At 48.4% G+C, this 71,130-nt stretch overlaps 1 protein-coding gene across 1 annotated transcript; it reads left to right on the top strand.

The window, feature by feature from the left end:
- Nucleotides 1–30,703: 30,703 nt before the first annotated feature.
- On the top strand, nucleotides 30,704–56,344 carry ATP1A1 (ATPase Na+/K+ transporting subunit alpha 1; the record flags this gene model as incomplete). Its single annotated transcript, XM_082014282.1, has 23 exons — nucleotides 30,704–30,715; nucleotides 37,062–37,169; nucleotides 38,440–38,499; nucleotides 39,503–39,706; nucleotides 40,061–40,174; nucleotides 40,705–40,839; nucleotides 41,036–41,153; nucleotides 42,121–42,389; nucleotides 43,430–43,628; nucleotides 45,075–45,184; nucleotides 46,578–46,712; nucleotides 47,260–47,452; nucleotides 47,934–48,109; nucleotides 48,651–48,787; nucleotides 50,653–50,803; nucleotides 51,364–51,532; nucleotides 52,133–52,287; nucleotides 52,642–52,765; nucleotides 53,545–53,690; nucleotides 53,813–53,943; nucleotides 54,520–54,621; nucleotides 55,756–55,847; nucleotides 56,316–56,344. 23 exons carry the CDS (start codon nucleotides 30,704–30,706, stop codon nucleotides 56,342–56,344), a joined length of 3,069 nt encoding a protein of 1,022 aa, XP_081870408.1.
- Nucleotides 56,345–71,130: the final 14,786 nt, after the last annotated feature.

Here is a 71,130-nt window from a genome sequence, read left to right as displayed (position 1 = left end):
TGGTTAATAATCACTGTTTCCCAGGCCACGTAATTATTATTTTGACTGTCAGGAACCTGGGAGAGAGAGAGCACAGACACAGTATTTTCCCAGTCAGCTCATGGACAGCAACTTAATTCCCCTTAAAAGGAGCCAGCTGTGAAAAAGTACACCCTGACCTTGGGAAAGGAGCACGGCCGGTGCCCACGTCCCTGCGGACCCACGTCCCCCTGCGCTAGCGAGGACTCAGCGCTAACGGCACGTGACAGAAACCATATCTCCCCATCTCATGAATTTGTCTCCAGGTCTCGGGATGCCACAAAAATGCTTTGGAAATTGCTGCAGGGCAGAGCGAAGTCGGGGCGGGGGGGAAGGAATGTGCTCAACCCGGCAGGGGAAAGCATGGCAGCTTCTGCACAAGGGCTAGGAAGAAGCAGGGCACGGGGCTTTCTGCAGCCAAGGTGCAAATATTTTGCATGGCTCAGGCATGAGGAAGCAGCCAGCAGCAGACGGAGGCCGGGTCCCTCCGGCTATGGGGAGCTGGCAACTCGGGGGCTCTGAGCAGGGAGAGGAGGAGGACAGGAATCCCAGCAGCTCCAACGTGCGTAGATAGTGCAGAGCACCAGGTTAGATCACGCTTCTTGGTTACCAGCAAATTAATTTGCATGGCTGGAGAAAAACAATGCTGTGGGCAAAATCCTGCCTTTACACGTTGGAGCGATTACGCCGGCAGCTGGGGTGGGACCAGCCTCAGACGTCGCCCGTGAGCAGACGGGGGGGCTCGAGCCCGTACGGTCCCACCACGCCGCGGTGCGCAGGCCAGCGGGCCTGTGCAGGGAAGCAGGATGCACGCCGTGCCGCTCGCACGTGCCGGAGCCGGCCTGCCGCAGCCAAACCCTGCCCTTGGGAGCAGCGGGGCTCCGGCTGGCGGAGGAGCTGGCTCTGCGGCGCGGTGCGGCGCGCTCGCCAGGGCAACGCGTGGCGAGGTTCGTGAGGCTGCACATCGCCCGGCACCCGCCCCGCTCTGCCCAGGGGACCTCCTGCACTTGCATGCGGGGGTGGCATTGGGAGAGGGAAGACACGACGCAATTTCCGTGGGCGCGTGGCTGACTTGACCACTTTGGAGACCAAGAGATGCTTGAAACACGTGCAAGGGTGAAGAGCATCTGTGTGGATCTCCTGTCTGGTGGCTTTTTGGACTTGGAGAGGTAAACTGCCCCGTTTACCGGCAGCACTGTCACCTTGTTGTGCAGATCTGTCCGTGCTTCATGGCGGAGACGGTTTGGGAGAACAGCTGGGAGAGAGATGGTCACCCGAGTGGATTCTTCCATCTCCTCTCTCTCGGGCTCCTGTGGGGATGTGTGGGTGCTCACCCCAGGGATCGAAGCCTCCCACCTGTATCTCCTTTCACATCCCCCTGCCTAAAGGGTTTCACCTCCTGGTTATTGTGCAACCGCTTTCCCGTGCCAGCACCAATTTTGGCTGCTCCGGTTACAGGACGACCGCAAGAGCCGTTTGAAGTAGAGCGGCGGTGTTTAAAGGCTGCGGCTGCGCAGCCCCGGAGGGTCTGCTTGTAGCAGCACGGCTGCAAAATCTGGCGGCTCAATGCAAAGGCTGTGCTGGGCTTGCAGAGGTGTCCACGTTCTTGGGGTGTTAAAGAGCAAGACCAGGAAAGGTTACGTTCAGCAGGTTTGAGGTGCAGGCAGCCGAGGCGGGGGCTTGCCGGAGGTTACAGGCAGCAGCGGGGTGTAAACACAGCCTCCTCCCTGGCGTTAGGGCCGGTGTGCTTTTGGCTGCAGCCCGGCTTCAAGGCAGTTCATGGTGACGGTTGTTCTTGGAGCCATGCTATGGAGCGAAGAGATGTTGTGTTTTCTGCTGCCAGGTCTGAGCAAAGGGTTCTCCAGCTTCAAGATTTTTCTTGCAAGCAAGCGCATGATTGCTCTGAGGCTTGTGGGAGCTGTGATTCCCTCAGCCCCTGCAGCTCTGCCAGTGAAGGGGGAGCCAGTTCAGGGGTCTGCCTTGTGCCCATTGCCAGGATGGGAACATTGCCAGTCAAATGCAGAAAAATGCCTTTTCCCTGGATCCAGTTTTAAGGCAGATCGGCCGTCATGGGTCCCATGGGTGATATTCTGGCTCAGACGGGAATCTTCTCCAAATAGACCTTCTCCAGGGACTTTCCTGGCATCATATCCTCTGCAAACCTTTCTGTGCAGACTGTGACACTGTCATGGAAATGGGCTGCTGAAGTTGCTGGACTGTTGGAGCGGAGCACGGATAACCCATGTGCTCTAGCCCTCCTGCTGCACGGGGATGGAGGGAGGCAGGTGGTGCAGGAGACCTGCCGGCAGGTTGCTTGATGGACACATTGCGTCCCTGAGCCCCATGCTGCTGCGTAGCCCTCGGGAAGGTAGGGCACAGCCCAGCAGTGGCAAAGCAACCTTTCCCCATGCGTGCCCCTTTGCAGGACAAGACCTGTCTGGATCACTCACTCTTTGGATGTTCAGCTGAGCCAGCCAGAAGAGGGGCCATGTCGGACCAGTTGGCAAGGACTGTTTTTTTTAGGGGAGGTAGGTGCCAATGACATTCAGCTTCTGCCAAAGACAATTTGGAGGTGGTGCTGCAGGAGATGGCACCTTCTATATGGTTTGGGCTTTGAGCAATGGGCTTGTTGACGCCTCACAAAGATGCCTGGCCCCTGTGAGCAGCCAGAAGCTGCTCCCAGCAACACAGGCGACAATAACATTCCTGTTGCCTTCAATTGCTGTCGTATTTGAGCCATTGTGTCTGTTGACAATATGCTGTGGGGAGAGCTGAGGCGCTTCCAAAAACATCTCTTCAGAGCCAGCCTGTGAGTGATATAATTCGTTGGTGCCCTGACGAGGTACCAGCACAAACATCAGCTCAGCACCCTGAATGGCAGCGGTGGTGGGATGCTGGAGAGAAAGCAAGATGGGGGGGATGAAAGACAGAAGAAGGTGTGAGTGAGAGGATGGAGACTATAACCCAGACCTTCTTGCTTTTCTCTGTCTGACAATGCTCCTCTCCTGTGGTACTTCTGGTGAGAGAACTTGTTTATATCTTGTTTCTGTTCTGTTTCTCTCTTTGGGCTTGATAGGAGAAGAAAAAAAAAAAGGCAGCAGATGCAATGGAAAAACGAAGTGAGAACAGCAATGCTCCTAGGTCACCCTCTTTTTCCTTTCCACTGTGCTTGCCAAGCACAACCCATTTCGGTCTCTGCTAACAATGCTCCGTGCTGCACTACAGCGTGCTCCAGCCCCCCGGGGCATGAGCTGAAACAGAAACTCCTGGCAGCCCCCCCCCGGGAAATGCAGCAGTGAGGAACTCGTATGACCACCACGAGGCTCTTATTCCAAGTCCCAAGCTGTGGGGTGTCACTGTCGTGAGATGTGTCCGTCAGCGTGCTTCATGAGGGTTGCAAATGGCCTAGGAAGACACCACATCCAGCATTTGAGCGAACGGCCAGCGACATCTCTGAGTGCGTGAGAAATGGCGTGGTAGTTTTGATGAGGTTGTTGATGAGCCCCGGGGGGTTTATAGACCAGTCTGTCGTTGTTAATCAAAAAGATGTATTTTTTTCCCTCTGCCTGTCCACAGTCTTCTTGCGTCTGAACTGCTTGCTTTTTGGTCTGTCCCAAAGAAGAGCTTCAAAATACAAAACGCTCCCTGGGAGCGTAATCCAAGGTATGACCTGGATTATACTGACTCCAGGCAACATCATGTTCAGATGCCTGATCCCTTGCACTTGGTTTTAAAGAGATTAAATCTGAAATCTCTTCAGCAAAGTGACCTTTGGCCTGTGGTCTGCAGAGCCCCTATTTCTGAAAGGTCCATGAAAAGTAATTAAAGAGAGCAAGCCTTTTGCTGCCCAGTTTAAATTCATCATATGGGGCCTGCGTCTTCAAAGGGTGAAAATCCTGTGAAGATCTATAATCAGAAAGGTTGAAAACCACTGGTCCAAGAAACTGGAGGCACTTAACAGGAGAGATGGCTGTGCTTGCTGAGGTGTATCTTTTTGTTCACAACAGAGAAGTTTTGCCTGCTTTTAGAAAGCACTGCAGGGCCTGGTTCCTCGCACAGTCCTCCCTTAAGTATTGGCTACGGAGTAAATGGAGGATGTTTTCCTTCCCTGAAAATCTATTTCCTTCCCAAATAAACCACGGGGGTGAGTCTGTTGGTGTTTTCTTTATGGAAGAAGCACAAACCAGTAGGGATCTTACAAAGCTTTTGATAGCTGCATTTGGTCCCTGGGTACTATGAAGATTGGCAAAATCACTGAACACAGAATAGGAAAGGACCTTGGGATCAGCTAACCCATCCTCCTCTCCAAGGCAGGATTAACTAAACCTAGCCCATGCCTGACATGTTTTTTGACATGTCTTTAACAGCCCTCCGACCCTCCAGCCTACTCAGGAAGTGATTCTCTCACCTTATTATTTAGAGACGGTTCATGGTATTGACTTGGATCTTCTTACTGTGTTTTAGGCACGTGAGTTTGACTTTTCCCCAGTGGGAAAAGAGAGCTGCTTATTCTCTTGCCTTCTGCTGTGACCTTTCACATGTTTGAAGCCTATTGCTGCGGCTCCTCTCTGTCTCCTGTAGATTGGATGAAAACACAAGCCATGCTTTCTAGACCCCCCATCGCAGTCGGGGGCGGGCTGTGGTGGGAAAAACAGCTGGGCAACCCTTTGTGCAATTCCTCCTCTGTCTGTGATGGTGATGATACAGAGGGAGTGGATAAAAGTAGGAGAGGTTGAATGCCACCCGTGCTCTGTACTCGCAGAGCTCAGCTGAGAGCAATTCACGTGCATCAGCACCAAGATGCCTTTTTGCAAACCATCCAAAGGCCTGAAGCTATGATTCTGCAAAACTCCCCTCGTCCTCATGAGTCACAGGACAAAGGAGCTGCTGGATTTGGACTCTGTTACCTGGCCTGTAGTCTCTACTGATATGAACCCTGTGATCTCTTCTGCTCTGACTCTTACCTCTTACACCACTGAGCTTCCAGGAAGGCTTGGACTGAGACTTCAACACCCGCTCTGCGTGGGCAAGTTCAGACACAGGTTTTTGCAAGCAGGTCTTTGCTTCACCCATGGACAATTTTCATCTGGATGGTTTGCCTCCAGCCCCATCTGTTGTTGTGGCCCTCACACATACAGCTCGTGGCTTGTTCTTGCCTCCTACTCCTCGGCCTGCCCAAGTCCCATCCCTATTGCAAATACCATAGCCCTGAAGCAGCCAGGTACAGTGCTCCTCTCATGTTACAGTAAAATCGATCCTTGTCACCCACAGAGAACTAGCACTGCATTGAACTATTTTCTGAGTCAGCGCCACTCTTGAAGCTAATGAAATGTCAGGATTTGGTCCATGGTTTCTGCAAGGCTGTAATATGGTAAACCTAGGCTGATCTCTTCTACGTAGGTGAGGCCAAACTTTGTTTATGTGAGGACATTGCTCCATATCTGACCTATTGCATGGACACACTTTCTATCTCTCATGTTATTGTCTAACCCTCCTACACTTAAGACCCGGTGTCACCCCATCAATATTGCAGTGGAGTCCAATATTGTCACGCTGTATTCAGCAAGACAAAATCATGTTTGCAAGTAACATTTCAACAGCTCTCCTTAGCCAGGCTGAAGCCTGGGGCATGTTTAAGGTGTTTGGCTAAGTGTAGATAGCTTCATTTTGACATGTTGACAGGACCTAACACTCTGGCACGGTCCTCCAAAGGTTTCCCCTTAGCTACAGTGCAGTGTCACAGCACCCTTTCTGCCACCACACAGACATCCCGAATGGCATGCCTTGTGCTTCTCCTGCGGCCAGGACCGTGGCCTGTATCACCTACATGTGCTTGTACTGGTATCATCCTCTTCAAGTGCTCAGAAAGGGGAGCCTCTGACCCACCAACAGTGTGGTGATGAAATGGTGGGTTTGGTCATACAAGTGGCCTGGGAAATGCCCAGCTATAGGGTTCCCTCTGCCAGGTGTTCCTTGCCTCTATCAGAAAAGATTTTGCCGGTGCAGCTAGATGTGGCATCCATGCTAGCATTGAAGTACTACTGCTGGGGAGGTTCTGCCCTGCAAAACCAGTGTGAGGCCCCTGCGCTGGGCCTTTTGCTGGGGTACAGTTGTCATTGCACGGTAGACCTTTGTGACCGCCCCCAGTACATACTTGTGTGTCGTGATCTAACCCCAGCCAGCAGATGAGCACCACCAGCCGCTCGCTCACTCTGCGCCGGTGGGACGGGGGAGATAATCAGAAGAGTAAAAGTGAGAAAACTCAAGGTTTGAGCTAAAGACAGTTTAATAGGTAAAGCAAAAGCTGCACACACAAGCAAAGCAAAACAAGGAATTCATTCACCACTTCGCATCGGCAGGGAGGGGTTCAGCCATCTCCAGGAAAGCAGGGCTCCATCACACATAATGGTTACTTCGGAAGACGAACGCCATCACTCCAACTGTCCCCCGCTTCCTTCTTCTTCCCCCAGCTTTATATGCTGAGCATGACATCATATGGTATGGAATATCCCTTTTGGTCAGTCGGGGTCAGGTCTCCCGGCTGTGTCCCCTCCCAACTTCTTGTGCACTCCCAGCCTACTCACTGGTGAGGTGGTGTGAGAAGCAGAAAAGGCCTTGACTCTGTGTAAGCACTGCTCAGCAATCAGTCAAACATCCCTGTATTATCAACACTGTTTTCAGCACAAATCCAAAACATAGCCCCATAGGAGCTACTATGAAGAAAATTAATTCTATCCCAGCCAAAACCAGCACATTGTACAAGCTTTCAGGAGCAGGTAAGTGCTTTTCACAACCAGAGCAATTGCATGCTGCAGATCAGGGTTACTTCATGCTGGTGGTCGGGTGCCCCCTCCCAATGGCAGTTTTCGGTTGGTCACTGACACACATGGGGACCACGCCATGTCCTCAGCAACCAGCACAGCAGTGCCTCTGACAGCTCGGCCTCTCTGTGCTCGGCGCTGAACGGCTTCAGCTCCGTCCCCAGAGCAGCTGTTTCACTGGCCTTGGAGCTGTGGTCGACCTCACGGGTCCACACTCAGGCTGCATGCAAAAGAAACATCCCCAAAACCATAAATGATCATGTATTACTTCTATTGAGGGCACAACTGTGAGTCCCTGCCCTGAGGTGAGAATTTTCCAGTGGAGATCTGTGCAAGCGGACATGCTCTGTGCAAACTCCTGTGCCGGTCTGCTTTCCACCTGGGATCTGAACGAGTCACATCTCTACTGTGGAAATGCAGTTGCCAATACAAACTCTCCTGATGCATACAGACCAAACACTGCTTGTCTTGTTGGGTTCTCAGCTCCAAATGATGATTTTTGAAGTCCCTGGCAAAATTTATTCTGAATTCATACTCCAAAAGGGCAGAAACTGTTCCTTATTCCAGAAAAGGCAGAAAAACTCTTGTATGGTGACCTACCCTTTAACATGCTGCTTTTGTTCAGAGGGTTTCTTACACCAAAAGCCAGGTTCCAATGCTTGCTTAGCTGCTCTGAGCGGTGTGAAAATGTTGTATTATGTGGTTGTCAGAAAACCATGATGAGGCTTGTCCACTTGGGAAATTTTACTGACATAACTTCTTTGACTGTATGAATTACGCTGGCATAGCTAAACAGATTATAGATATGACCACATATTATATGTCATTCCTAGGCTAACAATACCGTGCAAAGAACATGTTGTGGGCAATACCCTGTTTTGATGTCTCTGGCCTGCACAGACGGCGGCTTCCTCAGACTGCAATCAATCCCCAAGATTGCACAAAGGTTCTGGACTGCCTCCAAGCTTCCAGTTGGGGACCGCTGTTGTGTGTAGGGGTATAGTAATAGCTAAACTATATAATTACTGCTGATCACATTCACATCAGGGACTTTATGACCAGGCCTTCGCTACATCTGCTATCGGTTAACGCTGGGAAGAAGCATGATCTTTTGCTTACTGAGCTGCGTCAGCCAGCCCCTGCTGTGTTGTATATGGGGGAGCTGAAATAAACTACAACTGGTGGTTAGTGTGAAGCCCCCCGTGTTTTGCTGTACGATACAGCAGTGAGCTGCCTTTCGAAAGGGTTTCTTAATACAGACCCTGCCAAGAGAGTGGCCAGCCGAGAGGGTTTTGCAGCTAGCAGCCTGCACTCAGCCTCTCCAAGCACCTGCAGGACGAAAGGCTACGGGTTGTGTGGTCTGAAGGGCAGCAGAAACAGGTCCCAAAGAGACCATGTCCTGCGAAGTCCAAGCAGGGCTCAGATCCACGCAGTGAGCTGTTCGACACCAAAGCCAAACAACCTTTCCGTCCTGCCTGGTCCTCCCTGCCCAGGGACGCCTTGCCGGCTGCACCGGCTGGCGGGGGAAGCAGGCTCCCAGCAAAGAGAAGCGGGATAGCCCTCTTCCACGCCGCTCCGTCCCGGGTCACTTAGCCTGACCAGCTCCATCTGGACACTGTCAGCTCCAGAGATGGGCGAGACACAAACACAACAAGTAGAAATGTAAGACTTTTTTTTTTCTTTTTGCTGCAAGGAACAAGTAGACTTCGGTCTTTTGCGCTCCCTCATGGAAAGGGCAAAGCTGGGAGGCTGAGCGCCCCGGGTGTAACGAAGATCCGCGTTATGCTAATGAGAAGCTTTGCTACACATGGTGCCATTTGTTATGCCGCTGTTTGGCCAGGCTCCTGCTGCTCAGCCGGTCACGCAACAGCCTCTCACTCTCATTAATGCCAGATTGGGTTCCCACCGCCGCTCTCCCGCTGCTTTTGAGCATGTGGCCACTGGCCAAGGACTGCTGGGGAAAACCCTACCCTGCAGGCTGGGTGTCAGCTGATCCTAATTGAAACCGTATAGCTCTTGGGGGGGGGAGGCATAAGGGAAAACAGCAGAAATGGGGCAATTCATGGGAGAAAAAGGATGAAGGTCAGAGGGTTAAAAGAGCAAGAACAGGGAGCCAGGAGGGGACACAGAGCAGAGCCCCGCCATTCATGTCAACCTCTCCCTTGCGAGCATCTGAAGTGCAGGGAGAGAAATAGTCACTGTGGTCCCCCCGCTTCATCCTCCTCCTCCTCCTGGGGCTGCAGGTGGTCAGCCTGAACGGGGCCAAGAGGAGGCTGACAAGGTCTTGTGGAGAGGCTGTGAGTAGAAAGGTGGGGAGAAAAACAGGTAGCCCTTGGGGGAGATAGGAGAGGGGCTGGAGCATGCCAGGTGCATGCGTGCCAGGGTCTCTCTCATGCTGCAGGAGGGATTTGTGGCCAGGGACCCCATAAACCATGCTGTGACCGTGGCTGTGCCTGCTGCTCTGAGGGGTGTGGAGCTGACCCATGAAGCTAACAGTTCTGCTGGTATCCTTCAACATCTTCTAGGGGTAAGGGCTGACTCCATTTAGGGTTTGGAAAAGGGAGCGAGTGGAGTCAAACCACTTGTAGTGCAGAAAGGCTCTGATTTTGGTGACACCTGCCAGGACTGTCTTCTGGAGCACTGTGGTCTCTCTGTCACCTGCACACAAGAGGTGGAGGATCCACAGTGTGGACTCAACAAGGGCATCCCACCTCTGCCCTTTGGTGGTTGCAGGAGACCTTGTTGCTCTGAGATGTTCGCTCTGGGATGGAGCGGAGCCAATGGCAGAGACAGGCCTGGGAGAGCATGGAGGTGGTGTCCCCAGGGATGGCACAGAGCACAGGCAAAGGGACCCTTGTGGCTGGCACTCTTGGCCCCACTGATGTGGGCAGGGGAGGTTGCCGTGCAGGTGACCAGACAGTCTCCACGTGCACCAGGTCTGCTGGGTGAGGAGGAACGCTCTTCTGCATATGCCATGAGCAGCACCTCCAGGCCCACCTCTCAGCACAAGTCCCCTCGCCTTGCTGTGCAGAGAGGCAGGGGTCCCTGGCAATTCAGAAGATCCAGCCTGGCAAGGCCAGCCCAGAAGCACTTGCTGTACTGGAGTACCATTGTAGCAGTGGTACTGCGGTGGTATTTTTAGGGGCGATGACACTTGTGTTCCCAGGTATACAGACACAAGGTCTGTCTGACCCTCACACTCCTTCCTATTCCCCATGCCCAGGAAGTTCCCCACACAGGCCTTCTGAATTGCTCACCAGCCTCCTAATTGTCCCTAACAATCCCCACTGTCTACACACAAGGGACACAGGCCACCTGAACAAAAGGACAGTGTGGTGTGTTGACCATGGCCAGACCCCCACCAAGCCACTCTTTCACTCCCCCCACCTCAAAAGGACAGACGAAAAAAGTAAGATAAAAAAAAAACACATGGTCAAGATAGTGACAGTTTAACAAGAAAAGCAAGAGCTGCATATGGAAGCAAAGCAAAAAGAGGAATTCATTCACTACTCTCCATCGGTAGGCAGATGTCCAGCCACATCCTGGGAAGCAGGACGTCAGTACGTGTGGTGGTGGCTTTGGAAGACTAACACCATAACCACAAACACCCCTCCTTCCTCCTTTTCCTCAGCTTTTATTGCTGAGTATATGATATATGGTATAGCTATACAGTATAGAATATCCCTTTGGTCAGTTTGGGTCAGCCGTCCTGGCTGTCCCCTTCCAACCTCTTGTCCACCCCCAGCCTACTTACTTGTGGGGTGCAGGGAGGAGAGAGGCAAAGCCTTGACACTGTGCGAGCATCCTTCAGCTGTAGCCAAAACACTGGTCTGCTATCAACACTGTTTTAGCCACAAATCCAAAGCACAGCACCATATGGGCTGCTGTGAAGAAAGTTAACTCCCTAACTCCATCCCAGACAGGCCCATTAGAGACAGTAGGCATGTCTTGTCTCTTTTGTACATACACTTACAATTACTCCCCCTTTTTTTTTTTTGCACACTCTTGCTGTCTCACTTGGACCTGGGTCTGCCTCCCCAGTGATACCCATTTCTTAAATGCCACTGTGTCAGCTCTGTATCATGCATACAATGACCCATTCTCTGATGTCCTCAACAACCTCAGGAGTGCTCCCACTCAGCGATGCCCATTTCCCTCGTGCACACTACCATGAACACCTGCAAATGAGCCATTACACTCATTTGTGCTCATACACACTCCGTTGTCCCTACCACAAATACAACTCAAACACTAGACTGACTGCACTGTTGAGCAGCACTTACAATAAAAATCACGTTAGCTTCCCTCCTGGCTTCCCATCCAGACAACGTGGCAGCCTGGGAGTCATGTTAGGTCAAGAGATGTAGAAGTCTGAACTAGCTGCAGCTGCCTCAAACAGCTCTGGGGGGATCTTCGTCTTTGTTCAGTTTTGATCCTGCTTTAATAGGCAAGAGTAATTGGTTTAAGGCAGCATGCAGAGTCCCTGGGAAACCCACTGCTAGAGCAGAGGCTTGGCTTTGTCCACCGCCTGGGCACCTCATGCAGAATGGGGACTTTGTGTTTGCTCTTAGAAGATGACTAATTCATATAGTTTCATGAATATTCAGCTTGTACTTAGGGTTGGGGTGAACAATCCCTAAAACAGAGAGGCAAATTCTTTTATTCTTCATTTGGGGGAATGCAGTTTTCAGCCTGCAGGCTGCGAGTAGCCTGCGGTCCCTGTCTGTCACAGTAGGATCCATTAACGGCCTGTGTTTTTCCAAGCCTGAGCGTGCATCGCTTGTGAAAAACAGATGCAGTCAGTGAGGGCTTGGAGTTAATGTTTCTGGATGAAGGAGAGTTTGGAGGTGAGTCCAAGAGCATAAGGAGCCAGGCTGAAGTTGGTCAATCTGGCTGTTGCAGCCTTTCTGGCTTCGTCCCCTTTCTGTAGCTGTACCTCTGCTGGAAAGCTGTGGCAGAGAAGTCTCCCAGCAGCGTGGACATGGCTTTTTCTGCATAGCTACTGCAGCTATTCCCCTGTGCAATGAAAAACAACCGGTGAAGGCTTTGTCTTCACCAAGAGGTTTGTCAGCAGCATGCTATTCCCAAGGTTGTATATGGCCTCCTCCCCCATTTTCCTTGCACAGCAAACATTTTAGAGCTTAGACACACTGTCAAGTATGTATTGATGGTAACACACTACTAATAAATAATGATTGTACCTTGTTCATCTATGTTCAATGACCCTGCACGTGTTGTCAACTCAGATATTCCTTCCCAGGCAATATGCAGCTGATGAAGCAGGAGTTTGCTATGCCACAGCGACCTGGGTGCATATCTAGGCTCTTGTATACATACTTCTCCATACAAAGCAGTTATTGACGATGTTTGCAGGAATTTCCAATTGAAATAAGCTTTCCTGGTTAAAGTGCTCTTTTGCAGCATAACTGTACCTACACTTAGGTTGTTACTGCTCTGACAAAGTGCTGTCTTCCCTCCTCTTCCCAGCCCCCTTCTAAAATTATTCCACTGTTAACACTTTTAAGTACAGCCTTGTTTTCCTTGTCTTCATCCTCACAGGAACTCTCCAGGCTCCTGTAACTGTTCCGTGCTGTCCAACCAAAGCGGTAGAACAAGTTGGGTGACCACTGTGTGACTGATCACCACCCCACAGCAGCGAAGGCCAATAGTTGGGGCTTGAGCTGGGCGAAGTGGGCACTGCTTGCACCAAATGAAGGTGGTGGTACTCTGGTGGATCTCTGGTCTGGTCCCAAAACTCTGCTCCAACAGTGGCAGGTGAAGACAATTGCTAAATGTGTACATCAGTGCTACCTCCTGGGTGTTCAAGGCACCTGCCCAGAGATATGTGTGCTGGGAAGGAGGCTCCATGTGACCTCTCATCTTTTCCCACTTGCCAGGAAATGTGTGTGACACCAGCCTGCGTTGCCAGGTCCTCCTCCATACTTCCACCCATTGCCTTTCTTTTGCAAGCGTGTCTGTGTGCTCCTTCCCTCTTTTACCCCAGGATCTCCACTTCCTCTTTCGGCTCAGCTCCAGCTTTTCCATCCCACCCCATACTGCAACCCTCCATTCCCCCTGCCTTCCTCCAACCCTCTCTTCCCCCTCCATCACCACTCCTCTTTTTGTTTTCCCAGGAGAGGGGCTGTTCAGGCTGTCCATCTGTTGACCAACGAGGAGGAACGGGGATGAAGGAAAGACCTGGTCCGTGGGCAGCTGCGCTTGGTGCGGCATAACCGTACGCTGCTTTTGCCCCATGCGGTGATGGAGAGGGCTGTCACACTGTTATTGTTGTGTTGGCATGGCAAAGGTGAGAGGGAGGAGGTAGGGGATGGGGGGAGGGACTTGAAACTTCAGCTGCCCCTTTGTCTTTTCACCTCCTCCAGTTTAGCTGGTGCCCTGTGGAATTTATGATCCTCCCCCCTGCAAAGGGCTGTTGTGTTTCAAGTCAGAGAGTGCCTTCCAGCCGGGTGATAGACCTTGTGTCGTTCAGCCAGCTAGTCTGCCCTTTGACAACCTTGATGGGCTTAATGAGCAATAACAAACTTTCTCCTAGCAACAGATTTGGGAAGACTGATTATCTCTGTTTTACAAGTGGGGAAGCAGTGTTGAGCCAGTCCAAGTCTCTGTGGTGGAGCTGGGCAATGGATACAGCCCCGGATTTCTCATACATTACTCTGAGGCTGCTAATGATCCCTTGTCCTTTCCCCCTCCATGCTCAGCTGGATATTTGCCTGACTTAGGGAGAGTAAGGACATTAACTCTTCACATTTGAAGAGGCAGAGAACAGGTAAAGCGGAGGAGAAAAGGAGCGAGTCCAGCAGAAGCCAGCCAGAAAAATCCCATCTCAGTAGCAGGAGTTATCATCTAGGTATTGTTTTTCAGGTAACCCAGGTGAAGGATCTTAGGAGTGTCAACCTTTTGTGTTTCTCATCTCATTGCTATAGTGTGTTGCAAAGGGGATCAGAGGCATGGTTTGAGAGGACGTGGCCCCTGCAACCTGCAATTGGAAAACCACAGCTTCCAGAGCAGTTCTGCCAGCAATGGTTTTTACAGAGCAGCTCCTCAGTGAAGTCCCAATGCCAGCAAGCACGGAGGGCAGCCCCCCACCCCATGTCAGATCACTGAGCAGGGTCCACCTTCTTCTCCTCCTGGCAAGGTCATGTGTGGCATGGGCCCCAGCAGCACCAGGACAGCCCTGGCAGCAGGCCTTCTGAGCACCACGCCTTTTTCTGATTAACGGGACACAACTGAGAGGCCTTGGGAATTAGAGATAAGTCCCAGCACTGGGAGCATGTCTTCTGCTAGCCCTGTGGCATGGTGGGAGAGGTAGGTGAATGCAGAGATGTGGTGGTTACACCCTCTGCACAAGGTTTAAGGCATTGCCAGCTCTGGAGGAGGGACGTGAGACCGGAGTACCTAGGGATGCGGCAAGCTGACCAGAAGCCCTCCAAGGACATGGGTAGGTGCTGATGCAGCCACCTGCATGCATGCTGGTGAAGCACCAGGTGCCCCAGCTTCTGGGGCAGGTGTGGGACTGCATGGTATCCTGTGTGGCTGGTGGCTCCGTGCCCCTCGCCAGCCTCAGCCAGGGGTGGAAGGACACCCAGAGCTTGGGCAAGCAGGGTGCCTGGCAGGTATGGCTTTCTCTGAGCATTACCAGCTCAGCCTACTTTGCCTGGGCACTGGGGGTGGCTTTACTACAGTGGTACAAAATGCAGCTGCCCCAGTGTGGCTGTGTGCTGCCTGAGAGCCCTTTCCTGCCACCAGAGCACCCCAGGCACGCTGAACCCTCCCTGTTCCCTACCTCTGCAGCAGCCCGGGGGCCATCAACCCACCCCCCCGCCACTCCTTTCTGTCTAAGCAGGTACGGTGCCTTCAGGCTGTAACGGGTAGCTCTAAGGCTGTTAACTCCTTCCTCCCTGTCTGGAGAGGGAAACACACAGATGCAGTTATGCCAGGCAGAGCTTCCCTGCAGCCGAGACCCAGACAGCCAGCTTGACAGGAGTGGCCACCTCTGTGTGCCACCCAGCACTCCAGATGTGTCAGTCTTCCTCCTGGATGCTAAGTTTCAGAGGTCAAGCTGACGCCCATGACATTCAGCTCTCTTGCTCTCGCTTTCCTACACACACTCTTGGAGATTCTCAGTGCCTGAGATGGGGACATATCAGCTGCAGACTCACTGGGTTTGCATTTATTTTTATGTTCATAAAACGTGAAAAGCCTGTTCTTCAATAGTGTCTGATAATTGCTGTACTGACATCCTCTCAGTGGGATTTGCAACAGGATAGCTGGTGGACTGCACGTTTCTTGGACTGATTTCAGCTTGCCTTCCTGGTGGCTCTGCCATGGCTCCTCTGGTTACCACGGGTAGATGTGCTGAAGCCCAGATTAGTAATGCACACCTTCTGCCGCCCGCGCTTGGGGGAGAGCGAGAAGGAATGCCACCTGCGAAGGCTCCTCCACCTCTGCTGCCACAGAGGGGTCCTGCAAGCCTCAGTGCTACGACCTGCAACTCAATCCGTGGGCATGACCTTTTTGGTAAATCAAGCTGAGTGTCCCAAGTTTCTAATTCTTCTGCATTATTAATGTTTTGCTCAGGAATTAATGTGGGTCGGGCTCTGCTTGTGGGCCCATGTGCTCATTTCAAGTGTAAGCTTATCCAGAGTTTGGAGATAGCTAAAGGCAGGATTTTGACTCAGTCTTTCTTTCTTAAAAAAGACCCTATGAAGTTATGACCCAGGGTCAAGTATCTTCCCTATAGTATCTATCCCTATAGATGGATAGGACCCATGTTTCAGTTTTGTTTCTATTCTCTCCTTGGTGAAATTGTTCATTTAGGGCCATGGGGAATTTTATGTTGGGGTCAGAATTCAGACTAAATTTGCATTATATTGGAGAGGTGAGTAAAAACTTTAACAGAAGGCAGCAAGCTGGGCATAAGGCTCAGAAACCATGACCTCTGAGGAACATGTAATAGTCTGGCGTGTTTTCCTTTAGACACAACAACTGGGGAGAGGCCAGAAAACCTGCCCTTTCATAAAAGTTGTGATGTATTATTCTCAATGTCCAGAGAGGCAAGGCAGGTATGGCTTGATTTACAATAAGGGTGATCTATGGTAGGAATTGGGGAAATATTTTCAAATTTTTAAGGGTTGCTAGCCCTCCAATAAGTACCCACAGGCTCTGTGGCTGGATTGGCACCCATCAGTTCTTAAAAGTCTCTGCAGTTCAGGCAGGGTGGTGTACCCTTAGTATCCTTGATCCTGTCTCAGAGCAATGGGTGGGTTTGATCAGCATGAGGTGAGCCATCACCTAATAGGGTACAGCCCATGGCCTTTTTCCTTGGAAGAAGGCGGTTTTTGGGGTATGCGTTCAGTCAGCATCCCTTCATTCAGCTGTGTGGGGCTGGGTGATGAGGGCCAGAGATCTGCCCACTGTACCACTGTAGGAGAAGGCATGGGGGCACCTTGTATACAAGTGCATGTCCCAGTGGGGAACTACAGTTTTCCATTTAGGACATAGCTGGAGTTTCCTGGGCTCTGTGGTGGATCCTCACCAATTAGTACATGGTGCTTTGGACTTAAGTATGGCTAGAAGTGGGGCGATGCCTGTGTAGTGAAGCTTACAGCTTGATTTCTTCATGGTTCAGCTCTAAACCCTACTATTTGGATCAAACTCTTCTTTCTCTTTCAGATTTAGGGTAGAAATCTAGCCTCAGACTAGTATAAAGGTCTAGTAAGTGAGTAACATCTCGGCTACACAGTGCTAAGCACAGAATTAGGTGCAGTACTTGGATTACCTTTTTTATTACACTACAATCTTCCTTCAAGGCATTCCCTTTCATAGTGGCAATGACCCAGTTCATACTCATTAACTTGGGTGGACTGACAGCAAGGAGCTTGGCTTTCCTGCCCCAACCACATCAAACAAACAAAAATCCTGCATCAACAGAGGCACAAGCATTACTTGCCAGCAGGAACCAAAGGTGTAACCTGCATCCACTTGCACAGTTGTTTTCCACCTCAGCCTTCTCTCAGCATTACATTTGCTAATGGCATTGCATCTGCAAAAGACATTTTTCTACACACTGCATGGCTCCTGAGCAGGGGAAATGAGGCTCCACAGGGCATAACATGAGAGTGGAAATTTAAAAAGTTAACAGGACAAGGTGGGGTACCAGTTATGCCCTGGTCCCTCTGCAGTCCGGAAGACCTTGAGATGAAGAAGGGGAGCTGACATCTTTGTTGTTGTGCTCCAGATTTCCACAGCTGCCTCATGGCACTCTGCCTGGAGTCCCCATCTCTGATTACACACTGGTCCTTGTTGTGCTGTGATATTTTTTTAATTATTTTTTTTTCTGGACATCTTATAAGCTGATTTTAGGATTGCTAGATGGCCACGGATCATGAAGGCACCTGTGTTTTGCTGTCAAGGACTCCAAAAGCACTGCTAGAATCTATCTGACCCCTAATACACTGCTGCCTGTGTTGGCAATGTGGACAAAAAGTATTTCCAAAACTCAAATGCAGAGCAGTATCCATCTTTAGAAGAGCAATACACAAATCTCCACTTTTAGCGAAACAATCCCTCACACACTTCTTGGGGGGGTTATGCCTTTTATCACCCTGTCTGTTCTCTGTCACGTGGGAGAGGCAGAAAACCCAACATGACAGACTCGTCTTTCTTAGGGTAGACGCTCTCCCCAAACCCTCAGCACATTCATGAAATCCAATACCTCAGAGAACCACCCACCTCACTCATGCTGAAACCACTTCTTGAAAGATTGCATGAAACAGTCTGTTGTGCAATTCTCAGAACATCAAATAACCCCCTTATTTATAGTATATACACTTAAAACAATCAACCTCCCTTTTGAACTGCATTGGCCAATGTAGATTTTAAAGGCTTTTTTCCTTTTAATCAACATCTCAATTTGTTGTTTAAGCATTCAGTGCTTTGGCTTGAGAGGAGCTGGTCTCGTGACTTCCCGTAGGACTAGTTGATTAGGTTTGCAAAAATGTCTGTTTCCTCTGCTGTGGCTCTCTGGAAGAAGATGGTACTGCTCCAATTTAGTAATGCCAGCTTCTTGCTCAATAGGCTCAGCTTGCATCAGGAAGCCTATGTTTTGAGTTTGGAAGTATACCTGGGAAATGTTACCCCAAAAATGAAGGAAGAAAAAAAAGGATATTTCCTCAAGCTGTTAAGCAACATTAAAAAATATCTGTAAAATTCAAGAGGCCCTTTCTGTAATAGCTCCAGCCTGTAAAGGCCAGCAGCAGAGCATCAACTGCTTGCAAGCAGTCCCCTCCATGTCCACCACAACTCCTTTGGTCAGTCAGCTGAAATTATGTGTTTCTGCCAATGCCCTGGGCACTAAGTCAGGCCCCAGAAGTCACATATTTCTCTTAGCTCCAAGCTGGCAGCCTTGGCCGAGGGCAGCTGGTCCTTGGCCAGATGAAGTCCCTCCAGGATGGCCAAGAGAGTCAGGCCACCTCAGGCTGGGTGGCAGGTTCTGGCCAGACACAGCGCCTCAGCCACCCTGGTCCTGCCGGATCGGCAGCACCCTGAGCCCACCCAAAGGCCACCACAGCTGATCAGCTCGGGGTGTACTGAGCCAGGAGGGGGGGCCTCTGCCCCACTCCTCGGTCCTGCTGGCCAGCATGGCTTCTCCATCACCCAGCTTATTCCAGTCCCCTGTTACTTCAGCTAGGGAAGAGCCGACTCCCTCCAGTTCTTCCCCAGCCTTTTCCATTTCTTCATTGCCGGTGACCTCCTCAGGGCAAGGAAATACTTTCTTTTACGCATTGGTACAATACTTTGGGAATGATTTGCATGCTTTTATGGGTGGTGCGTGCCCTTGCCTGGAGATGTAGGAAAAGAGGATTGCATGGGCGTGACATGCATTAGCTCTTCAGAACATACCTCGGGAGGCTGTCTGGTGAGTTTGGCAATGCCCTTGGAGAGGCTTGTGTGCACGCTGTGAGGGTAATAAGCTCCAAAGAATGAAGACAAGGCTGGCGATGTTTGTTCCTGCTGTCTTCCTACTCATTTGGGGCATAAATAACAGAGAGGAAGCTCCCACTGTTTATGTAGGAACTGGAAGGAAAGCAAAGCTTTCTCATCTGTCCATTGGGATAGACTGGTGATGACTCAGGCTGTTTTCCTCCCTACCTCTTTGCAATATATATATTTATACACATATTTACTTCAGCAAAGTCTTACTCTTAAAATTTCCAGGTGTAAGTATTCCAGAAGAGCTATCCCAGCAAACCTTCCTCGTGGGAGTACTGCTTTTGCTGTCACAAGACAGTTCTGTTGGTTTAGCTGCTTTCAATAACTGAAACAAAAATTGACAAAAAGACTTATAAGTGGATTCAACAGCATTTGCACTAAGGTTTTTGCCGTTATGGAAATTTCAACTTCAAAAAAAAAAAAAAAAAAAAAAAGGCGGGGGTAAAAAAAGATGTTCCTTAACAATATTGCTATTCTGGCACAAAAAAAGAGTTTTACAGACCTGTCTTAAAATTAATTTTCCCAGGTATTCACTCAACTCACAATTACCCTCTCTCCAATAACACTTTCAATGTACCCAGAGACCAGGCTTGAAACAAGCTGGTGTATCCAGCAGTCCTCCAGAACGCTCATATATGGGAACAAGATCTGAACTCTGACACTGAGCCCTCAAACCAGAATAAAATCCTCAGGCTCTTTAGAACTGGGAAAATTCAGCTCTGGAAATGCTGGTTCTGGTGTTTTTTGCTTTTATCTGCAACAGAGGAATCTGCTGGATTTGAGCATTAGATCAGAACATCTTGAGGCTTGAGGGTGGATCTCAGTTATGTAGCTCAGGTCTATCACTAACTTTAATGGACTCTCTGCAACGTTTCTTGAGGACATGCCCGTGCAGACAATAGCTATGCGCTGGCAAGCCAAGGTCTAAATGTCTCTAAACACTATATAATCATAAAAAAACCCCACACTGGGGGATAGGGAGCTGTGCTGCTGTACTGCATGTACTTGGCAGATACCTGTGCGCTGTACAGAGCAATGTCATTCGAGGAGCAAAGCATGTTCTCCTGGGACATGCGGTTCCTCAGAGCTGCTCCCCTGGTCTACCTTCTCCACTGTAATTGCCTCTTGAAGTGCTAGATGTTAATGCTGTGGCCCCAGGGAATGCTGCCTTTTCAGCAGCCTGTGGGAAAGAACGAAGAGGGTGACAGGAGAGCGCCAGGAGCAAACCACAGCGGTAGGCACCTTGCTCTTATTGGGAAGAAGCCCAAGCTACAAGTCAGCAGACTTACCACAACTTCAGGTGCTGTTAACCCAATATTGCAGTCCTGGTACATGTATGTGTTGCATGAAAGTAAAGCTGCACTTGCCCAAAAGCAGCCAATGTCAGAAGAACGCTGAAAAGAACCATTAGTATCCTGGTGAAGAACTGATACCCACCTAAACAAAGGCTGGGCTTTTAGGTTTGCCTGGAACTGTGATCCCAAGCAGAATATGGGCCATGAACTTTCCAAGAAGCTCAGGCAAGACAAATTTTGGTGCAATTCACTGCCCCTAACTTTAGCTTATTCAAAAGTTTAGGTCTTTGAACAGGGCCAAAGTTAGTGGAGAAACATGGGGTCTTCCAGAGTGACACTTTAGGTTCAGTGGCGAATGCCAGTAGAATTAATTGCTCTTTGGAGAGGTGCTCTCTAGTGAGTATGGAAACAACACAAATCCCACCCTTGTCCCTCTGTGCTGTGCTTCTTTCTCCCTCCTGTACAATGGAGACAATGGCACGATGAGGCTCTTAGTGTGGGACTACAACTGGAGATACAATTTGCCAGCTGGGTAAATCCACAAGTGGCTAATGCAGTGCATCAAAGTGGCTATGAGAGCACAAGCAAGCTTTCAGAAGGGTGTACCATGCACACCTCCTGTTACTCATGCCAAATGGACAACATCCTCCCCTCAGCAAGCATTGCCTTGGGCAGCCAAGGGAACTGATGATCATAAATCCACACGCTCTTCCCCGGCAGTAACTTGTTCCCATGTGCACGGTCTGTGCTCCTGTTGTCTGCCAGCTCATACTTCAGACTTTTGCTAATTTGATTAAACGAAGGGCCACTTTTTCTTAGTGTGGGTGTAATCTCTCAGACAGAGCCCATCACAGCCTCTGGCCGATGAGCAACTCTTTTATCTAGGACAGCCAGAAGCGCTGCCCGAGAGTGTGATGGCTGCACGATAGTCTGCCTGGTACAATGGGGTGGAGATGGGCAGCCCCTAGTTGGGAAGAAAGGACCTGCCACCCTGTTCCCCTCAACAGCATGGAGGGACCACTGAGGTGCCTTGCTGGCACAGGGAGTGCCTGGGGCAGTCTGAAAGTTATAACTCAGAAGCACATCTGGACAGATAACTCTGAGCAGCCTTTTGGCCATCTCAGAGCAGGGCTGAAAATCTCCTCAGCCTGCAAAGCCACTGATTAAGAGAAGGTGGAGGAAGAAATGGAGCAGCATCCTCCCCAGAGCTTCTTCTCGGTGTCTGGCTCTGCCCTGCCAACAAGGACCATGTGATTTGCGTGCCTGGGGGAGACAACGTGGGTCGTTCCCTGGTTTGAGTTGGCTCTGTGCTAACTTTTGGAAAGATGCTGAGCTCCCTACTGCTCTGCTCTGCTGTCAGACCATGGCAATGCTCAGCATAGTGTCGCGCAGGGGTGCCAGGCTGGCAGTGTCCAGACACACTCCTGTGGCTATGTCATACGTCCGTGCCCACTCAAACCCTTTCTTTGCAGCATGTGCTGAAGCTGATTAAAGTATGAGACCCTCCGTGTCCTCTGGTCTTCACACAGCGTAAGCAGCAATACAGACAACACTTGCTAGGACTTTGCTCTAATTTTCCCAGGTCTAACAAACTTCATCCACAGTAAAGGTGAAACTGCAGGTTTATGCAGGTTCTTTTTGAAACTGTAGGGGAACTACATCTTGTCCTTCCCATTGCAGTTAAGCAGTCATCCCCGGCTTATTTAAAAAATGAAGCAAACGTATATGCATGCATTTGTGTGAAACTGCTGGAAAAATCTCTTGTAAGCTCTTGTAAGACTTGACAGAATGGATTTCTAAGTATTTGCTTTTGAAGAGATGTAGTACCTCTCCACTGCGCAGAGGAACCCTTGTCAAGAACTCAATTACCGCTAGCTGAAGCTGCTTTTTAGGCACTCTTGTTTGGGTTCTGAACACGTAGACACAAAATTTTTAAAATTACTTTTTTTTAAAAGCCAGCAACCTTGTCAGCTATGCCTGTCATCTCAGTTCTCTCTTTCACTCATCAATTCTCTTCTTGAAATTAATTTTCTTACTTTTTTATGGGGTAATTATTACAGAGTGTTGATAAGCAGCTCTTTTCTTTTGCCCCAGAACAGTGATCAGTGCAAACAGGTAGGTTTTAAAATCCTTGAAGAGAAAGATGTTCTGCAAGCAGAACTTGTTACTGAATTAAAATTGTGTTGGAGATACTGAAGACTCATAAACTTGAAGCAAAAATCTATACCTGGTCAGCGCTTTGCTTGCTCATGCTTATTTGAGTTGCTCACAGCAGTAAACACTCTGGGAATACAACACATCCTTGGGCTACAGCCCATCTGCATAGAACAATTTTGCTGCTGAATGTGCACTTCTTACTAAGGGTAACTGCTCATCTCAAGGCTATAATGATACTGATGCACTCACGCCATGAACTGCAACCCACTGTTCTGGCAGTTCTCTTGTTTTATTTCCCTGCCGCAAGAGCTGGAATGAATTGTATTTGTTGGTGAAGCTTATTTTTGCTGGTTTTCCATCTCAGGCAGTGGATGATTTTATGGAGATATCTTGTCTGTTGCAAAATCTTTTTTTAATCACCCTTTTTCCCAGCAATTACATTGTCCTGAAATAGTCCTGTATTATAAACACCAACCATGCATATGTGCTTCATGTTTCCCGGGGTACAAAACTCCCTCTACACAGTTTAGGAGAACTACTGTGAGCCCGTGCCTTCTGGCCACCAGGCTGTCTGGCTGCGGCGGGTGTAGGCGACATCCTTGCTCTTTCCTAGACTTCTTGTGCATCTCAGCTAAGATGACAAGCAATTTCTCTGCACGTAAACTCCAGGACTCAAGAGTACTTCCAAGCATCATGGATTTGGACCATACTCAGACTGTCCCAAATCCAGATGGGGGTGTTTCCTAGCCCCTTTCCTGGCTCTGTCACTTCTGCAGGACCCCAGGGACATCCTACTTGAGGCCCTACCTCTGTGCCTCAGGGTAATGTGAATTTCCTTACTAATTCCAGGTGGGCAGAATGCTTCTCCTAACAGCTGTGAAGCACTTGGCCATTATAAGCTAAGGGACCCATATAAGAACTATACTCAATTACTAGCAAATCTGTGGGCTCCTGGTTCCCACACTGTGGTGGCAATGCCAGTTTACGGCAATGCTGCCTTGTGCTGGCACTGCTGTTTGTGCAGACTTGATGTGAGAGCAGATCCCCGAATAAAAAACTCTAAGGAGAAAAATGGGGGATGCTTTCTGCATGTTTGTTTCAAGTGGGATCAGTTCTGCAACCTGTTTCACAGTGTTTGTCCACAGCACTTGGGCCAACACAGCTGCTGGGAGAGATGGGAAGAGCCAGGGCAGCAGAAGGAAGGGACAGGGGATTATGGTGGTGAGGCAAAGTTTTTGCCCTGCTAGTGCTGATGGATGTTTTGAGACATCCAGGCACAGCCCCAGACTCCTGAATGATGAGATTACCCTCCCTCTTTCTTAGTGAGACATCCTTCAAATGTACTGGGGGGATATGGCTTTTTTTCATTTTGCTTTCCTCGTTACCACACGCTGCTTTTTAGACAATTATGTAGAGGCACTACTAAAATGTCTGCTCTGTAGTACTTATCACAATACCTGGTTTTGTAGCTTTTTGCAAAATTCTTCTGGATTATGGATTTGGGCTGGATTATCCCAAAAGTGAACGGGCACAATGACTGGCTCCATTTCAGAGCCCAATAGTTTCAAACTTTTCTCTATAATCCTGAGGCTGTGTAGAAGAATATCCCTGATTCAGGAAAAAAAACAAAAGAAAACAAAACAAATTAGTACCACTTCTAACGAACAACTAGCTCCTTCCCAAAGCTCAAGCACTCCCATGCCAGTTTGATAACTACCAGCTGAAAAATGCATTTGGTGGAAGACCCAGAGTGAGAGTCTGGGCCTTGAGAACAGGGTCTTAATCCATAACCTATTACCGTGTGCAGCACTTGCCAAGAGAGCCCACGCAGTGAGGTAAGGTTGCACCATGGTCTCTCCTTCCTTGAATAAAAAGTGCCTGCTCTAATGAGAAGCAAGTCCCTGATTCAGCAAAGCACTTAAGTGTTTTGATGAACCAGGGCCAGACTGAACATCTTGTGCAGAACTCAGTTGTCTAGCGAACAATATCAAATATTTTATTGATGGATGCAGACTTACATGAAAATTAAAGATGTGGCTATTTAAGGCTATAGGTGCCCAAACTCATATTGTTCATTTTTTATTGTCTTAAAGTAATCATTTGTACGGGAACAGAAGCAGCCACCTCCAGAAAATCCATCCCTGTCATGCTGGGAAAAATATTCTGAGTCCTCCCCCAGCACCCTGTCAATTTGATGGCTTATGTAGCTTGCTTAGAAACTTGTCACATTCAGGCTATTTCAGATCAACAAGTTTCAGCCATATCCTCTCTTTTCCTAGCAAGAACGCCCAGCTTTGGTACCCCTATTGGCTGCAGAAGGTAGCCAGAGGCTGCAGAAGGAAGTACGCCTTCTCCTGCAGAAGGGAAGTGAGGCACGGCCTCCCGTAGGCCAGATCAGATATTGGAAGGTATGATCAACACAGTGGAGCACCGCAGGTCTTGAGATCCTGCCGTCACCCTTACTTGGCTGTCGGTCAACAGGTAGGACACTGAGCTCCATGCTGACCTCCGTCTCCGAAGTTGCAGCCAGCGAGGGTCCCCACCAGCCTGCTCTCCTTTCTCTAACACCTCCGGCCATCCTGCTGAGGGGAGCGCTCAAACTCAGAGAACATTAGTCTTGGAAAACGAAGCATTATGGCAGGTGAAGATAAGCCTTGATCTATTACAGCTGGCTCCCTCTCATTCATTGTGCAGCATTTCACCTGAAATGCTGGATGCAGCAGCGTGTTGCAACTGAAGGCTGCACCACAGTGCAGGCAGACAGGTGGAGAGAGCAGAGGCTGGACTTTGGCACATGCTGACTTTTCTCTTTGGAAGCATCTTATTTTTCTATCAAAAATTTTTAATGGAAAGATATCAGTGCCTTTTATATGTTTGAAAATATATCTGCAGCATAGTAAAAAGCCAAAGAGAGCTGTTTCTATTATGGCACCATACACTTTATTTTTTTGTCCTTGTCCACCCTAGAGCAACAATCTTCAACTCCCTTTTACTTACCAATAATACACCCACTTGCCCTCTCAGCTTGGTAAAAAACAGCTGAAGTATGAATTAAAAAAAAAAGAAATCTGACATTTTTCACCAGTATGTATATACTTAGATGCAATCACCTCCCTGCCATGGAATACAGGCAGGTGGAAATGGGAAGAAAAGGAGGAAAAACAAAGAGTATATGCAGACATTTTTGTCTCAACGTTACACTCTTTTAGATATATTCCCATACAGCTACTAGTGCTCAAATAATTTGCAGAGAAGGCGTAAGTTACGTGGTGCTCAGTTTATCTGCTCTGGAATGGTAAAGTGCACATACAGATATACACTGTGGTTCCAGGGAGTCTAGGGATTTCAAAGCTGCTTTATCTCCCAGATAACTCACTGGCAGAGAAGGGTGAATTAAAAACAGTGTTGGTAACTAAAAATGGAATGATAGATTAAGATTATGGGCTTTAAAAAAGAAGTGTCACTTAAATGCATGTTACAGATTTGTCCAGAGCACGAGTTTAACCCTTTATTTTTTTGATTTGTGGATTGCTAAATATTTTTCCTGGAAAAGTGCAAATCCTTAAATAGTGTATCTCAATCTATTGGCAATGGCTTTGCTTTTCATATTCTCACAGCATCCTCCCCTCCAAGTAGTCTTTGGGGATTTGTGAACCAGTAGTAAAAACCTGTCTCCTAGCAGTCGGGCAGGAACCACGCTCTCCTAAATCCCACACATTGATCTGATTCACTGTATGACTCTGGTAAGCCTCCACCTCCTCTCTGGTAAAACACAAAAAATCCACAGTTTTTAAGTTCTTGGGCTGAGGCACTTTGAACTTACTATTGAGAAAGGCTGAGCAGCCGAAGTTCCCACCTACAGAAGTGCCAAGTGCCCAGGAATTTTGTACAGGCACAGCACTGAGGCACTTGAAATGATGGGAATGCTGCGTAGTTCTGCCCTTCGCCTCTGCAGTTCGCGACCTCATCGCTCTGAAGGAAGGTAATACCATTTATATGCAATGACAAAGGCCAGAGCCCTAATTTTCAGGGGGGCTTTGAGGAGCCTTTATCACCTTTTTGCAATGGTATTTGAATGACTTGGAAGGCTTCAGAAAAACGCAAAATACTGTAAAAAATGCAAAACGTTTGTATCCCTCAGTGAGGGGGAGGAAAAAAGCGCAGAAAGCTCAGCCAAGCCTGACCGGGTATAGTGGATCTTGATCTTTGCTCACCCGATAGTTAGATATTGTTTTCCCCCCCTCATTTAATGGAGTCACTGCCTTATCTCTTAAAGTGATCTCATTAAAGGCAGGGGACAAGACAGCAGGGGGTGTGAGACCTGTAATTACAGAGGGAAGGTCGATAGAAATACAGTCACCTTGTCTGCTCTAGGACCCCTCTAAAGGGAATTACCCTTCAAAAAGCATGAACCCCTTCTGACCACCTTTCTGAACCACACTGATAGAGACCTCATGGTGGAGCACATCTCGCTTTATCTGCACTGCTGCCGCTTTTGTTGCCTGCTTTAGTCTGCTGTAGGTAACCCCATCCTCTGGAGACTCTTGAGATAAGGTACAAGTGGATGAGGGAAAATAGCTTATTTCAGCCCAGCTCCATTCTTTTTTTTTTTTTCTTTTTTTTGCTGAGGAAATGGGAGCCACAGGAACTTTTATTCTCTGCTGGGAAGGGCACTGTACTGTCCATAGGCAAACTGCCCCAACGTGTACATTTTAATTGCTGCTGAAGAAGCGGCTGTGGTTTTCAAGGTGAAGGCCAAAGTGTGGCTCTTGCTGCAACACATGCAGAACACTGGTGAACACGGGAGATGTCCCGGAAAGAAAAAACAGGTGGGAGATGACATTCCTTCCTATTCTGGATACTACCTACTAGTGGGTAGTATCTACTGCTGGGATCCTAGTTTTCCCAGCAAAGGCAGGCCTCGGCTGTGGCAATTGCAAAGGGATAAAGATTTGCTTCTCTGCGTCGAGCTACACACAGTCTGTTACTGAAAGCAGGAATATGCCTGGGCAGAAGCTGTGGTATCTAGCAGCAGGAGCAAAGGGCTTTCAGACCCTTGGACTCTTAATTAGAACCTGCTAAAGCTTTTCTGCATGCCTGCCTTCCCTCTCTGTGACTCTGTTTTCCCTTCCCTATAATGGCCATAATAAAACTCCCTGCTGTAAAACACTCCCAGCTTCTTGAAGTAAAAAACACTGCAGAAGGGCTGTGTGATGCCCACAGCCACAGACATTCACATAATGCCCTGCAGTGTTTACCTAAGGCCCAACCCTTCTCCTTTCATCGCACCCTGGGCTACCTACCCCTGGAATTCAACTGCTGTTCAGCAGCCCACAACCGCACCACAAACAGCAAGCGGTCCAAAGGGAAAAACAATGTATTGGTGCAAATCTGCAAAATAATGATTCACGATTACTCCCCAGATGAACCGAGAGGGACACACAAGCCAAAGAACAGGAATTTTCAGGTATTAAAACCTGATTTGGATCTGACCCGCTGGCAGGAGTGCAGTTCCCTGTATGTTATCTCTGCTTTTCTCAGTCACTCTGCCAATGTACCCAAAAGCGTTTGTAATTGCTTATAGATACTGAAAACAGAGCTCTCCTGATTTTTCTTAAGCTAATCTCACTGATACCTATTACAGGAGGAGAACACAAGTACTTTACCCTCCCTGCCTGGTTTGACATAATAAAATTTCCTTTGACCCGTATGGATTTGCTCTCTGTTTAAATCACTGCCAGTAACAGAACTGAGACCCATTTTTCTCCAGAAAGAGACAGTAGGACTGACTTTACAGCATCACAGTTGCATGCTTCAGTTTCATGTTGTAAAGAAACAGCAACGCATCAACTATCCCTAGGCAAAAGATGGATCAAACCGATAGTGTGCCAAATTGACTACACTGGTTAGGTGGCACTTCAAGGGGCAATATGGCTCAGAAGTTGTCTGGAGGTCTTCTTTTAGTGTCCTATTGATAATGCTTCACTGCCACACAGAAATAAACCCAAGTTTGGTAACAGTGGGTTGCTCTTAAGGAGTGAAATGCTGTTAAGGAGAGAAAATGAAATGAATAGGTGATTTCAGGCTCTGCAATTTCTACCCAGTTCCTAATGCCTATCCCCTTCTCCCCACCCACCCGCAAGAGCCAGGCCTTTCATGGGAAGTCTTAAAAGAAAACCTCAAAGATGAGTAATGAGAGCTAAATGAGAGCGCTGCCTCAGGGTCAAGACAGTGCAGCTTAGGAGGGAGACGGCTGCCCAGGTGCCATGTATGTTCTAGGTAAACCGAAACCTTCAGTCTCCCAGTCTGTCAACACAGTGCCAGATCCAATAAAGACCATCAGAGGCACAAAATGAAGCTTATGCAGAAGACTAAAAAAGTGTCTCTAAAATGCTGGCCTGCTGTCTAGAATCCCATCTGACCTCACTGCTGGTTTTTACTTTAAAGTTCACTATGTTCAACCCCAGAAGCACCCCAGTACTGAGCGGGTCGAGCTGTTTATAAGTCCAGCTGGAATCACAAAGTTGTAGTGTCTTGCACATCCCCAAGTCCCAGATCCATCAAAGCTCTAAAAGCAGGTCTAGGGCACAGTGACAGGACCAAGTTCCACCACCACTGTGGTGCCTCCACCACCTTTTAAAAAACATGTGATGGTTGGGGTGGCATCCTTTCCCCTTACATACATGGTGCTGTGGGCAAACAGTTTGATGAGCAAGGTCTTGTGCAGGATGATTAAGGCCTGAATTCAGTTCCCTTCTCCTGCGGAGGGTAGTTGCAAGTCCTGCTTAGCAGGGAAGTACCATACCTTCCTCCTCAGCAAGAAAGTTCCCAGCTAGTATTTGGGGCCCTCAGCAGGTGACACCTCCTAGAAATTCTCATTTCCAAGCTCATACAGGGGTCCTGGAGGTTTGTTCTACTAAGTCACCAAGAACGAAAAAAGAGCAGGAGCCAATTTTCTTTGCCAGAGAATCTAGACAGAAGTAAAAAGTGGTCAAACGCACAGTCACAACTTCTGCATCTGTTTTTCCCAGAATTTGAAGTGCAAGGGAAGGCAGCCTTTCAGTACTTGAAAGGGAGCTTGTAAGAAAGACAGGGACTGACTTTTTAGCAGGGCCTGTAGCAATAGGACGAGGGGTAATGGCTTTAAACTAAAAGAGGGCAGATTTAGACTAGACATAAGGAAGAAATGTTTCACAGTGAGGATGGTGAAAGACTGGCACAGGTCGCCCAGAGAGGTGGTAGATGCCCCATCCCTGGAAACATTCCAGGTCAGGTTGGGCGGGGCTCTGAGCAACCTGATCTAGTTGAAGATGTCCCTGCTCATTGCAGGGGGGTTGGGCTAGATGGCCTTTAAAGGTCCCTTCAACCCCAAACTATTCTATGATTCTGTGATGATGATCCCCTGGCCAGGCTCCCTGAGCGGCAGAGGGCACAGAAAGACTCCCCGTAACTCCTCGCCAAGTCCTTGATCACCAAGCATAGCAACCGCCACCCTTTAAGGCCGGTTCTGGCAGCCATACGGACATCTCCCAGCGTACCGAGCGCGCTTTCGCCGACGCTCGAAGCGTCGCGGCCGCCATGCCACCAACGCCTGCCCCTCACAGCTCACCAACGCAGCCCCCTGGGCAGCCGCACAAGGCTCCGCTTTGGGTGGTCTTGTGCTCTTCCGTGAGCGGCGGCAGTGCTGGCGAGCCCCGCGGGAAACTCACGGGGTATACCCCGAAACTTCAGGCGGCTGCGAACGGCGGGACGGGCTCCCGCCATGACCGTGGGCGGCGGTCACGAGGGATAAACCACCAAACACTCGGGGGGGGCTGGGGGGCAGCAGAGGGGAGGCGCGGCCTGGCATGGCGGTGGCGCTGGGGCCCGGCGCCCTCCGGCGGCCTCGCCCCTGGGAGGAGCCTTCCCCGCCGCGGAAGGAGCCCCCACGGCCCGACCCGCCTTCCCCCACCGCGGCGAGGTGCGACTGGGGCAGCCGAGGTGAGCCCCAAGGTGTACCCGCGGCCGGGCCCCCGAGCACCGCTCCCGCCCACAGCTTTACCGCCCCCCCCCCCCCGACTCCAGTCCCGTCCCGTCTCCGCCTGCCCGTAGCCTCGGAGGGGCGGGGCGGCGGGCCGGACCGGGGCGGGGCGGCGCGGCGTGGCGAGGGTTCTTTATGCGGCGGGAAGCCGGCGGCTCTCGGAGCTGCGGGCGGCTGCGGCGACAGAGAGGAGCAGCGACCCGGACGAGGGCAGAGGGGGGCGAGGCGAAGGAGAGGAGTTGCGGAGGGAGGAAGAGGAAGGCGAGCGGCGGCCGGGGCGCTGCTATTGTTCCGCACCTGCCGCCGGCCGGGACACGTGGCGCCGCTGAGCCCCGCTCCTCGCAGCCAGCCGCCTCACCCGCACGCAGTCGCCCGACACCATGGGCAAGGGGGTGAGCGGCGGGGCCCGGGCGGGCGGGCTGGGGCGGAGCGGCTGGCCGGGGCGTGGGCGTGTGGCCGGGAGTGGGAAATTCAAGGTGCCGGAGCGTGGTCGGTTCCCCCCTTCCCCTCGGCTGGGGGTGGGCGGGTCTCGGCTTTGTCTGCGCCGGGCTGAGGCGGCGGGGCCGCCACGTCGTGTGTGAGGGCGGCGGGACCGGGGCGGGCGGTAGCGGCCGTTAGAGGGCGGCGGCGGGGCCGCCTGCCCCCGAGCAACGTGCCTTGGCGGCCGCGGGCGGGAGAGGAAGTAACGGGCGGGGCGGGGCGCGGGCGGCCTCTCCCCGCGGGCACGGCCGCCGAGGGGGCCCTGTGCCGCTGAGCCCGCCGCCTGCCCCTTGACGCCCCGAAAAGGGGCCTCTCCCCCCCCGGCGTGAGAGGCCCGCCGCCCCCGGGGCTGGTGTTATCTTGATGCCCTTTTGGAGCTGAGCTGCGGAGCGTGGCTGCTCCCCGCTCTCCTGTAAGAGTACTTTAGACTTCTCGAGACACGAGGGCCCGGGGGGTGGTGGCGGGGAGTTGGCGGGATTATTAGGGCTAATTTGCCTCTTGGTAGCAGTGAGGGCGTGATGGGAGCTGGTGGCAGGAGGGAAGTGATCGCCCCAGACTTCATCGTGTGTCTCCTCTTAATTCCGGGGATAAAAGCCTCACAGAAGGCTGTGCAGCGGCTTCTGCCCTGTACGGGAGTTGTTTCTACCTTATAGCCCACGAGGAGAAGTCCTTAATTCAGATCATGTCTTTTAACTGAAGAAAAGCGTATGTGAAAAATCTTGAAAGCAGGAGTGAAGACTTCTTGAAGTTGGATGTTGTGATCAAACGCCCATGTGTGGAGCAGAAACACCTTTTGGGTTGCTCCGGTTTTATTTTATGTTGAAAAAGTAAAGACCAGTTTCTGGGTTTCATTGTTTGGATGTTTGTGGTTTTTTCCCCTTCAAATACTTCCCTGTGTATATTGTATCATTGGAGGTGTGTATACTTTTATTTACTTTTGTTTTAGACTCACTCCTGGAAAATGCCTAGGAGTCTCTCCACTTCTCCAGGAGAGGGTGACCGTGCAGGGCTTTGAGATGCAGAGGTGGTAGCGCTGACCCTGCTACAGGTGTTCTGTGCTTCCCAAGCGCTGTTCAAACATTGACTTGACTTTGCGTTGTCCTCATCGGCATGGTACAATGGCAGCAATGTTGACATAACCACATGAATAGTAAGGGAGCCGCAAGAACATGGCTGAACAGACAGTTACTTGGAAAAGGGGGTTGAGGATTATGTGGAGTGGGTTTTGGGGATTTTCTTTTTGTGTGGGTTTTTTTTTTCCTCCAGTGAAGTTCCTTGGATGCTTGGCAGCCCAGTGTGATGTATTTTGGTCTGGTGGGCAACAGGCAGTGTGCACAATAAGACGTCATCTAAGAGATAAAACATTGAGGGAGGATTTGGTGGTGTTGCAGTCTTGCAGGTGGTTTAAATCATCAAAGAATCTTGCCTTAGGGTTGTGTGCATGTATGTATGACTGCAGTGCAAAAGGCTTCAGGGTCTTGGGCTGCCATGGCTGGACTAATAGGAGGTACAAATGCTTTCTAATAATAGAAGGCTGTTAGCTGTCTCACTTCCATTTTGGATTTCATAGGTTGCATGGATAATAAAGCAATTGGCCTGAAACTGAACCCTGACAGGAGGCATAATTGAACAGTGTACAGCTGCCTCAGGCTTTCTGGTAGCAGGTCACAAGATTTGCTCATTTAGTGATGAGAATGCGTGTGGGTCATTGGGGACCCCCTGAAAAATGGGGATGTGAGCAAGGTTGTGAAAAAGCCAGTGTGTGGCTGCAACACTGAATAGCGTGTGCCTGCCCTGAGTTAGGGTGCCTGAAAAGGCATGGGAGCATGAGATGGAAGAGAAAGTAAGAGCCTAAGTGTTCCTTGTCTCTGCGGCTGTGAGGAGAAGCTGAGCAGAGCATCTGTTTTTACTTTAAATGGTAACGGGACGATGGGAGAGCTGTGAGTTGCCTGGGTATGTTGTTCAGCCCAAAAAGCACGTTATCCAAGGGGGTGTGGATTATCCAAGGGGGTAGTGGAGGAAAGCAGACAGGATTTCATTTCTGTTCAGTGCTGCCTGGAAACTGTCTGCGAACAGCAGCATGTTTCACTCTGTCTCCCTCGCTGCACTGGCGTAGCACACAGTCAGTGCGTGCTTTGAGCTGCTTCTGGAGGTCAGTGCTAATGCCTGAACCCCAGTTAAGAGTTTTTTCCTGTCAGAAGCTAGGAAGGCTTATTGCATAATGGACAAACTGAGGCAAAATTATGCAAATCAAAGCAGTCCTTATCTGCTGCAGTTAAGAAATCTTACTATATTGCTCTCCCATCCTTTTCATTCCCACTTCTTATTACTATGGCTAGAGGATGCTTCTTTTGCAAAACAAAACCCTGGACCTAGTCAATGCACATTTTTGCAAAAGCGGCGTACAGGATGAAGTGTCTCTGCCTGTGGGTTGCAGTCCCACAACCCAGTGGGATCTTGACCTGCTGAAAACTGCAGAAGGTTGCTAGCTGAAGTAGCTGAAGTCACTAGCTCCTCTAGGGGAGAACCATGTCCAGCCCACTCATTTTCATGTGTTTGACAACTACTAGAGATGTCTGTATTGATGATAAAGATGCACTGATATTCCAGGCAAAGAAGTGTGGGAGATGACACTTGGTAGTTGGCACAGCACCAAAAAACCTGGAAGGGCTGTGTAGCGGTGGCATTTGGAAAGCCAGCTCCACACTTGGGTCTTCATGCAGCTCCATGAGAAGTGGAGATGTTTGTCCTAATATCCAGAGAAGACTTAAGGTGTGTGGGTGGTCCTGTTTCTACCCTGATGATGAAAACATTGCAACATTTAGATCCCTTGTCATGGGAGGAGAGCTTGTCCTTCCATTATTTGGGAAGCAGCAGTCCGCTCACAAAGAGCAATTACTAGCTGTTGAGTAAAAACTGCTTCATACTGTGCTAGATGCTGAGAGTCTGTTCAATTGATGCAGTTGATTAGACTTTTGATTAAAGGTAGGAGATTGAACAAGCTCTTGGGAGGCAGTAAGAAGGATCCAGAGAAGGCATTTGCATCCCTTGCTAATACGTGGTCATGGAGTGGTGTTTCTAGTCCAATAGGCATTGTCCTATCATGACTCATCTGGTTAATATATTTTCTGAAGACTGTCTCATGAGGCAGCAGGACAGTAACTTTTCTGTTTTCTCTGCACAGTTGATTATAATGACATAAGTACTAGAACAGCCCAGACCTCCAGAGACTGCGTAATTTATTTTGGCACTTACTTGATGTTTCTTGTTGGATTAGGTGATGTTAGAATAGGCTACTTCTGAGCTTGTCTGCTGTTTTGCACCACTCCCGTTTCCTGGTCAATCATGGCTTGTGTTGAGAACATCAGCTCAATTAATCCAGAGTGGAAAAGCATAAGCTGTATCTGAAAGACAATAGGATTTTCTGGGGGCTGTATAAAACTTCTTACACTGGTGTACACAAATGTTGTGCTTAAGCCAATGGAAAAAAAAAATCTTGCATGGAAAAAAAAAAAGCTGTGGTGTTTTTGCTGTGGCAGTTTTGATGAGTCAGAGTTCCTAGGCTAAGTCAAGTAACAGGGGTGACATTTCTGATGAGACAGGCCTTCCGTTGTGTTCAGGCCATGTGATTAATTCTCGATAAGATGTGTATCTGGAGTGCCGTAGGCTGCCTTCTCATTGTACGGCAGGAAAAGGAGGGGAGAGCAGGGAAATTCTACAGTGCTGAGGGGTGGATGAACCCCTTGTCCCCTGGCAGCCCAGCCAGCAGAAGCCTTTGTTGAACAGGTTGGGTTAATCTTGCTGGAAGAGAGGCAATGGCCCTGAAAGCACAGGACAGGGGCAGGACTTTGATCTATGTGTCAAGTTCAGATTTGAATGACAGAGCAGGAAGTTCAGACTCTGCATGAAATGATCCTATAGCAAGAGCTGAAACCGATGCTACTGACTTACCTTTTCAGTAAAAGTGGGATGCAGTACTAAAAGCAACAGAAGGGAAGGTATTGTACTTGTTTTTTTTTTTTTTAAACCAAGGAATTCTGAGCTCCTAGGTAAGGTGGATTTGATTAAGACCCAAATACTTGAGTGCTTAAAGAAACTCTATCTGCTTTTTGTCTTGACTGCAGCTGATTGCTGGGGTTTTTGTTCAGGTTTTTTAAGCAAATCGTGCTTGAACAAGGGCAGTGAGCCTTTTCATGTTTGCCCACTTGTAGGTCCCCTCTGCAGCAGAAAGAACTAAACACTGTTAATATTCTTGGGCTGTTCACCGCTGCCCCGATAAGCTGAGTAACTGTACTTCTCACAGAAGTTTCAAAGAACCAGGAGGCTTTTGGATCATCTGCAAGAGCTTGCCAAGCTTTTCTGGGGGGAAGGAGTGAAGCTACTGTGGACTGCTAGTCAACGCACCAGCTCCTTCACCTTTGTCAGAAATAATTTCTCATCTCAAGCAGTAATCCAGAAGCATGTATTTTGTGCAGGACTGTGTTTGGACTTGTCTGGCAGAGCTGTAGCAGAAATCAAAGTTGTTTCCTTCAGAGGCAGAAGGAGAGAGATGCTTCATGGTGACTTTTTGTGAATTGCCCCGTGGCAAATTCTTGTGATGCTGGAATGTGAGGACCGTGCTGGTTTAAGTTCTGTGGCTTTTGCTTTAAGTGAAATGGGGGTTTAGGTACAGGGAAGAGAATGTCAGGAATGCTGACAGTCTGTAGTCCTGTGTCCTTTTCCTGGATGAGAGGAGGCAAACAGCTCGGCTCCGCTCCACTTACTAAAAACTTTCCATTGCACAGCTCTGTAGCTGCATGCACGGATATGGGGGATGCAAAGCCTGCCTTTACTGAACAGGGCAAGAGAAGGCTTCTGTGCGTGTGAAATGTGTGACTATGGCTGCAGAGTGGTGTGCACAGCGCTTTCTCAGAACAATGAAAGTCCTTGTCTAGATGTGACTGACAGGTTCAGGTTCCTTTAGAAAAGTTGTGATTGTTTTCTTTTTACCCCCTTTTTTGTGTAGTTTCACTTTTGGCTTCTACTTCTCTTGGGGTAAATAATAAAAATTGCCTGTGGTGTTGAGCAAAACAGGGCAGTTCTTGGATCCTAACAATAGTTTCTGTGTCCAGGATTGCTCTCAGGAATCCGATTTGTGATTTGAGGTGTTTGTGCAAAGATCAAGCAAGGTGATGTCTTTGAAACCTTCTCTTAATCTTGTTAATGGTTTGACTCTGGTGCCACTAACTGCTGTTTCATCTTGGAATACTTCTCAGGGATCTTATTGGGTGCAAATCTCATCGCATAAAACTTGGCAGGGATGTAATAGGTCCCATGCAGAAGGGAAGCGAGGGGAAAGATGCTATTGGAGCCCTGTGAGAGTCTGGAAAAGTGTGTAGTACGTAATGAACTGCACTGCAAGGCTGTACTGCTGCCTAGTTTTGGTACCTTGCAGGGTGCCCAAACTTCTTGCAGTTTGGGATTATTTCTGCCTGTAACTCATCTGTACTTTTTTTTCTTTTAAGTGGTGTTTATATGTACTAGGTCATGATTTGTTTGTCCTTGGATGCTTATTTACCCCATTGTGACAAGATCCAAATCTCTGCATGATTTCATGTAGAATTAACCATAACGAAAGTGAATGAAAATCCATCTGGATAAAGAGGCTTTAAAGCGAATCATCTGCTCTGTGAAGTGTAAGCAGGACTGAGTACAGACTGAATCTGCAAAAGAGTACTACTGCTGTGTATACCATTCTCGCTGGTCAAACTGCCATAAATTGAAACCAGATTTCTGTTGCGTAACCAACCAGCTAGAGTGCCAAACTGAGAATGAGAGTGTTGGAACTTATCCCCCAGATTTGACCAGTCAGAGTACCACCTCTTATGTATCTTCAGTCTGCTCCTTGCCAGAGGATGTGGAGGACTGAGAGGGGTGAGGAGGAGTTAATGCCTTGAAGGGAACATACGTATGCACTCAGGAATTGGTTTCTTCTGCTCTTCATTACTTTTTCAGCTTGAGCTGGGGCTCACACATCAAGACTGAATAACATATAGCTTACTTTACTCCTAGCTAGACTTCCACAATGTCTGGCTGTCATCTGTGTATTGGGGATGCTGTTGAGCAGACTGGTCTGCTCACTAGCTCATTTCTTTTATTTATTGAAGTGGCATAACTTTAAGTCATAATCATTTTGTCCGTCTGGCAGTCTCATGTGCATAGTTCATGTTAGAAGTTGACTGTAAGGTATTTCTAACAGTACTGTGTCTTCTTTTGCAGGCTGGAAGAGACAAGTATGAGCCCACTGCTACATCAGAGCATGGCACAAAGAAGAAAAAGGGGAAGAAGGAGAGGGACATGGATGAGCTTAAAAAGGAAGTCTCGATGGTAAGAGTGTAGGGCACAGGAAGAGCAGGTTTAAGAACATTCACTACCCCCAAAGCCCTGTGCCTCATGTGACTAAAAGAGAAAAGAGCTGGTATGCTGACAGCATAGTGTGATCGAAGGCAGTGATCTCCGTTATCCCTTCTGTCTCCAAGCCACAGACATGCTGCAAGTGTTTCAGCATCAAGATGACCATGCAGTAGGCCCTGAAAACATCACCTCTCAAAAGGCACTTGACACAGAACCCAAGTCTCTGCTTGCCTGCATTGCCCATAGTACAGTGTAGCTACATTTCCTCACCCAGGCAAGCACTGTCTGGATAGCAGCATTGCAGGCTTTATTGTGCTGTCATGTGAGTGAGAGTGCTGTTTTCATTCCAGCTAAGGAGTTGAGTCTGTACAGCTCCATTTACTGCCGGCCTCTGCTCAGATTGATCTCAGTATTATTCCCTTTAATCATGTTTGAGGCTGTGGGGAGTGTCTCCTGTCCCTGTCTGTGAATGTTGGATGATGCTATACATCTGTCTATGAGCATCAACCAGCTTAGATCTTATCTCCTTGAAGATGATGCAGGTTTTGTTTCTGTGCTGTGGGTTTGAGTCTGGGCTTTCACATTTTTGGCCCCTCTGTTAGCGAGAGGGAACACTAAAGCTTGCGCCAAGATGAGGTTTTTGTGTTCAGTAGCGATGCTAACTTAAAGTGTCTGCTCCCTCCAGTACAACCTTTTAAGTGAGGTGGGATGTGCTCTGCACATCATCCCACTGAAAAATAGCCTGGCTGTGAAAAGGAGCCTCTTTGGGGAAACAAACACTGCTTAAGCTGGCTGCATTACTTTAAAATCTGTAAAATTACCGGGTCAATCTTCCGTACATTCCTACCTTCCTTTCCAACTCCTTTCCTTTCCCTTCTTCCCTCACACCCCGACTCCGCCCCCCCCCCCCCCCAACCACCCCAAAAATATGAAACCCCAAAAAACACTGAGGCTTCACAGAATCTGCTGGGGGTGTAAAGACTTCACTGAGATACAGTCAAAGTTTGTTTAAAAAGGTGTCATGTTGTACCCAAATAGTCACACGAATGCTAAAGATGAGACTGCTTTGAGTTGTGGAATGAGATTGAGATTCTCCTCACAGAGAGTATGAGCTAGATTTTTGCTATCTTGCCAGATTGTTACAGATAGGAAACCTGGGGTGGGGGATAGAACCGCTGAGCTCTTGCTGATCAGCGTGCAGGGACTGTGATCTCTTCCCCTCCAATCATTTCTTGTCTTTCAGGATGACCACAAGCTGAGCCTCGATGAACTTCATCGTAAATATGGAACAGACTTGAGTCGGGTAGGTGGACTTTGTTTTCCCTCCCTCCTTGCCCTGATCTGAAAAGGAACAGTCTCGTCTCGGAGCACTTCACAAAGGGAGATCTGGGTGGTCTGATTTTGAGTTGTTTTTTTTACCTTTTTTGTTTAATCTCCCCTCCTCCAGTTAAGTTTCCCAGGCTTGGAGAGCGCTATTGAGCTTACAAATACTTCTGTTCATCCTCCCACTGTACAGCCTGGCTGCAACACTTTAGTGACTTTGTTTCTAACAAAGTCATTGTTATCTGCCTCTGAATTGTTCCAAGGTCAAGTTGATTCTTGGATTAATTTTTTTTTTCCCCAAGGAGCTTATAATAAAGGCAAATGTTTGTTCTATTGCAGATGTAATCTAGTGAGCTAGCACATGCCCAGAGACTTAATGATGGCTAGTAGCAGTTAAAATTTTACCCTTTTATAGTAAGAGGTGTGCAAATGTCCTAGCTAACCTCAAAGTCCAGAGCAGAAATACTGCAGTGGTTTTGCACCTTTAGTCTTGTTTGCTTAATGCATTTTTTGCATGATTGCATATAGCAACAAGTCTCCTCTTACTCTGTGACAGCAGAGACTTGCATATTTCTTTCAAAGACCTTGGCTTCTGAAAGCTGAACTTCCTGGAAGTCCAATCCAAAGTGTCATCATCTTTATGGCCCCAGCTTTCACTTGTTCCATAATTTGATAGGATGGATTGCACTGGGCTGTTCTTCAGGAGCTCAAAGTCTGCTGCTGTAGCCTTCTTGTCCTGCCCTTCTTCCGTGTTTGTAGCCCCATGGCCTGCAGGCTCCTCAAGTAGCATCCAATGTCCTGTAGCTCCTCTCTTGGCATTCAGCTTTCACATCCTGCACTTGTGTTGCAGAGCCCTGGCAGCTGTGGGGATCTCCATTACCTGTTAGCATCTCCTTGTTGCTGTGGTAGAACACGAACAAACTCAGAGCTACCTTCCCCAGTCAGTCTTGCCACAATGCTTTTAAAAGGAACCTCTCTTCTAGGGTTTGACTTCTGCACGTGCAGCTGAGATTTTGGCTCGTGATGGCCCAAATTCCCTGACACCCCCACCCACCACTCCTGAATGGGTAAAGTTCTGTCGGCAGCTCTTTGGAGGATTCTCACTCCTGTTGTGGATTGGTGCTATTCTATGTTTTCTGGCTTATGGCATACAAAGTGTGATGGAGGAGGAGCCCAACAAAGATAATGTAAGTAAAAATGTCTGTTTCACCTCAAAGGCAGGCTGAGCAGCTTGTTTGGCTCAAAGCAGATTAACTTCCTCTAAGCATTCAGTCCAGAAGCTTTTCCCATAAGTATGGGAAATTCAGTGTGTGAGCTTAATATGTCTTGGAGTGCTTCCACATAATGAAATAATGGCAGACTTCCTTCATGTTGTGTTAACAACACTAGCTTGTGGGTGACCTTTGCATACAAAATGTATGGAGACTGCAAGTACCTCCATATTTTGTAATGGGGCACTTAAATACCAAGCAATTTATCTGGACAAACTGGAAGCCTTTCAGGCAGATTGTCCTCTGACTCACTTTCTCTACTCCTTGTAGCTGTACCTGGGTGTTGTGTTGGCAGCTGTGGTTATCATTACTGGCTGTTTCTCTTATTACCAAGAAGCAAAAAGTTCCAAGATCATGGAATCCTTCAAGAACATGGTACCTCAGGTATGGAATACCTCATTTCCTTGATCTGCCAAGCTGTAGCTTGCTTAAAGTTATTAACTGTTTTAAACATTAGCTTCAAATGCAAAAGCCCTGGCTGTTAGTGTGGGTTACTAGCTCTTGCTTTCGAGGGGTCTATGACACTCCTTCCTCTTTCTGCTCCAGGTAACTAGGCTAATAGGCCAAGGCTGTTCCTGGCACCCTGTGAGTTCCACCAGCTTATTAACATTCGTAGGACACTTTCTCGATAAGTCTGGGGAGCTCAGTAACTAGTGTGATAAGCACTAAAACTCAGATTCCTTCATGGAGTCTGTAACATACCTAATTATCTTACTGTCACCTTGGCAACAAGCAACTTTAATATCAAGAAAAGAGAAATGGCTATTTTACTTAAATAACATACATATTGGAGATAATCAGTACAAGTAGAAACCTTGTAGAACCATAGCACAACTATATTAAGATACTCAGATCTTTTGAACCCCTTCTTAAGAGTTGCTTTTGACATAAGTTGTTTCTTTACTGTCTTTCAGCAAGCTCTTGTAGTCAGAAACGGTGAGAAGATCAGCATAAATGCTGAAGGTGTTGTAGTTGGAGATCTCGTGGAGGTGAAAGGAGGAGACAGGATTCCAGCCGACCTTCGTATCATATCTGCACATGGTTGCAAGGTACAGCAGTGACAGGCTGTCTGAAGACTTCATTATGAAGTATGATGAATGAGTCTGGTTTCAAAAAATGTCTTCTATGCTGTTAATGGTGGTGGAGGGGAAGAGAAGGGTGGGGGGTGTGCCTAGTGTTTTATCTGCTTTCATTGCTGAAGGCATCTGCCTGCTTGTATATAACAAAGTACTCTCTTTCATGTAGGTGGATAACTCCTCTCTTACCGGTGAATCAGAGCCTCAGACCAGGTCTCCAGACTTCTCCAATGAGAACCCGCTGGAGACCAGGAACATTGCCTTCTTTTCCACCAACTGTGTGGAAGGTATGTGACTCTCCTACTTCCCTGAAGTATTAACAATGCTAGGGATTGAACTGCATAGGTAAGCAATGCAAACACTGTGTGAGTTTAGTGTATCAGGTAACCTACTCCTACTATGCAAGAGCAGGCTGGAAGTTCCCAGCAAAGGTTTTGCCCATTCCAATTGCAATACTGTACAGTGGGCAAAGATGATGCTACAACACTACTGTTTTTTTCTTTCTTGCTCCTCCTAGAGAAGCAGCTATGTGGTGTGTCTTTGACCATCACTGCCTTATTACAGCAGTGTTAAAGTGCAGGTAACATAATGTGAACCAAGATGGTTAGGCAGAGCTGTAAGAAATACAGCTGCTGCAGAAAGCAGGAGTTTCAAAGATCTCTGGCAGAATTTCCTGTTGCAGCTCTGAGTATGGTGGTATGTGCTCTTTGTGTTGAAGCCCAGAGCATCTTTTCCATACCCACAGGGTGTCAAGGTGTTACTGTTGTTACTGTTCAGTGATGGTGTAGAATTCTGCCCAACTCCTATTGTGTCCTCTCCTGACAGATTTGTGCCAGCAGACTGTCCTCTGCTCTTTCCCACCCCTCAAAAAAACCCAACACAGCAAAACTGAAGGATATTCTCCATCTTAAGAGCCTCAGGTAGAGAAAATGGGCCTCACCTTAAAGGAGGGAAGAGGACAGTGTGTACTTCTTGAAGATGGCTTCTTCCAGTTCCCTGCAATTGGCACTTGATTCCCTGGGATAGAAGGGAGAGGGCATACAGCTTGGCCAGTCACACAAGAATCCTGTGCAGCACTTTTCTCCATTTATTTCTCATGCTGCTAGAGAGTGGAAAAAAATCTGACTTTGGCCACTGAATGCCTACCTGCATTAGCAAGCTTTGCCCAAGATAAACTCTAGGACAGGCTGAGCAACCTCAGTTTAGGGTGTTTTGGGAAGGGTTTTTGTTTTCTAAAACCTGTCTCTCTTCTAGGCACTGCCCGTGGCATTGTCATTAGCACTGGGGATCGCACTGTGATGGGCCGTATTGCCAGTCTGGCTTCTGGACTGGAAGGGGGGAAAACTCCAATTGCCATGGAGATTGAGCACTTTATCCACCTCATCACTGGAGTGGCTGTGTTCCTGGGTGTCTCCTTCTTCATCCTTTCTCTCATCCTTGAGTACACCTGGCTGGAGGCTGTAATCTTCCTGATCGGGATCATTGTTGCCAATGTCCCTGAGGGGCTGCTTGCAACGGTCACGGTGAGTGAAGCTGGAAGAAACATTGAATGAGTTACGTATGTGGTTCTTAAGGAGGTGGATTGCTTCATGCTCAGTGTGCATTCAGAGGTAAACACTAAAGTAATGGAAGGTACTCTGTGGCATGTGTGTGGGGCTAGGCTTTATAAATTTGGTGTACTCAGACTAGTTGCCCAATCAGTGTTCTGCAGCTGTTTATCTAATGAAGATGGGTCCCTAACTTAGACCTGAACAGCAGCTTGGCATTGTAGAACTGAAGTGAGCAAGACTAGGAGTTCTGGACTTGTCTTGCCTTTTTTTGTGGCAAGAAGGGGCCTTCCTGTTACAACTGTCAGGGTTTCTACACCCATATGCACACCAGCCCCTCCAACCTTGATGGGCTGGCAGAGCATCCAGCAAGCTTCACTCTAGTCCCAGCTTTTGATCTGGGACCTGGCAGAGATTCGTGTAAGTTTGGTTTCCCAAAGAGATGGTGGGAATATCTATGTGTGCTCAGCTGTGTAGAGGGTGGTGGTGGACAGGGCTAGAGGCCTCCATTCAGCCTTAGGAAGCAGAGCGGCAACTGAGCTGAGGAATGAACAGTTGGGAGCTGGAATGAGGTAATAGCCTCTGGTAAGAAAGGGTACTTGGGACTGCTCGATTCCTGCACCAGTAAGCTGCAGGCCTATTATCAGCAGAGCTATTTTGTGACTTCTCATACGTGGCCCGCTCCCACTTATTTTGACAGTTCCTATGATAGGCAACTGCAACTTCAACTAAAATGTTAGTCCATGGAGTGTTATTTCCTTCCTAATACAGTGAGAAACAGGAGACTGAAGCCTTGTGACTCATTTTCTGGAGGCTTTTGTGATGAAGAAAATATATCATTTAAACCTAGCAGTTGGGCCTAAATGTTGCTGTTCATTTTGCACTGGCAGGGTGAACATGGAGTTAAGGAATCACTGCAGGGCACGTAAGCCGGTTGTCATTCTGTGCCCACAGTGAGTTGGGTAGCAGTGTATTAGTGCACAAGCACATTAACCTGTCATGTTCTTCCTTGTCAGGTATGTCTGACACTAACAGCCAAGCGTATGGCTCGTAAGAACTGCTTGGTGAAGAACCTGGAAGCTGTGGAAACCCTAGGCTCCACATCCACTATCTGTTCGGACAAAACAGGCACTCTGACACAGAATCGCATGACAGTTGCGCACATGTGGTTTGACAATCAGATTCATGAGGCTGATACTACAGAGAACCAGAGTGGTAAGACCACTTCTTTATGCTTGAGACATTTCATTAAAAAATGGCTTTTTCTGGGGTTTCCTGTACACCTGCACTTCAAAGAACCTGTGTTTCTAGCTCTCCAGCCCAAGTGAAGTTCACTGGGCAAGGACTTCTAACATATGATCTACGATGAGCATTAAAAGACTTGGAAGTGACACATAGAAAACTTTACACTTTTCCACAGTTCTGTTTAGTCCTTAAACTCCATATAGGCTGCTTTTGCTCAAAATTACTTCATTGGAATTTGAGCCTCTTGAATGTTCAGCCCCTTTGTGTTTGTCCTGTACATAGAAGTATTTGCCGTTATGTACTTCAGAGTACCTGATTACTTTTGCCAAAATGTATCTGATGAAATTGCCCCATCTTAAGTCTGCTGAAAGTGTGGACAGCAGAGGTACTGACCCTGATAGTAAGTTGCTTGAGACTGGACATAAATGGACATTTCCCGTGTTGAACTAGATGGCTGTCCTTGAACAGGGGTTTTCCCGGAACATCCTGGTTGTGTTTGCAGAGTGGTAGAAATGAGTGAAGTGACTGTAAGTCTTCAATGGGCAGTTTCTTCCAGATACTGATAAGAATCTGAAATCTTGGTGTGCTGTGCAACTGAGAGGGGTACTTATCTCTCCAGAACTGCATAGTACAACCAAATTCAGGAGTTTCCTACCTGTCATCTACCTTGAGAAATGTTGTGCTTGCAACACACTATTAGCATAAACTTTTTACAGTGGTGCGGCTGCACCCTAACCACTCCAAAAATATTGTGCTTGTCTGAACCACTTAAAAAAGCTGCTTTACCGTTCTTGGTCTTTAACACTGGTGCAAAGTAACAAGCTATAAATAAAGCGTTATTTGGAAGCAGTTGGTTTTGGCCTGGCAACAGTTGGCTTGGCTGGAGTAGAAATAAACCTAGAAGATTTCACTTCATGGAAAGTACTTTAGCTTATCAGTTAATTGTTAAATTCACCTCCCTTGAAGCCAGTTTAGGAGCCAGTATGGGAGAAGCAGTATCTTTCTTTATTTAAGCATTCTTTCTTTGGGAGCCATTTCATACACTTCCTGGGTGATGGATAAAGTAAGACAAGCCCCTTGGAAAGAACGTTATCTGTCCAGAAGTCCTTGGCTTTATCAGCATGGCCTCTGCTGCTGGATGCAGCTGCTACTGGAATCTTGAAAGCAGAGGTGTTCTCTTGCACTGTTGCTGTTTCACCCGTGGCTCTTAAAATAATCAGCTGCTCATCAAGTACCTAGGAAGGGAGGAGGATTGAAAGAGATGTAGTGTGCGAACAGCTCTAAGCTGTAGTGTTTCCTGTTTCTGAGGTAAAGGCTTCTTGCTCTTCAGCCTGTGGGATTTTAGGCTTATGTGATTTTTTTTTTTTTTTTTTTGGGGGGGTGAGGGGCTTTTTGACGTTCTTCCTCTGCTTTCAGGTGCCTCCTTTGACAAGAGCTCAGCTACTTGGAGTGCTTTGTCCAGAGTTGCAGGTCTCTGCAACCGTGCTGTGTTTCAGGCCAACCAGGAAAATGTACCAATTCTTAAGGTGAGTTCCTAAAAGAAATGTTTGTCCTGTTCCCCATCACTGCCCTCCCATAATGGTAGTGAGGTCAGAGGAACCTGCAAAGCAAAGGTATCAGCCACTCTTAATCTTTTCTGCAGTCTAGCACTCTTATGGGAGATGTGCTGTGGGCAAAGGAGTTGAGACTGGGAAGACACATTTCCCACAGCAGGCTCCCTGCTATGCAGTAGTATCTATAGCCTGTGTGGGAGGTCAGACACTTTAGACAGGGCTAGGAAAGACCAGAAAGCTTTACTAGGCATTTCCCAATGTCTGGCTGTTCCAAGAATTGTTCTCTCTGGCATTTGTACACTTAAAAGCTACAAACACCGGGTTCTGGGAGCTGGGAGAGATAGACACCAGCGCTGGGGGAGCAACAGTTGTGGGTGACTGTCTTTGCCAGGGAGAACTGACTGGCTGAGTCTTGGCTTTTTAAGCTTTTGCTGGTTCAGCGCTGGTGCAAATGCCACCATAACATCAATTCAGATTCCCACTTCTGAACTGTGACCCAGCCAGGGCTGAAATTAACTGTACAGTGCCTATAATCTGTAAAATGTTAGTCATGTTGTTTAGCAGACTTCTTCCCAAGGGTATTCTGATGCTGTGGTAATAGAAATGATGGAACAAACTTTTTTCCCTAGCACTCCTGACTACAACTTCAGATCATGTTTTTTTAGACCGAAGATAAAAAGCTGGAGTTCTTCCCATCTAAGGAAGACTTAGGAAGGGGGAATTTTGAAAAGTCTTTAGGTATCAAAGCAGTACAAAAATGAAAAAAATTTCTCATGGACAAAGAGACCAGAAGGGCAAGAAATATTTGGTTTAAATTGCAGCAAAGGAAACTCAAGCAGGACATTGAGCACACAGAGATCTCCAGGGCTGAGAACCCCTATCTACGCTCTCTAGCAGTGCTAACCTTACAGGGGAGGAGGCATGGACAGATTCAGTCTCCTCTGCCAGAGACTTGATGAGCTGATGTTATATTGGGGTGGGGGAGCACATGCAAGTGTTTCTGTGTGCATGTCATTAGTCTTCATCTCACAGTTGCTGTTCTTCATGGCAAGCACCTTAGAGCAGTTCGCCAAGTTTACCTTTCTTTCTCTGACTGCACCTGGTTATCTGATTTTCTCTGCCTTTTAAAAGGACTTCTTGACTTTGGCACCAGAAGATTGCTGCTCTCTCAGGCTGGCATTCTGAAATGCAGTATTTCTCAGCACTAGATAATAGAATTATTTATTCTTTGCTCTCATATCATGTTATGTAGAAGCTGGGACTAGGCTTAGATGAATATACCTTTTTGTTTTGTTTTTTGAAATACCTGCTTTTGTGTGGTGAATGACACTGGGATGTATGCTTTGATAGTTGTCTCTTTCCTCAGAGAGCAGTGGCGGGAGATGCTTCCGAGTCTGCACTTCTGAAATGCATTGAATTGTGCTGTGGTTCTGTCAAGGAGATGAGAGAAAGGTATCCCAAAGTGGTGGAAATACCATTTAACTCTACCAACAAGTACCAGGTAAGCATGTGCCCTCTTGAGGGAGAGCTGCTGTGTGAAGCATTTAAGTAAGGTGTGCCTCAAAACTTATTCTGGCACCAAAATATTGTCTAGCCATTGCTTGCTTGTAGACTGCTCAAGACTATGGATTTAGGTTAATGGACCATACTTGGTTACACTGTGTAACTGCTGCTGGAGCTGCCTTGACTCTAAAGTGTCAGCTGCTGAGAGAAGTCCAGACATGCTTTCCCACCTGTGCGGCAGTAGTGCACGGAGAGTGGAAGAACTCAAATTTGGGAATAGGAATGAACTGCTGGGAAGTCACCTTAACAGGTGGAACTTGGATACAAAATAGGCCATTGCATCACTTGTAGTTACATGTTGATGTTAGAGAGTACATGATAATTCCTTAGTTTGTGAGCTTGTTTAAAGTGCGGGTGAATGAAAACTAGAGCAGAATATCACAAACTGTCCTGAGCTACTATAGTCACAAAACACTAAGTGAAGGTGATTACTTGTGACCTTCACAGTATGTGTCTATAAAACAATTTCATTTCTTCCACCCTAGCTGTCTATCCACAAAAATGCAAATCCATCAGAATCCCGTTACTTGCTGGTGATGAAGGGAGCTCCAGAGAGGATCTTGGATCGCTGCGGCACCATTCTTATTCATGGCAAAGAGCAACCACTGGATGAGGAAATGAAAGATGCTTTTCAGAATGCCTACCTTGAGTTGGGAGGCCTTGGGGAGAGAGTGTTAGGTAAGGAAAAGCAGCTTTAATAAATTGGAAAAAGATTTGTCCCTCATGTTCCTGTGCAGAGTCCACACAGATTAAGTGGAGGGTTGTACTCTGTTCCTACAGCGTAACCATAGTGTTGGGTCAAGGTTACTTCAGCAATTCATACAGGAACAGTCCTGCCTTTAATCTAAAAGGCAGCCTGCAGGGTCTCGTCTTGCCCAGTGGCTGGGTCACCTAGATGAAAATGAAGGAAAGCATTTGGGACCTTCAGTCTCCATGGGGCCACATGGTATTAGATTTGCTCTACTGCATGTGAACCAAGCTCTGTCTAACAGCTATTAGTTATCAGAATATGAGTGTGACTCCTGCCTCAATAGCCCTGGCCAAACCTCTGATGCTGCCCTGTTATTCTTGCGTAGCTGTTTGCAGAAGCAATAAGCATTCACGCTCTCGGCCTCCTGATATGCAGGAACAGAGTAAACATGGGTTTGATGTGTTACAGGATTCTGTCACTTGGCTCTGCCTGACGATCAGTTCCCTGAAGGCTTCCAATTTGATACAGACGACATGAACTTTCCTGTAGACAAACTCTGCTTTGTAGGACTGATGTCTATGATTGACCCTCCTCGTGCTGCTGTGCCAGATGCTGTTGGCAAATGCAGAAGCGCTGGGATCAAGGTAGTTTATTTCTGAGTTGAAAATCACCTTGCTCTGTACCTGTGGATGTAGAGGGCTTCGCTTAAACTCTGTTACTGTAATGTGAGTGAGAAAAGTATTGATCAGGATTTAACTAGTACTAGTTCAGGCTTCATTTCCAAGTTGAAGTGACTGTACGTTAATGGACCTAAAAATGAGTTAGACTCCAAACTGCTAGGGCACTGGCAGGTGCTGATGGCATGGTGTCCCAAAGCATGGGATCTCGCTCAGGTGTGTTCCACATGTCCCACAGTACTAAGTGAGATGAGAGGGTGAAGCACAGGCTGGAAACGGAACTGGATCTATTGCCTTAGAATTAACAATCTTCTTTCTCTTCCAGTCACCTCAATCCCTTGCATACTGGTAACAGATTACTGTCCTGTACCTCAGGCTTGCCCTGGGCCAGGGCTCACTAGTGGAACAATAGCCACGTGGCCTTTCCAGTATCGAGAGACCCTGCCTTTTGGGCAGTGTTGCTCTGCACCACAAGCAAGGCTTTCACGGCAGTCTGTTTGCGTTTCAGGTTATCATGGTTACTGGAGACCATCCGATCACAGCCAAAGCCATTGCCAAGGGTGTCGGCATCATCTCTGAGGGCAATGAAACAGTAGAAGATATTGCTGCTCGACTCAACATTCCTGTCAGCCAGGTCAACCCTAGGTACTGTCTGGTGGGGAAGGCCAGAGCTGTTCAAAAAATTAAGCATTTGCCTCTCTCCTTGCCTTGGATAATAACTCAGCATCTCTCCTTAGAGATGACAAGCTTGGCATCTTCTTAGCCTAGCCTGGTGTGGATCTTCAATGTGTATCGTGAGTTATGCGAAGAATGCACAAGACTGTCTTGAATATGCATGTCTCTTGTGCATGGGGAGTAGTTAGGAGTAAGCCCTATACAGAAAACTCGGGCAGTTTCTTCTGTCCCTTGTCTGCCCTGTAGCTGCCTGTCCTGATGGCCTGTCCCTGCACAGGGGGAAAGAAACAGCTGGCTGGATGGAGTCTTTCAGGGGCTAATTTTTCCCCCTGAGCTGACCATTTGCCCTGCCTGGTTCATGTCATTGCACAAGCACCATGAACTGGCCCAATGTAGCAGGCAGGAAAAAGTATCTAAAGTGGTATGGTGGGGGGCGGGTAGCTGTTTGGGGACTGTTTTGAGCAATGCTGCTGCAGGGCAGGAAACTGTGTACCTCTGATTCCAGATCTTTAAATAGAAGCTAGGTCTAGTTTTCCCCAAGCATATACTTAGTCAAGCTTATTTAGTACGATAACGTACAGGTTTGTGGGAAAACTGGTAAAAAGTAAATGCCTAGTGTGTTAGTCACAATCCAGACTGAATGGGCTACCGAAAGTGAACTCTGTTTAACTGTTTCATACTCTTTAGAGAAAAGAGCTGAAATACCATCTATAAATTTGATCACTCAAAGCCCAGTTCTGGCCCTCTTGCTCTCAAGCTCTCTTCTGGGTCTGATTGCAGGTGAGCAAAGGGAGCAGTACTTGAGCTGAGTAGAGGAATTGACACTAGTCAGTAGCTACAAGCAGAATAAATGTGAAAATGGAATTCCTTCCTTTTAAGGGTTAATGTTTGCCTTCATAGCCTAGTGCAGAACTGAGGCATCCTCAGAAAATGTGCTTTGGCATAAGCGGGCTGTTTGCAGAATGGCTGAACTGTCTGCATTGCTCAGCTTGACCCAGCCTGTGTTTGGGCTGGAGGTTAGCCATGTAGCTTATGAACTGTGAATAAGAGACACCCTGTGGAATGAAATTGCTTGGGGAAGACAAGTATTGTGGCTGAATTTTTTTGAGGGTAACTTCACAACATAGCCATGCAGGCTGGGGATCACTGGGCTGTGTGACTGAGCAGGTCAGCAGCTGGCTGTAAGGGTGGGGAAGGAATTTCCCTGTCTAAACTGGGTGATGTCATGAGCCGTATGGATAGTGTCCTAGACCTATAAGGGATGGTATGCTGAGTTAGAGAGGTGTTATTTTGCTGTAGCATGCAGGGTACCAAACCATTCTAAATATAACACTGCATGCTTTTGTTGCTAAAGAGTGTGAAATAGTCTGAATTGGCATAGTGTGAGCTCTCCCTGTGAAGAGCCATCTGTAGGTCATCAGTCTGTTGCAAAAAGGGTTGCCTGCAGAAGACCACAGCATCTCTTATGACGTTGGAAGCTAACTGCCTGAACCAGGGGCTCCTTTCTTGCAGAGAGTCCAAGAGCTGGGGAAACAACTAGTCTTTGCCTTGATACATTTTTAAAAAGCTGTAGAAAGAATTAGTCCGCTCATGGGCCTTTTTGTCTGCTGCTGGGTGCTGTCATCTTGTCTTTTTCTTTGTGTTCCCCATCTATCTTTTAAACTTGGAGCATCAAGCTTCTGTGCAGAGGATGCCTAAATACTCAAGAGTATTCAGTCACAACAGGAGTTGTTTTTTCCCTAAAGCACTGAAGAGCCATAGTTTATGGGGCAAATACAAGTAATGAGAAACTTTGTTTAGCTTGTGAAGTAAAACATACTGTTTCTTGATTACAGGGATGCTAAAGCTTGTGTTGTTCATGGCTCAGATTTGAAGGATATGACTAGTGAGCAACTGGATGACATCCTGATTCATCACACAGAAATTGTCTTTGCCAGGACATCTCCTCAGCAGAAGCTTATAATTGTGGAAGGCTGTCAGCGACAGGTAAAAAGAGGGAGTCCAAGGATTTCATATCCGAGAAATCCCCAGACATATATATATATATGGGGGAGTTTATATATAAACTACCAAGCAGTGCTGCCTTCTGAAGTGGCAGGGCTTAGTCTTTTCTGTGCCCTCAGGTAAAGGGCCAGATTAGATCTCAGTCTGTCAGCAGCCTTCAACTGCTGATGTCAAGCTGCGCTACAATACATAAATACAAGGGTCTTGCAGGAAAACGTCTTCAGTTTGTACTGAGGCTTTCGTCTGATCCTAGGATAGTTGTTAACACACTTGATTCCTAGATGTTCTGGAGCTGCGTGGGAGAGGATGATTCAACATTTATAGATTGTCCAACATCTTTGGAGAGAGCAGCATAATTCTCTGATAAGCTTGATCAGAACGGGGAAAAGGGTGAGGGGAGGACAAGAAGAAACTGAGGTTTCTTTACAGCAAAGTGAAATAGGTTTTTATGCTTTATCTCATGAAAGATAGGAGGAAGCTTTTCTGCCCAAAACATCTTATATGATGATTTGAGTCTTTTCTATCTCTCTCTTTGTGACTAGGGTGCCATTGTAGCAGTCACAGGTGACGGTGTGAATGATTCCCCAGCCCTGAAGAAGGCTGACATTGGTGTTGCTATGGGTATTGCTGGCTCAGATGTCTCCAAGCAGGCAGCTGACATGATTCTGCTGGATGATAACTTTGCCTCCATTGTCACAGGGGTTGAAGAAGGTGAGTTGACAACTTGTGCACAGTGGTGGCAAAGTGGCATACTTGAGCAATGTTACTTACTGAGTCCCTCTGAAATAGAGACCTCTGGAGAGCTCTTCTTTATTTGAGCTTGTATCTGTGACAAGTGCTGCTCTCCTTGAAAATACTTTTCTCCTCCCTTCAAAGTCTTCTCCCTTTCCATGGGACCACAGTTACTCTTTGGGAGGGGTGACAGTAGGAAGCAGCTGAGTAACAAAAGCTACTTTGTCCTTTTGCCTAACAGTGACCCTACAGTCATCCTTGCCAGCTGAATCTGACACATTTTCCTCTCTGATGGAGCAATGGCTCTCAAACAGGAGCAAGACGGAGCATACTTCCAGGGGCTCTGTAGGACTTCGTATCCTAGTGCTGTATGCAGTGAACCCTGATTACTGTGACCAAAAATATTACTCTGTGTGGGTGATGCTGTGGAGCACACAGTCTCACCCTTACATGCAAGAGAACTCCATTTGCTGCACTAGCTTTTTGCCTTTCAGTGTTACCACTGAAGCTGCCTATAAGCTACTTAGCTGCCTTCTGCTGCTAAGTGAGAGTTATGTTGTTCTCTCTTCCTTGCCCCAGGGCGTTTGATCTTTGATAACCTGAAGAAGTCTATTGCTTACACCTTGACCAGTAACATCCCTGAAATCACCCCGTTCCTGATCTTCATCATTGCGAACATACCCCTTCCACTGGGAACAGTCACCATCCTCTGCATTGACTTGGGCACTGACATGGTGAATGTTGTTTTTTGTCTCAAGAAGAAATGTGGGTGTTCCTAGGTACCCTAAAGAAAGGACAGGTGGAAGGAAAATGCTTAAATATAACTTTCTCTAGTGTTCAGACTTAAAATAAGTGACCATTTGATAATCCCTCAGTCCACACTCCCTGTCTTGTGGCTCTCAGTCTGAGGATCCTTTAGTTCCATGTAAGGACAAACTGGGGATGGGAAGGGGGTAAGGTCATTCCTAAATACTACAGCTAGGGCTTTTGGGCAGTGCTGTTTCTCAGGCTGAAAACATGGGGTCAGGGAAGGCTATATACAGTGGAAAATTGAAACTGTTCTAACAGTGGTCCTACCACCTCCAAAGGTCCCTGCTATCTCCTTGGCATATGAGCAAGCAGAGAGTGACATCATGAAGAGGCAGCCCAGAAATCCTAAAACAGACAAGCTGGTGAATGAACGGCTGATCAGCATGGCCTATGGGCAGATTGGTAAGCTGGTCTGTTTTCTCTGGCACAGATTTGAACTCTGTGGTAAGCAGGGGTTATACACCATCCTGAGTCAGTGACTGTTCTGCTTATTTTGGTAGGGTTGAGGTTTGGGATGTGTAAACCAGAACCTCAGGCTGTTAAGAATTTGCCATGATTCTGCCCCTATGGCACATAGCGGTGGCTTGTGCAGCTTGATCCATTGAATTGCTTTCACAGTAATTTTGTTTAATTGCGTAGCGCTGTAAAGGAACTGGCTGACAACCAGCTCTCCTCTGGTTCAGACTTGTTCAGCAAGAACATAGATCCCATTGTTAGTTTAATTAGAAGTAAAGGATTCTCTCCAGCATATCCCTAAACACACAGTATTAGGAGCCTTGATTAAAGGCAGCTACAGAGACATGCCCAGTTCACAAGACAGGAGCTCATGCTTAATTGCAGCAGACCTTGGGAACCTTCTATACTGTATTTTGCAAGGCTTGGGGGTGGGCAAGGCTTAATGAAAATACAAAGGGAGTTTTATCTTGTGTCCTTGAGTACCATGCCATCACAGCACAGGGCAGAACAGAAGTAACTCTGTACAGAGTTGGGAGCAGAAGCTGCTCAGCAAAAGGGTTGCAGCTGAGTTTGATGTTAGTGTAAACTGTTTCTACAGTTTCTACAGCTGCTGCTTGGGAGACTGAATTCCACAAGGAGTAATTTTTTAGGTAGTTGGGGTTTCCTGCAAACTGCTTTCTGTTAAGTAGCTTCATCAGTTTTATCATCCTTTCTTATCTCTTTAGGTATGATCCAGGCCCTTGGAGGTTTCTTCACCTATTTTGTAATCATGGCAGAGAATGGGTTCTGGCCTTCTGGCTTGTTAGGGATCAGAGTTCAGTGGGATGACCGATGGATTAATGATGTGGAAGACAGCTATGGGCAGCAATGGGTAAGTTCTGAGGCACAGCTTAGAGACTGCCAGCCAGAATACTAATGCTTGCTGAACTTTGTGTGAGCACCAGAGAGCAAAGGCAGCATGTCTGAACGAATGCTCTCTGCTTTGCTTCCTAGACCTATGAACAAAGGAAAATAGTGGAGTTCACTTGCCATACAGCCTTCTTTGTCAGCATTGTGGTTGTGCAGTGGGCAGACTTGATCATTTGTAAGACCCGAAGAAACTCTGTCTTCCAGCAGGGGATGAAGTAAGTCTGGCTGTCCATGGAAGATTTAGAATTGGACGCCATGTATTCTTTAGTACATGGTATTCTAGTTCTTTGTCCCAGCAGTGTCTGGGCATCTTGGCATAAGCCTTGAACAGTCTGGTGCCTGGATAAAAGAGGGACTGGGTGCTCTTTCTTGTAGTGTCTGCTACAGTCATCAGGCTGAGATAAAGTGAAATGCTGACTTCTGCTGGCATTGCCTGTGGGAGGTAGCTCACCTCAAAGTCAGTGACACACTCCAGCACACAGCCTTGTGCAGCAGCAGAGCAGCTGATGTATCAAGAGATCTGGTGGCATGAACCCCAGCTGCCTCCTGAACTTGTGATGAAAGCAATTGCTGTTTGACTTAGCTGTGAACTGGAATATCTCTGTCTACAGACATAAAAGACCCTTGTGACAACTGTGTCATCAGCTTGGATCGCCTGATAGTCCCCACCTGATGGACTTCTGGGCTAGACCAGAATGTGTTTCCATTCACTACTGTGTAGCAACTAGGTGGTTTTTAGGATGCCACCTGTGAAAGTACTTTGTCCCTGACTGCTTTCCTGTTTCTACTAGGAACAAGATCTTAATATTTGGTCTCTTTGAGGAGACTGCTCTGGCTGCCTTCCTCTCCTACTGCCCTGGGATGGATGTTGCTCTAAGGATGTATCCTCTCAAGTAAGTTGCATCATGCTTTTTGTGCAGCAGGCTGTACTGCAGAACAGTAGTGCTTGGGTGGGAAGATGGATAAAAGTAGTTGTGAGCTTGTGGAGCATGAAAGCATAGTCTTAACTGAGAAGAGCTCAGGCTAGAGGGTGTGAGTGATCCTTTTGCTGTAGTGTGGCACACTAGGGGTTTGCTTTTCTTCACTGCATATGGAATGTTTATGGGGAGCCTGCAGTTTGGTGCCCCACTAAAAAGTAGCAACACAACTTCAGTGGTAGCAGTGTGCTGTAGTACAGCTGCTCTTGTACTTACTTGCATGTAGTATTTTTATGGGTGGGGACTGCACTTCCAAAGAAAGCCGGTTGAATTGCTCTAAAACATAGGTCAGGTGACTCTTCTTTACTAAAGAACTGGCGATGACCTCTTATGCTGCCTTCTGCCTTCCACAGAAATAGCACCAGTGGTAAAATCTTTTGAAAGATGCTGCATAGGTGCAGATGAACAGTTGGTTCGTAGTAGCTTTCCTAACAGTTGGGAGGGTGCCAATATCTTAAGCATTGCTCAACAGCATTGCAACATTTCATGGCAGGGTTTAGTCTCAAACTTTGAACAGTCCTCTAGCTTAAGTGCCATGAAATTTTCATTGCCAAAAAATCCTGGTACATCTTGCATTCCATTGAAAAGCGTTGTCTGCAGTTTGGTGCTGAAGTGAGAGCATTTCCTAACAAGAAAGCTGGCCTCTGCCCAATGCCTGCAGCAGCTAGATGTTAGCACATGTAAATCATAAGGGAAACCAAATGCAGTTCAAGTGAGCAAGGCTGTGGGCACAAAGGTTATGTGTATGTAGAGGAAATATTGCCAGATTGATAGATTGGGAGGCGCTGGTACAGAGATGAACAAAGGTGCTATGACACAGCTCGTGTTGGAATTGATATCCAAAAGTGGATTGACCTATTGCAGCAGAAAACTTGGCGTAATTCTTGGCTTGGAGGAGTCTGGGCTGAACTGCAGCCTTGTGGGAGCTGGCACACTGGCAAGCTGGGACATGCCAGCCTTCCTGCACTCTTCTGTGTCATCAAGTTGGAGCTCTGCTAGTCAAAGAGCATCTCTGCTGCCTGTGTTCTCACTGTTTTCTCTCCCAAACAGGCCGACCTGGTGGTTCTGTGCTTTCCCATACTCACTCCTCATATTCCTGTATGATGAAGTCAGAAAGCTCATTATCAGACGCAACCCTGGTGGTAAGATTATGCTGCTAATCTGTGTGTTTTCTTCCCCATCTCTTCATGCTGCTGAGTTCTGTAGAAGCTCTGGCCATGCTTCAGGGACCCCCAAGTGCCAAGCACTATGCAGGGGTGTATTTTGCTGTGTTTCTCCCTTCCTCAATGTTAACAGAGCATTTAGTTCAGATTAAGGACTTTCTCTGTCCCTCTCCCTGCATTCTCCCACAGTATATGAAAGTACCAATGCACTGAAATAGAAGGAGAAGACTGATTAATGCTCGGGTAGTTCCAAAAAGCTGGAACAGGGCCTGAAAGCTGCAGCAAATCAACAAATTGGCAAGACTTTTCCATTGTGATGGGTCACTTACTAGCTCGGGTGCTACAGTGCAGGTTTTTAGAGCCTAAAAGGAGCTCTCATGAACCTTATACCTTTATACCTGGTCTGCCTTAAAACTAACTCTGCTTTTCTCCCTCCTTTTCTTTTAGGTTGGGTGGAAAAAGAGACCTACTACTAAAAAGCGCCTGTAAAACATTCCACGCACAGCCCATGCCACCTCTCCACCATCTCCCTTGTGTGTGTACTTCATCTTTGCAAGCGCAGAACTGTGCCTGGGCAGGAGTGAGCTGAAACTAAAGGAAACATGAAGAAATATGGACTGGAGGAGAAAGCAAGGGGGAGGTTGGGGTGGGGGAGTGTCTGACCATCAGTCCATGGGGATGAGAGTTTGAGTAGTTTTATGTGCCTTTTTGTTTTTGTAAAAGGAAACCGAAGATTTTATATGTGGATTTTTACAAATAAAGATGGATTATAAGAGGATGCCCCCACATGGTCTTAGGTGAATGTTTTTCTCAAGGCAAAAACTGATTTGGGGCAGCCACCCTTCCCTGCTTAGGGTGTGGTGGTGACAGCATGGGTCAGGCCATGGCTTCCCATTTTTGTAGCAGGGAGGCAGAGCTGCTTGACCCAGAGACAATGGCATACACAGTTTTTAAAAGCCCTGGCACATCCCACTCTCTATCTCAGGGCCTACTTGTCTCAAACTGCTTGCAAGCAATTGCATTTTCAAAGCCTAAAGCTGGGGAAACTTACTGGCCTCTAACTGCACCTTTGCTATGTTCTACAAATGTAGCATTGAGTGGAGCAAAGAGCCAGTGGCTGGATGTCTGCTCTGGCCTGCTTTAGGAGGCTGTGACTTGCTTGCTAGGTTCAGAAGGAGAACAGGCTTCCACAGAATGGCACTTGGACCCAAGCAGCCTTGTTCTCAAAATTCTGACACAGTTTCCTGCTTGCTTTGCCAAGTGAGGGATAGAGTTTCCTAGTGTCCTCTGCGCATGCACGTGCTTGTTCCAGCATGGCACTTGCCCCATCCTGGGACTGGCTTGTGCCTGCAGTGGGGTGAGGGCATGGGTGCAGGATCCTACATCTACTTTTTAGGAAGGCAGTGCTGTTAGGTGGGCTAACAGCCACATTGATGCAGCTGGGCTTGAGGTGATCCTAGCCGGGTAGGGGAGATGAGTTGCACTAAGGGAGGAAGGAAGAAATTGGGATGAATTTTACTGGCTCTGATGATGAAGCAGTAATGCAGAAATGACACATTTGTTCCACCCAGGCATGACACTTGTGTGAACTTTTTGATTAATGTCAGGGAGTTCCTCAGAGTCCCACTGCAAAGAAGTTGCAAAATCAGTGTTGCCTGCCTGATGCATGCAAAAAAAAAAAAAACAAACCCACAAACCTGTTCTTCTTCCCCCTGGCATTTCAGCTTTGAACAGCCTTAGTAGTCAGCTTCCTGCTAGAATTAAAAGATGTGGGTGAGGAGGGACCCCTGATGGTCCAGCTGCCTCCTCAAAGCACAGCTATTTGCAAAGCGTGGTGAGGTTGCTGAGGGCCTTGTTGAGCTGAGCTCTGAATATTGGCAGGGAGGATGGGGGTCCCATACCTCTCAGCACCTGTGCCAGAGCTGAACCCACACCCTGCAAGCTCACATGTCCTTGTGCTGCAGTGTAGCTGAAGCCCCTTAACAGCTAGGTCCAAGCCATGTCTTGCAGGAATGCTTCTTTGCTATGCTTGCTGATCAGGAGTGACATCTCACACCACTCTGGGAGCATCTCTTGCATTTTGTGCTGTCACTCACCAGTCTAGTTGTGACCTCCCAAAAGAAAACTATGCTGAAGCCGAGCCTGGAGTAAGCACTGGCTAATGTTAAAGGACATCTGCTGTGACTCCTTTAACATCCTTGCCTGGATAAGGGACGATGGAGCTGTGACTGGGGCAAATGGGACTCATGCTTAGGGGCAGAATCACAGAATCATTAAGGTTGGAAAAGACCTTCAAGTTCAACCGTTAACCCAACACCACCATGCCCCTAAAACCATGTCCCGAAGCGCCACATCTACGTGTTTTTTGAACACTTCCAGTGATGGTGACTCCACCACCTCCCTGGGCAGCCCGTTCCAATGCTCGACGGCTCTCTCGGTGAAGAAATTTTTCCTAATATCCAATCTAAACCTCCCCTGGTGCAACTTGAGGCCATTTCCTCTTGTCCTATCGCTAGTCACTTGGGAGAAGAGACCAACACCCTCGTTGCCACAACCCCCTTTCAGGTAGTTGTAGAGAGCGATAAGGTCTCCCCTCAGCCTCCTCCAGACTGAACAACCCCAGTTCCCTCAGCTGGTCTTCATCAGACTTCTCTAGACCCCTCACCAGCTTCATTGCCCTTCTTTGGACACGCTCAAGCACCTCAACATCCTTGTAGTGAGGGGCTCAAAACTGGACACAGTTCAGAAGCGAATACCCAGGGCCAGGGTGGTGGTGAAGGCAACACAAAATGTTTTTTATTGTCCCTAGAGGTTGGTTAATATTTACAAGCTAAGCAGTATATAGTAATTAGAGACTAAAATTATTAAACATCACCAAAAGCGGAGTATAAGGTTTGGGCTAAAAAAGTTACAGGTTTTTATAATGGTTGACCTGAACGTGCTCCTCATACCACTTTGGAGAACTGGTCCTGGGAGGTCATGAAACTCTGTGAAGAAGGGCAGGCAAAGCTCTTCTTTCCCATCATGGTGCAGAAGTGGAACTGCTGTTTGAACACAAGTTCATTTCAGCATTTTTTGCAGCGCTGAGACCACCATGGTAACAGTACCTGCTCTGTTCCGCTTGCATTTATAGTGCCAGCATCAACTGCATGGGACTGCATGGCTGCTGCCATGATGTTGAGTCTACTGTGGATGGGCTGGGTCTGGCCAGAGCCTGGTCCTAGCTGGAGCAGCGGGCATGGACCATCAGCTAGACTTATGATCATGAAGGTGATGAGCCCGGGCTGCACTGGGCATTGTGCTTGCTGTTCCATCCAGATGCATAGAGCAAGTCAGCATCCAGGCCTGCAGGGCCTGCAGGGGTGGGAGCGCAGCGCTGTGGCTGCACCGTCCCCACCACTTGGCCCATGGGCATGGCTGAACCAAGCGGCTCTCCGCCTCTGCCCCTGCTGCTGGACTTGGAGCACCAGCGGACGCAACGTCAGTTGGCCTCTGCCAGAGCGCGGCGTGGCACAGCCTCCCGGCCGGAGGGTGCTGCCACTTCACTTGGGGTCCCCACGCAGAGGTGGGCGGGTGGTGAGATGGGGCTTTGACAGCCCATGATGGAGGGGCTCAGCACCCACCTCCGGGTGTCTTCAGGGGCGCTGGCAGTGCCCAGTCACCACTCTCCCATGCACCCCTGACAAAGCTGCTGCGTGCCCCTCGTGTCTGCAGGCTGAGGCGTTGCCTGCCAAGCCTGGCTCAAGCCTTGCAGCCCACCTGCTTTTTTTGGGAAGCCAGCTTGGCAACCCCACAGCACGCAGAGGCGCAGGGTAGCCACATCTGTGGCAGCAGCACGCTCCGTCTTCGCCAGCTGAAGGGAGGTGAAAAAGCCCAACTGGAAACCACCTGAATTTGCTGCACCGGTGCCAGGCATGGAGGTTTAATCGCTGCCCCGCGGGCTTGGCAGCCCAGCCAAGCATGAGCAGCAGGCGCCTTGCACAAACAGTGCAGGGGAAAAGCTGGAGCTGCTCCGCTCCCGTGACCTTGGCTTCGGCAAGAGGCTCCTTCCCCAGCCCGGATGAGTGAGTTAGGCTTGGAGGGCAGCCCTTTTTGGGAGAGGTTGTGTGCATGCAGAAGCCCGCCACGCCGATGCACAGGCAGGTGGGCAAAGCCATGGAGGGTCCCCGCTGGGTCCCTCTGCAGCCCCCGGCAGGGAAGGGGAGGCAGGGCTGAGTCGTGGGCTGCGGGACGGCCGGGGCGGCTGGAGGCGGGCTGGTGCAAGGACGGTTTTGAATAACAGGAAGGTTGTCACATCTGCCGTGATTAAACAACGCCGGACCTTGAGTGTCTGTCGCCAGACACCCAGTGTTGGCTGGGTGTCATCGCACCGCCGGTGTTGTTTTGCCTGTGGTTTTGTCTCCTTGCCGGGGACAGAGCTGAAGACAGCCCAGGTTTTGTTCGCTCCTTTTCATGCAACTTATGAGCCCTGAACAAGGCTCTGGGTGCCCTTCTGTTCCCCTCCTAGGACCTGGGAGCTTTCTGAGACACTCTACACGTTGTCTCCTCTGCGAGACTTGCGGGATGAGCATTGCGGTGGTTTTCTAGAGGAATGAAGGCTTTTTTAGGGACAGGTTTAGAAACCACCTCTTGTGTGGCACACTGAAGGGGTCAGACCCATCCTTGACCTTGCAAGCACAAAGGTGTTAGAGCAAACATCTGCTTGGCGAGCCTTGAGCTCAGGAGGTCCAAGGTGGTAGAACAGCCACTGGTGGCATGTCCCATGGCTATGTAACAGCCCCCACAAAAAAGCACTTCACCCACAGGACTGGCAGGAGGGGCAGCATTTACAGAAGCTTCCCCTTTGCACAAATGTCTCTTGACACATTGCTGAGCTCATCGTCCTGACGTCCATCCTCAGAGGGCAGAGTGTGCTTCTGATGGCAACAGCATCTTTTTCAACCCAAAGTGACAAGGAAGACTTGGCATGAGATGCCCATGACTCATCTCCTCCCAGCCAGCAGAGAGACCTGAAATAGCAACAGCCACTGAGCAGATGGGTGCAGAAGGGTGCCCACAACACAAAGTTCATAGGGGACAGAGGGACAGTAGAGGTGTGTGCCCGACCCACGCATCTGCTTTGCTTGAGGTGGGGCCTCGAGGCAGAAGGGTGAGGGCAGGGCTTGGGAACAGCCGGGGATGGTGCCCACCAGGATTTGGGAGCCTCAGCAGATCCCTACAAAACAGTTACCTCTCTTAGTGCCAGGGTCTAGCTGAGGTAGGTTTTCTCCCCGGTAATCCTTCGTTTTCATGAGATAATTAGTGAGAAGAAAGGCACTAGTCCCTCCTGGGAGCCGACTCCCCAGCACTGTTCCTCAAGGGATAAAGCACTTTTCTGCCAGACCTGACAGCAGGCAGCTCTGAGCCCCTCCACAGCAGCCGCCTTCCCCTGACTCCACGGCCTGAAAACAGGAGGAGGGCAAAACACCCCCTCCAACCTATTAGGCCTCTGAACCAGCTGATTAACCAAAACACAAAGCAGATTAACCCCAATTAGGTAGACATGTATAAACAAACATACTCAGTAAAGCCTTTTGGATAGGCTCCCCCGGAGCCTGGCTTTGAACACACCTCCCAGGGACCTCCCATAGCGCCCACTCACAGCTTCATACTCCATCAGCTCCCGAAGAGTGCAGGGCCTTTGGGACCTCTTCTGTGCTCTCCCGTAGCTCCCTGCTGCAGGCTTGCTCAGACCCTGCCTGCACTTGCTTCAGATGTTGCTGTCTCCTCTCCTCTCCTTCTCCTTCTCCTTCTCCTTCTCCTTCTCCTTCTCCTTCTCCTTCTCCTTCTCCTTCTCCTTCTCCTTCTCCTTCTCCTTCTCCTTCTCCTTCTCCTCTCCATCTTCTGCAGCCTTCCTCCCTCTCTTTCTCCCTTATTCCACATGCCACCCCAAGAGCCTCTGGACCCCTGAGCTTTGCTAAAGGTGGAGGGCCTGTACCTATGGGAAGTTTTACTTCTCTCCCTGTCCCTCTCATCACACTCATCTTTCCTCTCATGAGATCATCTGTCTCCCTGCTTCTTTCATCTGGCTTCCCAAACACAGTAACATCTTCACCTGCATGAACCTTTGAGCCTTCTGACTCTTCAGAAGGCTGGAAAGTAAATAGGGCCAGTTTGCCCAGCTCTGGTAACAGCAGCAAAGGGATCTTGCGTTTCTATGTTTCCTTTCACTTTAAAAGGACTCAAATTTCCTGCACAGTACACACAAAAATTCCCTCTGCCTCTGGGAGGCTTGTGCTGCTGTCAGGCAAACAGCCAGTTCAAACAACCCAGAGGGGAGATTTGATCAGGAGGGAGATACTAAAAAACCTCTCCAGTGAAATGCCAGCGGAACTTTCCTACTATAGCTGGAAAAAAGCTGCGCTTCCCAAGGAGCACGGGACTCCATTCCCCATGCCTGGGAAAGTTGGTGTCACCTCCCAGAGGCTCGCCCAGCCAGCATCCCCATGTCCAGTGCACTTGCCAAACTGGATCCCCGATGCGCAAAATCAAGCCAGAAAGTGAGGGATGGTTTGAAAACCATCAGCCATGAGAAATGGGAAACCTCTCCACAAGCAGAGCAGCTCAGCTCCTCCCCGTACTGCTGCAGAGAGGAGGTTGAACAGCCAGCAGAAAACATTCACAGTAGTTTTTTAAATGTTAAAGCGAAAAAAAAAAAGGATGCTTGACAGCATGTCACGTGCATGGATTGGGACCCACAGCTGACTGGAATCAGGTTTAAAAATAGACATCGGCACTAATGGGCTCAGAGCAGCCTTCGGTAAATGAGTCCCAAGGTGAATTATGAAATCTAACACACATTCTCTCCCTAACAAGTGTGGTTTCTGTTGAGGGTTATTTACCTTGGTCTTCATACCTGCTGGACATAGGCTACTACCCTCAGGTTTCACAAGTAAACAGATCTGGGCCTGGTGGGGAAAAGGCCAAGAAGTTGACAGAAGCACCGCTGTGGAGGATGCAGCTCCACACGACTTCTCAGCAGCAGCACCAGCCAAAGGATCTTCTGGTTGTGGATCCTTGCCCAGGCATACTGACCCAGCGAAGTAGTGATGCCACTTGGCAAACCTGGCTTTCAGATAACCTCCTGAAACCCTTAATTCGTACAACACCAACCTGTCTATCCACACATCTATTTTGTGAGATCACAGAATCACTGAATCATTAAGGTTGGAAGAGACCTTTAAGATCGTCAAGTCCAACCATCAACCCAACACCACCATGCCCACTAAGCCATGTCCTGAAGTGCCACGTCCACATATTTTTTGAATTAGGTGGTGAGGGTCAGATCATTTATATCCAACCAATACCTGCTTGCATTGCCCATCATTATAAATCTGGCTTGGCTGAGGCACGGTAACAGGGCTGCATTTCTGTCGAATGAGCTAGAGCATCGCATGGTGCTCATCATGTCTTCATCCCACATGTGGGAGGACAGGCAGCACCTGATCCAGAAAAAAACCAGAGCAGCACAGGCATGAAGCCTGGCTGTGCAAGAATTACTGTCGCAAAAATTCACAAAAGATTTTGAACCAACAAGGGTATACTCATCTGCCCTGTGGATGGCATGGCGGGGGTGTGTTTGATCTGATGACAGGAGCCGTACAGGCAGGTTTACCACATCGTCAAGCTACAACCTGAAATGGCTGGGAAGAGTCTCCCCACAGCTCAGTGCTGCCCCAGCACCCAAAGCTGGGCCCACAGGCAGAGGAGAGGGGGAAGAGGCTTAGGGGGCAGTTGGATTTTCTTTTCAGCAGCTAGGCTATTTTCCCCTGTTGTTTTCAGTTGTAATTACAGCTAATCATCCAGGCACTTTTTTCCTGTTCCTTTTTTTTTTTTTTTAAATACTTTCTAAAAGCAAATCAGTGCAACAGCCAGTCTGAAACATGGTTGTCCCCAGCCGCCTCTTTCTCACATGTGGTCACCCACATGCTCTTAATTCTCTGCTCTCCCAGGTTTTTTAGGAGGTGATTCATCCCTAGAGAGATTAAAATAGAAATTAAGAGATTTTTTTCCTTGGAGAGAAGAATATTTCTGAATGATCATCTTTCTCCTCCTCAGTGAAAAATTACCATCTTGCCTGAATTGCTCCCAAAGCAACAGACACCACTTGCAGGCTTCAAGCAAAGTCTTCTCATTTTACAGTAGACCAGGGGTGTGGGCATCCAGCGCAACCTGGTGGAAACAGGGTGGTCACGTGGAAATATGAGGGTATGGCAGGAAAGAAAACTTAATACTGGGATGAGCACCCTTAGGATCTGCTGGGCAAGATCTCTTCTGGTCACAGATAGAGCAGTCAAGGCAGGATCCTCACTACCTCCTCTGGAAACAGATAGCTACAGTTTATCTGAGCCTTCCTCTTTTTCATTCTGGATTTCAGTGTGTTTTTGCAATCAGCTGTCTGAACTCATCAACATCTTTAAATCCCCATGTGTCATTACTGGCATCAAGGAACTTGCACTGGTGTCAGCAGGGTCCCTTTTCACGCTCTCATGACATAGCCGGTTTCATTTTATCACTGAGGCTGTGTGAAATCCCCAAATTACTACCAAATTTGGAAGAAGCACTAATCATCTCTTCCTCCTCTCTGTTCCTCATCCTCGAGTTAGCCCCTCGTGTGAAGCTCTCCGCTCACACTGCTGCATGCACGTGGTTGCTGGATCCTCAGCCAACACACATGAACCCACCTCCCCAAAACATACACATGTGGTATGTAACAACCATGCTGTAAGAGGACTTCTCTGTTCATATTATCCTTAAGGATTGTCCTGTCTTCACTCACATCAGTGGAATATTAACACCTGAACACTCAGGCAAGATCTAGTTGTTTAAATACATGACCACAGAAGTCCTATAGCTACAGATGTATAAAATACAGCTAAAGCTGTATAAATACAGCTACATTAATACACTTTTGCCTGACCACCGTTCAGGCTTGAATGGGCTTGTCCCGCACAGCAATGCTATTGCTCCCAGGGTATCAGTGGGGCTTGACCCATGCAGCTCAGCATCCCAGCCGTGCCCTAAAGGAGAGCAGAGAGCTGGCTCTGGATACCCTCCAGCAGCAGCCTGGGAAGGGTGCAGCAGCCCCCAGGGACAGGGCTTGATCCCTCTGCTCAAAACCACAGGGAGAGGTAGGTATTTTGCCCAAGTTTTCACAGAAGTTAACTGAATTGCCAGCAGCCCTGGGGAGCTGCTTAGGATGTGCCTTGTGGGGCCATAAGTATGTGAGAGCTCACAAGGGATGGGGGGAAGCAAAGCCTCCCAGGCCAGGTTTGAGAAAGGCACCCTGCTAGAGTGAAGCTTGAGGGGGGAAGGGGTACAGAAAATTCTTTTCTTTCACAGCTTGACTCCTATCAAACCTTGAGCATGCAAAGGGATGTCAGTCCCTCTCTGAATTTTGGGCTAACAGCTGTAATTCAACCCTAACGAGGCCTGTCCCACTTTGCTGAAGGACAAAAGTGTCCTCAGATGCCACATGTGCTGTTACTGTTAGACAAATAGCTCTTCACATGTCCATGGGATGAGTTTCTGCACTCACCGAGTATGGTGGGGACACAACCCTCTGGTCCTACAGAGATGAGGCGGGAGTCGCACGCTCCCAGGAGGGCACAGTCAGAGGGGTAGGCTTGTTGGAAGGGGATGTGGCACAGGCAGGAGAAGAAAAGTCCTTGAGCCCCGCAGCAGCCACGTTAAGGAAGTGCACGGTGTGTCCCACCTCAGCCCACTGGTTTCCCTTGAAGCTGTTCCTTTTCTTGGTGCCTGTCCCTGACAGCTGGTGGGACATCTCCAGTGCACCCTGGACAGTTGTGGTGTAGGCTGAGGCTGTTCAGCACCCCACAACTCGTATCCCCTTTCTCACCAAAAAAAGTGAGAAAGGGGATTTTTGCTTTCCTTCATTGTAAAGCACTTGGGAGCAGACAGATTTTGCTATAAATGGCAATTTTTGCTGCTCTGTGGGGAAAACTATGTCACCCTTGGCCTAGGAGTACAGAGCTAGCCAAATTGGAGGTATTCCTCTGTACTCACATCATTCCCAGCTCCCTAAACTTCCCATCACAAGCCAAGACTATGCATTAGGGAACACAGGATGGGGGGGTGAGATGTAGGAGGAGAAGGGGTTCTTAGGAGAAGATCAAATCTCAGAACATCATATTTGCACTCATTAGGAGGCAGTAAAGAAGCTAGGCAGGCAGGAAAATTAGAGATAAGGGCAAGCAACATGCTGTTCCCAGCCCAATGGTAAAAGTGGGGGTGCAGTCTGATGCATTCTTGACATTTTGTTCTCCCAACTGATGCCAGCTCTGTTCTTATCAGATATCTCCACGGCCAATGATTTTTCACAGTGGATAACACCACTGAACTGCATAGGAAAAAATCATAAACCTCTGTCCTAGGCAGCTAAGCAGAATGTTCCCTTCCCGGCCTTCATATGGGAGTATTTGTGGTTTTACCTTTTCCGTTCTTCTTCACTTAACCTCTTTCCTGTCCTGCACATTTACAGCTCTGACCCACCTTGAGTTGCATGAAGGTGAGGAGCCTCAGACCAGATCCCTCCTCCACCCTCCTGGTCCAGTCTGACCTCTTCTTCCACAAACAACCCAGACTCACTCCCCCTTTTCTTTAAGATCAAACACACTCTTTGATCTTTCCCTGATGGTCAAGCTGACTTTAACTTGTGGGACCAGCATGGCCAGCATGCAGGCTCGGAGCTGGGGCAGGAGGGCACAGCCAGACCAGGGCTGCCATCAGGGATGGGCATGGCAGCAGGGAGAGTCTGTGCTTCAGTCCAGATCCCCGACTCTCCATGGCAGGAGAATGCCCCTGTCCGCTCTCCCCGCTGAGGAAAGCCATCCCCATGCTCGAGGATGTTCCCAGCTTGATAGTTGCCATGAGGACACTGTGCTCGTGGTCTTGATGGAGCCAGCCAAGGTGGAGGTGCGCTAGCTGCCCACCACCACTTCAGGCTTAATGTGGGGATCAACTTGCAGCCAACGGAGCCACCTCTGACAGGAATCTGACCTTACACACACCAGCCTGACCTCCCAGCAGAAGTGGCACCTGAAGCTCCTCCGAGTGGATTTTGGCCAAATCTCAAGGATGCTTTTGCTGCTTTATGCTTTATGCTGAACTACATGAAACTGGGCTTCATGTCAGCGTGCCGTGCGAGAGAGACACCCTCCTTGTTCTGCTCTGTGTCCAACTCTCTGCTAAAGCAATATTTGGGGAGCTCGGTTATGTGTGCCAAAGCCAGGGGAGCTGGGGATGCAGTCCAACTCCTTCCCTTTAGATTCTGTGCCGCAGGATAAGAAAGTTTTCCAGTAAGTGACCACACCCTGGTGATAATGGTGACCAAAGCACAACCTTGTTTAGGGTAACCTCGGTGGTACTGTTAACACAAGCAAGGTGCTGCTCTTGTACATGGCCCTTCACCCACTGTGTACAACAGCTTGAGGCTTTTTCAGGATTCCCTCCGGTGGATCCTCACAGATTAGGCAACAAGGACCAGGTTTATTCTGGCCAGGCAGCACTGGCTTCAACCTACCCCGGGCTTTTCTGCCCTCAGCTACGCACCCCAGGGGCTCCCCTTTTGCAGTGCTCTCACCCCGAGGCACTGAGCATGTCCCTCTGGGGCTGTCGCTAGTCCTGGGGCTGCCTTGCACTCCTTGCAAGAGATCTGCCTTTTTCTGTGTGGCACAACTTGCACTGTAGCTTGCCTGAACCACCAAGGCTATATCTGGCAGGTATCATGCCCAGTCCCACATCTTCCTTTTCAGGTCAAAATGGGAGAACGGCAGCGGAGTTCATTTGTGTAGGGCACCACTACAAACAGCCAGAACAACCCACCTGGCAAGCGATGCCTGAGAGCTGCTGCAGCACCCGCTGGCATTGTTCAGACTTGCAGTGTTCCTCCAGGACATTAGCAATTGCCACCAGGAGCAGACATTTTTCTCAGCTGGGTGTTTCAGCCTTCAACCCCTGTGGGGCTCAAGGATCTTGTTCTGCTGTAGCAGCACTTTCCTGCTCCCTAACTTTAGATCGTGGGGGGTGTTGTTTCATCTTCCTTGTCTCTTTGTACTGTTTCAAATCCCCCATGTCTTGGGAAGCAGGGTCTTCCTCTTCAGGTTTCTGTTGAAGGTGATGTCAGGAGGCAGAAACATGCTCTTAAGTGTTCTATTGTAACATATATATTACAACATATATAATATGCACGCTGTATGTACGTTGCCTGTGTATGTGTGTATACACCCATACATGTACAAACATACACATGAATACACAGCCATACATGTATCTCTGTAATCTGTGTCTATATTTACACACACGACACTATACTCACCTATTGCCAGTTGCTCTGCAGCGCTTTGCAGTGGAAGTGTTCTTGAAAGTGTGATAGCAGGGTATGCAGGAGATGAGCTCTGTGGCAAGTTTCTGAGCCAGTTTAGGTCTTTCTTTGTGTCTTTTTCAAAATAAGCAGAATCATTTTCCATTTTGTCCATTCCTCCATTGTATTGATGATTATAGGCACCAGCAGCCACCAGTCTGAATCTCTTCTGTGCAGAGGGCTCTACCACAGACCCGCTGAACTGTAGCCAGTTTCACGCATTATCATATCACAGCATCAGATATCAGCTATATCCAGCCATGTTCACATTTTCATGGCTTGCATGGCTTGCCTAGGGCCCGCAGGTCTCTGTGCAGTCATCCTTCACCCACACACCTTGCCCTGCAAGTCCTAGCTCCCCTTCTTACAGTGCTGTAGATTCCCAGCTCTACAAACAGTTTCAGGACCCTGTTCGCCCAGTCACAGCCATGTTTTTGGAGGGGATGCACTGTGTTGCTTGGCACAGCCGGGATTAGTTCTGGCTCTCCAGCAGTCCTTCTTGTTTTCAGTTCCAGCCACGGGCTGGTCACCTCCAAAGGGAGTTGGCTATGCTCCTCTTTTCCTTTCTCCTCCCCTAAAACTACCAAACCTATAAAGCACATCAGAACCAGCTGGTGTAAGAACTAGGACTATTTCTCGAGGCCTTTTTATTTTCTTGCACCTTGTGCAGGCACGGAGTGAAACAGTCTTGGACCTTCCTCTGCTGCTTCTCACAGCCCCAGAGCTCCAGTGGAGCTTTAAGTGCTCCATCCTTCTGCTCCGATGTTTTCTCAGTATGTCTGACACTGTGTGATCATCAGAGATTACTCAATAATTCAGGTATTTATCTGCAGGACAGGGCCCTGCCTGTGGTCAATAAGGAGGTGCCTTTCTGTTTATTACATGCAAACTCTATCCCTTCTTTGTCCCAAGAAATGCTTCCCAACAGTTATAACTGATGGAAATCGTGCAATACAAAAGCCTGTAAGCCACAGGACTGCCAGTTCCCAGCTCCTTGCAACAGCAGGACTAGATCTGCCAGGTGAAATCCTGGGGGACCAAATCACATCCCCACAATTCCTCCTTACCTGACCAGAACAAAGATTTTTTCCTGGCTTATGTCTGGACATTGGTTTGCGTTTGAATACATGAACAAGACACACCAGGGAGATCCTTGAGAGGTTTCCCAGCTCAACCTGAATACATACCAGCTGGTCTCTCTATCTGTAGCCAATCTCTAGCACTTCAGATAGTCAGCCAGAACTGTCCTGATTTTACAGGAATGTGTAGCAACAGGGAGCAGTTAAGCAAGTGGCTTGCAGACAGATGCAAAATCTAGCCAGACTGCATGCCTTCCTCCTGACCAACACAAGATCATCAGCCAGCAGCCAAGCTATGTCGCTCAAGACCCATTCAGTGATGTCCATATGTCCAGCATCCAATGTCACAGCCTTGCTTCCTTGCCTGTGTTCCCTGCCCAGAGACCAGCCCCCAGGAGGAGCCAGCTGTGGCCTCTCTCCCAAACCCAGAGGAAACTTACAGTAAGACCCCAGTCCAGTGTCTACCCAAGACCCCAGCAAAGGCAGCCTGAAAGAGCAAGTTGCACTGTCCGTCCCACTCATCTGCGTGGACGTGACGCCGCTGGTGCACACCAATGCTGATTTCAGTGGTTAACATTCATTGCTTCTCCGAGGGCTGTGTTGGCAAAAACATTTGACCTCCCTACCAATACAAATGCACAGCTGCTTCCTCCAAAACAGGAGGTAAATGGAAGCAAGAGGAGTGAAAGTGTGTGCGCGTTAGTGGTGCTCATGTTGCAGAGAAAGAGAGAGAGGAAATGAGTCTTAGTGCAAAACAGAGGAAGTGAGAGAAAAACAACACAAAGCAAACGCTGCATCCATTGAACGGGACTTGAATTGGTGTCTTGGCTGCTGTTTGACTAACTTATGGTATCACTAAATTCCATTCTCCTCACAGGGAAAGAAACCCTGCAACTGTGCATTGTCAGCGTGACGGAAGAAACAGCAGCTGATGCTGGTTGGGTCAGTATTACTCTCGGTCTGACAGACCGGCCTTTGTTCCCAGAGTGGTGACAAAGGGCTCCCTTCTTTCCTTTACCTCCCTTGAGTTGTTCATAGGCATGTTGGAACAGAGCATGTTTTAAGACTATGTGGGCTATGGGTGGCATGCCTTGGCCAGCTCACATCAGGACCTCCGCCACCCCTGCCCCTTGGGAGGTGCTCTTCTTGTGCACCAGTGCCCTCCATGGAGGGCATAGGCAAATGCTCATCTCCTTATCTCTTGGTGGAGCTCCATGCTCCCGGGAGCCCATTGGTACTAAGCATGACCACAGCCAGATCACAAACCCTGAGCCAACAAGATACCAGGAGCGTGCATGATTCATCCCTCTGGTTACCCTCAGCACCTCCTAAACCTCCCACTTGGGCACTGTGCTCCCCAACCCCTCCTGACAGATGAGTGCAGGGGAAAGGGAGGTGGTGTTGGTGAGTCTTAGCTGGCGTTCATCAGGGTGACCCGATGGTGAGTGGCAGAGCTCTTTCAGACAAGGTACTTAGCTGGAAGACACATTTCCCACATTCAGCTGTCCTCTGACTGGTAACACCTCTGCAACCCCACTGCTAGGTCTCCCCTCCCAGCATCTGCGTGATGTAAATGGAGAGCAAATGGAGTGGGGCAATATTTGAAGACCTGAAAGTGCACCTGCAAGGCTGTTTGATGTGATCCCAGTATTCCCAGTCTATGCACTCTGCACAGCTCTAGTCTGAGCTATCAGAGTTCCAGCCACATTTCCAGCGCTCTTTAACTTGGCAGCATAAGGATTTCACCTTCATTATGTTTCTC

The sequence above is a fragment of the Phaethon aethereus genome, assembly GCF_964289735.1.
Source record: "Phaethon aethereus genome assembly, chromosome: 1".
Taxonomy (NCBI): domain Eukaryota; kingdom Metazoa; phylum Chordata; class Aves; order Phaethontiformes; family Phaethontidae; genus Phaethon; species Phaethon aethereus.
The sequence above is the reverse complement of the archived record's forward strand: the minus strand, read 5'-3'. Positions and strand labels throughout refer to the sequence as shown.